This window comes from Antedon bifida, chromosome 7 (assembly GCF_963402885.1).
Source record: "Antedon bifida chromosome 7, ecAntBifi1.1, whole genome shotgun sequence".
In the NCBI taxonomy this organism is placed as follows: Eukaryota; Metazoa; Echinodermata; class Crinoidea; order Comatulida; family Antedonidae; genus Antedon; species Antedon bifida.
The window spans coordinates 2,856,253-2,928,341 of record NC_136232.1 but is presented as its reverse complement, the minus strand read 5'-3'; the positions used below and the strand labels follow the sequence as shown (position 1 = coordinate 2,928,341).

Sequence of the window (72,089 nt, the reverse complement as noted above, 5' to 3'; positions counted from 1 at the left end):
GTATAATCCGACAAAGCTATGGTTCCTTTCCGAAAGGGAAGGAAATTGGTCTCAAATTGTTGTTCCATGCAAACATTTTAAAATGTCATCAAGTGGTGCGATTTATACACAACCTGCTAATACTCTTATCTTAGGGCCCTACTGGTTTTCTTCAATTTACGCATAATTCTAGCAGAATGCAATTTAGAATTTTAAAATTACAAAAATTGAAAAACATTAAATTCAAGTTAAATTTTTAAAACTAAAACTTAAAGTATGAAAAGTATCACTGTTTGAGTAATCAGAGTCTAAGCCACTGCATTTTTTTATGTGCATGGTTTTGTTGCCTTTTTGAAAAAATCATAAAATCATGAATCATTTAAGCCAGGGTCAACCGCTGCTAGTTCACTCATGGTAGTTCACTGAACATAATATAATGTTCAGTCTTACACTTGTTAATTTGGTGAAGGCAATGCGCTATAGGTATATCAAAATAATAACATGGCGAAATGCCAGAATACTGTTTTACAGTCTTCGCTCGAGTCGTTGACCGCGGCACTTCCTATGGAAACACTGTAAAGATTTACCATTCCACAATTGGTTGAACACGTTTTCATCATGCCTAAAAGTAGATATGACGTAATGTATGTTTTCATTGGCTGATTGAACCGTGTGTGCCCGGTACATTTTCTTACTTGTGCTGTGACGTTATTTGCACTTTTTAAACTGAATTAAAATCAATATAGGCTAAGTAACTATAGTCAGCTTCATACTAACATTGAAATTGATTCCTACAATTGATGTTTATTTCGAACGTAAGCAGAGCGCGAAAACTATAAACAAACAGTAATGAATCTTAGCTTGGTAAACTTGTGCAACTGTGTTCCAAATCTAATGAATAATTCATGAATTCAGAAAAACAGTCAGTGACTGTATCTCTCGATTGACGTCACATTGCGAGATCGAATTGAAATGAAGAAGGCGGGTCAATGACGTCAGCTAGCTGTAAGTCATAAAGTAGAAGCATGTTTTAATTACACCATTCACAACCAAAACTCGTATCGGGTTAACAACAGACTAGGACTTACTGAACTTAACATTTATTTTATATTTACTAGGCTTCTTTACGCCAACGCTGGAATCTCAACAACAATCACAAAGTAAGCTATTTTGAAACTGATGTTTAGTATTCACTGACGACGTACCAGGGAAATATAACCCATCGAGGGTCATCAACGAAACCCACGTTGTGGGTCCTGGAGAATCAGATCAATTATTTTTATAATCTTATAAAAGTAATTGACTACTTATTTTATTTAATGAAATATTCATTTTAACTTTACTTTATTTCATTACTTTTATTTACGTATTGTTTAACTTAATTGTTTGGTGCTGTACAAACAATATGTATTATTTTAACAATTGTTGCTTTTTTTTTTCAGTTTTCAGCAAATCAAACCAAGAAAAGATGGGAGAAGTTTGCCTATTAAACCCAATTTCAAGCTTTCAACAAGAACAGGTAAGACTCTTAACAATTACTTTTATTATTATAGTTCAAACATCTAAAACACTCATGTTTACAAAATTAATTTGATAATTTACATTGAGTTTTGTCCAACTCACTCAGACTACATATCATCTTAATTAAAAGTACAGAGTGTAAACACTTGAACATAAATATGGTATTCGTTGATGGTACTTATCGTTGAGAATAACAACACGGCATGTATTCGAGTAGCTCAGGGAGAAACCGGGACTTCCCCTTTCTGTCAATACCTGAACACATCCGACCAATCACAGGCACGACTGATGACTCACTGCTTATATGTGAGGTCACGATATATTATTAATTTTCAACATACGATTAAAGACTATTACTTAACTTTCTCGTTAAATCTATCATTATAAACGAAAATATTTAGCGTGATAATGATAATGCTGGATTATGGTGATTATTAACTTTACAGTTAGCGCGATTTTCGCGCAATAATTTGTAGTTCGGTTGTTTATAAATGCAATTTCAAATATGTTTTAGTTTATATTTTGATGACGAGTGGTACTCTTGTGTTGATTTTCCATAAATCTTCGCATTGAAAACATGGTTAGTGAGCTGTATCCATTAGTCGTATGAGGAAGTGCATAAGAACAGTAACCTTGTACACGTATAGCTTACTTCCTGTATACAGCGTTTCCTCTCTTGTAGCTTCCATTTTTAAGCAGCGATTACAGAACAAAGAACGTACTTACATTTATTCACAAAAAATCTCGGTGTTTTCACGATTGAAATCTTTTTTTCTACACAGGATAAGTCGTTTTTAGACATCAGTAACAACTACAACCGTAGCCAAGGATTCGTGGACTCGCCGCATATGTTTGCTCAGAATCCGTTTGCTTATGGTACTCCACAACAGCAAGAATTAGATAGATCGTCAGACTCACCAGTTAGTGTTGAACAGTCGATGTTTGATAGCCCAAACTCGTACGAAAACGAAAGTATGGATCAAGTACAGCAACTTATTGTGAAAGAAGTTATGAAAGATATCACAGTCGCCTGTCAGTATCTTAATATTCCACAAGGTAAGTTTTGATTTTTAATTCTCCAAATTTCATTTACTGGACTATTAAAAAATGTCATCTTATAGTATTTCACGATTAAAAACAGTTTTTTTTAATGGGAATATATAAAACTAAATATATAATTCACTACAGAATACAAAAAAATAATTAAATATTCATAAAATTGTTTTTTCTTATATAGATCCACAGTTCTGGACACATGAACAAGTAGAGAAGTGGATCCTATGGACATTCCATCATTATGGTATGCAGCCAACGAGCATGGAGTGCTTTGCAATGAATGGGTTCCAACTCTGTATGTTAACAGACTTAAACTTCCGACAAATTGACCCAAGATGTGGTGACATTCTGTATGCTCATCTTGACATTTGGAAAACAGGTAAATATCTCCTCTTAAGATTTCTAGATGCCAGAACAATAGAGATAAATTTTATGAATTTAAAATCACGACGAATTTGAAATTCTATTATGAACTTGCATATTTCAATAACACTGTACATTATTCCATTTCTAGCTGCCAAAATGTATCCAAGTCCACAAATGCAACAAATGCAATTTATTCAGCCAGAGATCAAACAAGAAGATACATATATGGACCATATGTTTCCACACCCAAGTGACAACACAAGTATCGGATCAAACAGTGATGGTAAGTTTCATTTTTCTAAAACTGAAGTTTCCAAGTTTCGGTACCATGTATTTACTGGTCATTAGTAAATTTGAACTTCTTCAATAAATATATTAGTTTATATCTCTAAAAAAAAATGGAACCGGCAGTATCTCTTAGAAAAACAAATCCGATCAGTTTTATGATTTAGAAAGATCATTCAGATTAGATTTTGGAATCATAATTCATCGTTGCTTAATATATTTTGTTACTTCTTACAGATGAAATATCTCTTCCATCACCAACTGCTTCTGGTCCAAACACTTCCATGACTCCAAACCACAAAGGAGGAATTCACCTATGGCAGTTTCTCAAGGAACTCTTGCTTCAACCAGATTCGTACAGTTATTGCATCAGATGGCTAAACAGAGCTGAAGGTAATTTGATTTTGATATACCATTTTTTAAATTCATATACAATACATTCCTAATAGAACTTAGATCTCCTTTAATGATAACATTATAAGTATCTCAGATACTTCTCCTATTCTCCGAATTTCAAATTTACCTTGAGACCAAATCCATTCATGTCTACAGAAATACCTATCACAAACAACTTTTACTGAAAACTTATATATACTAAATGCTTGCTTTTCTTATATTTTATTCAGGAATTTTCAAAATTGAAGATTCAGTTGAGGTCGCTCGTCTCTGGGGAATGCGTAAAAACAGACCAGCAATGAACTACGACAAACTTAGCCGATCAATTCGACAATACTACAAGAAATCAATCATGAAAAAAACTGAAGTATCGCAACGACTTGTCTACCAATTTGTTCAGCCATGCTAAAAAAATACAAAATTGATTATGGACTTGTAATATAAGACTCGCAGATTATATTTTTCACAAGATCAAATTTTGATCTCTCGATGATTTATGTAAATTTTTGATATCAATAATCAAATTATATTTGTATATACTTGTAAATTACTTTGAAACAATCTCACACAGTATGTGTTGAGATTAATAATGTAAATAAGAAATTAAAGTTATATATTTTATGTTCAATATTTTTTTTTTGGTTATAAATTCATATATATGTATTCAAATTGTGGACATGGTTGTAGCAGATTATGGCCTATTAACGCTTAGGAACACATTTGTTATTAGTATGATACGTTGCTTTGCTATATTTATGCTTTGTTAAAAATGCTAAATCTTACAAGTTATGTAAGATTATTAAGAGTACAGCCAGAGGGCTGATTTGTTACGTGTTTAAGGATATAAAAAGCAACTTTAAACCGTATTTAATAACATGAATTTGTTATATTGTTTACTGATAAATTACAGTAATTACTATTTATAAACTTTTTTAAAGAATTTTAAGAAAAATGCACAAAAAGACTTTTTAGGATTCTTTATGCAAGTAAAATTCTCAGATATTTTAAGTAAGTTTAAGAGAATTAAGTACTTTAAGGTATTGAAAAAAATGAAACATGTGTTTCGCAGATTTACAACTAAGTTGTAATGTGTATGTTCAATGAACATTTTATTGCTAATATAAAGGGTAGGCTTAAAGTTCCGTTTCATGCAAATGTAGAAATATATAGCAGAATAGTGCCAAAGAAGAAGAAGACAATAAATATACAGAAACTTATTTTTTGCTTGTGATTTTTGTGATTTTTAATATGAAGTGAAAATGTGTGACATGATTGTGTGACTGCTTACATCCAATGGGCTCAGAAGAGACTTCACACAATATAAGATTGATGGAGAGACCTACATTCAGCAGTGGAATGAAACAGGCCAAAAACTATCCAGTAAAATCAATATACAACAATCACACCTGCAACATAATATTGACGAAAAAAACAGTGGTTTTCCATTAAAAAAAATAGATTTTATTGCTAGTTTGATTCCTTTGTAGCCCCAATGAAACTACTGTATGTATTGGAATTGACACGCATATCAAGCGTCATATATCCAAAATGTGCAACAACAAAAGGTGAAACATAGAATGCACTAAAAACACAAATACGCCCTGGTTACAATTATAATAATAAAACAGATTATATGTTTTGTTTAATGCGATTACCATAAAATCTTTTGAACAATTTTTTCTATTCTATAATGCGGTTATACAAACAGACACAAACAGTATTTTCTATCAATTCTTAAAACCTCACAAAAAAGCTTTTTTTTTATTTGTTCATTATGTCTAACCATAATATACCAATTGTAAATCTGGTATGAAACTTTGGTACGATACTAGGAAATACAAAATACTATGATAATATATAATTATTTCTTTTGAACACACTGTACTTAAGAAAATGAAACCATAACTTAGACAGGGGTATCACACGATAAGAATCCTGTCTGGGTACTGTACACTGTTTCATTTTCAAAATAAAAAGCAACATGATCATTACTGGGTACACATGATTCAAACTATCCAAAAAACTATTGGATACATGTGATTTTAAGTTCAATAAAAACAGAAATTATATTTTCCCAAGAATTTTGTATCCTTTAAACGTTGTTATATTTATTCCTTAGTAGTACAGTTAATAATACAACAATAACTATTTTAATACTTTCTAAAATAAAGAAAATGCATTTTTCCCAAGAATTTTGTTTTCTTTAAAATGTTTTTATATTTATTTTTTAGAATTAGGCCTACAGTTCATAATATAACGATAACTATTTTAATACCTTTTTTTTTCTCTATCTGTTGTTATAAAATCTTAGTCATTCCATTTTGTGAACCAAATGCTCGGATGATTCAATAGTCTAATAAATGTTAGCATGAGTCTAAACTAAGCTGTTAAGTGACTTTAACAGTTCTATACAATAGGTCAAATAGAAACACAAGCCTTGGTATACAACAGTTTTACAAAATAGTTTTAATGGTCAGATTTAAAGCCAAACATTTACAAAACAACCATCACCAAAATCTAGTAGTACCTGAAGAGGGGCTAATATGCTGCTAAACACTATTTGTTATTGTACATGGATTAGTGCACACCTGAGAAAAAAGAAAAGTGACTTTGCAAGTTTTTTATTGCTTGTGTATTCTATCTGAGGTGTGGATGAAGGTCATACATAAATCCACATAACCTTGTTTCCTAGATCTTTTACTAGAAAAGAAACAATTCAAAAGTGTGTTGCAAGGCAAAAAATTATGTCAAGACCACTACTAATTGGAACATATGTCAATCAAAATTAATCCATAAATTCATTCCATTTCAGAATGTTATGATTTTAGCTTTAAAAATCTAGATAAAGCTGAATAAAATGAATCTGGAGAAAATCTGTGGAAAGAATATTACAAAGCCAAATACGGAGGTTTAAGGTTTTAAATTGGAACAGCTAATGTGAATTTTTAAAACAATAGACAAAAACATACATTGTACAATTTCATTTAAACTTTTTTACTGTATTTTAACATTGGATAACAAAACAATTTGTTGGGGGTTTATTTTCAAAATGAATTGGATTGCAGATGTTATTGTTTACAATTTATTTATTTAATTTTTTTTTTATTTAAAATTAATTAGCAAATTTAAATAGAAAAATCAATCCGGACACATAAAAAATTGTGGTAAAAATTGGTAAGCAAACTCCTAATTTATTCACCTTTTATTTTCATGACGCACCACAAAGCTGTCAAGTCGAAAAGTCATTCTGTGCATGCTCATATGTTTCTGACCATTCAAAGAATGACTGTTAGACTCAATAGCAATAGTCGCTTGGTATAACATCAATATGAAAGAATAACAGAAACTGTTGGTACGGTTGTAATTTCAAATGAATAATAATTAGGGTAGTCACAACAATGTTTCTGTCTGCAAATAACTAATTACTATAAAATCATTCCTAAATTCACTCTTGATTTTCATCCAAGTTATTACATATTATTTCAGAAAGAAACATATTGCTCAATGTTATATTAGTATAATTTGAGTATTCAGTTCCATTATACCATACACAAGTACTGTATACATATTATTGTAATTGAGTAGTATACACAATTTACACTAAACAACGGCTTTGTTAAATGTATAGTACTAAAGCAGCATAAGCCTAGTATTTCCATTATGCATTGTTAATTCAGAAAACCTTGGGCGGTAGATCACGTAAAATATATAGGTTCGGTTCATATTTAAATTTTACCTACGAAGAAAAAAAAACAAAATATTTCTCAACTGCAAAAAATAAGTTTAACATTTCAACAAATAAAATTATTAATGATCTTATAGATTATATGGCAGTAACTTAAACTTAAATTAACTTGTCTATGGTTGATGGGCCTACCCTTGCTATATAAGCCTGTTGTTGCTATGGGTGTATCCTCACTAAGTTAGGTTACTGTACCAAAATAATAATAATAGTAATAGTCTAAAAAAAAGTAAATGCAACAACCATAATCTATAGGAGATAGCTATGGAAGGCACAAATAAGTGTAGAATTAGTGTCGAAGCCAAACAAATCAGACAAATTAAAAAGTTGAATTATTTACTATTAACTGCTGTCTGGAAGTACCCGACATCAGTAAACAATTTTTCAAATCACTTGGAAAGTAATCAATGCTAGTGTACTTTATATAATTGATTTTCATGCAAATATACCTTTCATTGGAGTAATTGGACTATTGCGTTGCAAGTATTAAGAAACTTAAGAAATATACTCGGTCAAAGAACTTGCAACAGGTCGACAAATAAAATCAAAACATACGTGATGTGAGAAGATGAATTTCCTACTGTTTTGAAATTAAAATTAATTGTGTATTGTTATTTAGTACAAAATTTACATTAAATAAATTAAAACCATATAATATGATACAATTTTATGAAGTTATAAGAGGATAACAATGTGTTAATATGACAAACTAAATGGTGTAATGTGATTTAGCACAAAATTTACATAAATATTAAAAATATCATTAAAAAAAATAAGCAATATATTATCATGAATACTTATTTATTATTTATCATGACCTAGGCCTAGATATTACCAATGTGCTTGATTAACTAGTCCACAACTTGCGAGTTCAAATGACAATTTGTAATCAGGGATGCAGAGTAACAAAAGGCATCTTGCCGCAATGATCTATGATTTTTATTGATAATTTAAGAGGATTTACTGTATAATTGTTTAATCTTACTGAGTGGTAAAGAGTTGATTTTTTAAGTATCAAATACAGGCATTTTAACCCTAAAATTATAAAGTGGGAGGGCGTTTAATTAAGAAATACTGTAGTGGGTAAACTTATATCACACAACATAATGTGAAATTAGACACTGGTAGTGTAAAGTAGGATAAAGGATAGGTGAGACTTTTCTTAGGCCAACCTCGGAAAATAGCAGAGACCAACGCCAAATAGCCATGTAAAAGTCCCTGTTGTCTCTGCGCTCTGAAAAACTGGATACCAATCAAGGAGTGGCTCCATGGAGGAGGAACTATAGAAGATGGCAGCCTATCACACTAGAAAGTACGAAGAATCAGTATATAGATTAGCAACTTGAGTTATATACAATACACATTTGCAGTATGGTAAATGGTTTAAAATGTGTATAGCACAAAATAGTCTCTATGCTCTGTTTAACACAAGTGTAAAAAGAAAGAAAATGTTATTGTTAAATAAACCAGGAAAAAGCCTAATAAACCAAACAAATTGACCAAGACAACACAAAAAAAGTCTGAAAATGTATGTACAGTAGTATCAGAAAGGAATAATAACAGTTGGTAATGAGGTAACAAAGTGAAAACATCACAATAATATGTTTTAATTGTTAAAGCATTTGACCAACTGCTAATGGTAGAAAAAAATGACTCCCACATATGATTATCAAACCATCTGTTACAATCTGATTTTTGGTTGTGTGATTCTCAATTAATAAAGAAAAATATTATATACCTTAGAGAAATTAATGCATATAATGTATTAGAAACATATGCAAAATTCTTATGAGAAATGTTAAAATATAACACGGTTTCCACATTGTCGAACTTCAACAGAATCTAAGCTCAATGTGGCTACATTGGCCAATCATAACATTACAGATATACAGGCATCACTTCTCTGTCACATTCAACATCTAGTTCTGAAGCTCTGTCCACACTATCATACTAGTTTGAAAACACAAAGTGTGACATGCTCATATATCGTAGTGATGTACCCAAATATGGTAGGTTGACATATGGCATATGGTCACATCACATTTTTTTTGTCACATGAAGTTTGATAGTGTAGACAGACCTCAATAGACCAATGGGTTCACTAAGTTTGATAATTATAATAACATTTTAAAAAAGTGATAAAATATGATTAATATATTTCAAACTTTATAAATATGATGAATAAATAAAAGTTTGACAAATAGAATCAGAACCCAACTATTTTTGGAGTTATTTCCCACTAAACGCTGTTGGGCATGGATTACAATCCCCTATTCGCTATCTTCAAGTATGCTGGATCCGTTGCTTAAAATACTTGTTTGAGGACATTTGTATGTCCACAGTAGGCCCACAGTAGCCCTAGTCATAGTCATAGTTCTTACAGTATGTCTAGATTTCTCCACCAACATACTCACCATTAATAATAATTATAATCTAAGATTCAACCAAAGAAAGTACTGTTTATGACCCGGTAAAATGATCACGGAAAAGGAAACAATAGAAGAACTGGTTAATAAACACTTGCGGCTATTATACATTGGTGTGGCAAGAAGCCAACCAAACGTAAGGTTCAAAAGTATAAAGTCTTTTTTGTTATTAATTTAATGATTTTTTTTAAAAAAACCTGTGAGGATGTATTTGTTGAATTATGGTATTGTCATTAAATGTTGAATGTTGTGGAAAACAAACATATGCACAATTTCAAATATTTAAAATAACAATAATAGTTAAATGTAAATTGAGTAACACTTAAAAATATACAGTAATATAATCATTTGGTGACCACCACTACAAAGGGGAGTGGCTACAATTAATTGTTTAAATTATTAATTATCTAAAATAGGATATGAAATTTCAACAAAATAATTTTGTTTAAAACATGAAAGGAAATGGTGTAATAGAAAGGTGCTATATTAGAACAATTGGTGGAATAATGTTTGTTTTACAATGTAAAATGTAAAAATATTGCATAATACTTTCTTACACGGTCGATTAAAGAAGTTAGTAAGTGCATGGTCATAGCATGTGGTCAACCAATGTGACCAGGGAGTATTATCTGCCTACATTGTTTTAAATGGGCAATGTACTTTCACTTACTTATTCATTGAAACAATATACCACATTGACAAAATATATATTGCGGTTATTATTGTATATTTACTTATTTAAATCTATAATCATGGTTTCAAATAAAACGCGACTCACTATGGATTCGGCTGAATACTCGTCCATCTGCATACCCAATCCCCAGTATCAGTTCTGTAAAGTTTCTCTTCAATTGATCACATGGTTTTAATGCCATTGATTATAGTTATACGAGAAATTTCTAATAAATGATCTTTGGAAACATGAATTTATTTATATAACTATTTATATATCAATGTTTAGGGGCTGACCTTGATTATTAGTTTTAAATATTGTTTAGCCATTCCCTTGATATATTATGTTGTTTATTTTTTTGTTATTTATTTATGTTACAATGTTTATACTTTATATTTGTGGGTAAATAAAAGAAAGAAAGAGTTTAGTAGGACAGGTAGTGTGTGGTGAAACAGTAATAGCTGTCTTACTGCTTATATTATTTTAATGAATAGGGCAATGTACTTTTTAATATTACACATGATGAAACAATATTATACTACTTACAAAACAACAAGTTAATATTACTGTGCATTGCATGTATATTTGAACAGTCTGCAGTCACAGTTGGAAATAATACTATCGCTATACTAGTCATAGTTTGTACAGGGCATCCTACTTTTTGGAGCAGTGTGAGACTACTAATTTAAACCCAATCATGACATCTTAGCAGTTGGAAGTTTGTTGGAAAAAATGATATTTTCAGAAGTACAGATAATTATGATTCACCTTATATGTAATTGAATAAATGAATACATATACGGTTTATTTATATTGACTAATAATGATATCATAATAAATAAAAGTGGCACTGCAGTGTTACTGGTTAACATGTTTGCTTGGTGACCCCAAGTTCATGAGTTCAAATCCTTGCCTAATCACAATATATTTAATATTTCTCATGGCTAAAAACTACTGAGAAAACCCCCCAAAACAGTAGTGTTTGAAGGTACCTATATAAGTTACATTACTCTATTAATGCAAGACATTTTTTCTCTCGGCATACGAAGCTCAAGCTTCCCCGACGGGCCCTGGTATCCAACTGGTGCCACCCTGTCTTATCCAGTAATTGGAATTGAACGCTGTTGAGTTATGAATACAAAAAAATAAAACATTTAAAAAAAACTTTTGTACATCATTATTATTATTAGTATTTTAGTTATTGTTTTTTTTTTTTATTTAAGGTGTGGAACTTACTGTACTAACCTCTATTTTAATCCATGCAAATAAATGGTTTTATCTCCTAATTTCTAGGACAAGAATTCTAATCTTTATTGGAATATGAAAATGCAAAATTGAGATTAACCTTGTCAATATAGATCAATTGAATTGTTAATCACCAGATAAAATTTAATGAACTGCACTCATCAACTAATCTTATTCTCTGAATAAGCTTTTTAGTAGCAATAAATTAGCTTTACCATAAAACACAGAAACATACTATAACCTAAGGGATACTATATTATTAATTATTCTATTTCGTAGGTTTAATATTATTCCATGACCGCATTTTCAGGACTCGTTTGTACACTCAGAAAACAGAAATTCATACGGAACATTCTTAAGCATCAGAAACGAGGCACACCATAACATGGTGTGAAATATGAGTACATTACGAATTTAAGGTCCGCAATAATTAAATCGTTGCACGTCAGTGGCACGATTTTAAAAGCCATGACCACTTCCAAGGGGACACCTCTATTACTGTAAGTAGATACAGTACTTTTGTGTAAAACGAAAAAGGAGAAATACAGTATTATATACACCACACCAAACTGCTATACAGGGGACACCCCTATTGAGGTGTCACTTTTTGGGGGTTCCAAAGTGTCTCCTTACTGCATATCTATAAACCTAAAGAAATCAACCTAAAAATACTTTAAATAATCTTTTTGAATCAAACAAAAATTGTGCAGCATATTTTTTTGCTGGCCATTAACAATGAATACTCAGTTACTGCAATTAATTAATTCAGAATAAGTAGGTATCAAAATAGTTATTTACCAATATTAAAATAAGTTTAATTATTTAAGTGTTGTTTAATTTCAATCAATCATTTAATGCAAAAATAACCATCATTGTAATTGAATTAAAGACTTCATTGGAAAATTAAAATACGACTAAAAAATAATTTAGACCTATAACACCAAAAAGAAAACAGATGGGAATTTTCTAATAAAAAAGATATAATTGAAAAGAAAGATTAACTTAGGCCTTGTAGTGACCAGTAATAGACAATTTATCTATTATTACAGATTTCTACTAGACGTCCACACCCTCTTGACATAAACCACTCCAACATCTGAATTGGAAAGACCTTAAAAGAAGTGTTGATAGCCTGTCTTGTTGAAACCACTCCTTTCATTTTCTTGTATGTTGATTTGTAATCATTACATTGTATATCTTTTGATGAGGCCTTGTATGAAATATGTTACTCTGGTGCAGTATGTCTTTTTAAGCAAAGGATGTCAGTAGTACATCATGTATTTGAGTCCAAAAACAAGTTAATTACAACAAACTTTGGCACTATACAACTTTAAATTGGATTGTTGGTAAACTATAGGCAAATTCAGGGGAAGCAAAATACAATACAACATTTGGTTAAGTTCAGCACTTTTTAGGCTGAAAGGGCGTGTGGCGCAGTGTGTTGGACGTTGGACTACCGATCGTCAGACCTAGGTTCGAATCCAACTCCCGCCGCATTGCTTGTATCCGTAGGCAAGATACTTTACTTACGTTGCCTCTCTCCACCCAGGTGTATAAATGGGTACCCAGTTAGATCTACACACAACTTTGCGCTGGTTACCGGCTGCATTATGGGAGTATGTTTCCATACGTGTTTGATCCCAAAAAAAATACTGGGGTAATAATGCTTGTAAAGCGCCTTTGAGCATGATTACTCATGAAAAGGGCGCTATATAAATGTGGTATTATTATTATTAGGCTCTGGGACCCACAATTTCAAAATAATGGATCCTCCACTGTACATACACTTCCCAGATGGATTCCCAATTTGCATTATGATTATGTAACATATCTCGTAATATAAAATTAGAAACAGGACCAATATTCGTGGGGTCGATCGAAAATGAGTGTTCTCAATCTAAGTTGGCAGCCGAAGTTGAAATGAGTTGCATTACAAAGTTTAAAAATTACATAATAAGAAAAATATTGAAAAGATGACAATTGCTAAAATCTGATATAAAAAATAAAGGAATTAATGAGTTAAATGATTAAAATTTTGTTAATTTACTTTTAAAAGCTATTATATATAATATATAAAGTACAAAATTATGTTAGAGAGGGCAAGCATGTGACCAGGACCAATAGTATTAATAAACAATACAAATGCCATAACTTTATTATACACTTTTTAGTTAGTTGATCACAATTTTCCAATACAGTAACACCACTACACCACTATTCCATTGTTCATATGTAAATTAGCAGTGAGACTAAGTGTATCATAAATTAGAATCAAAGAGAAATGTTTTAATTATGTTTTCAATAATAACTACAAACAACTGTGTACGTGGTACAAAACAACCTTGATTAAATCCTACAAACACATTATCATCATTCAAACACATGTTAAACAAATAATGTTAATTCATATAGGCCTAATGTTTATTTTGTTATTATTATATATTTAGCTTTCAAGTTAGACTTGCTGGCAGGCAATTGTGATAAACAGTTTCTAATTTTAGACGTAATACATATTTTCAATATATAGGTTAAGATTTTGTCAATCAATGATACAGTATATGTAGTAAAGGTTTTGTGTACATATTATTTACCTCCGTCAAATATGTAGTCGATCGCTTGTGTCTGTTTGTTAGCAGGTTTACTCAAAAAGTTACTGCAAGATCTTTCTTTGAAAATACAGATAGATATGTGGTAAAGGACAACTCCATTAAATTTTAGAGGCAATACAGACCAGTTCTGGACCACTTTTTAGTATTTTAGTAACCAGCTAGACAATTTTTAAAATACATTTTTTTTAGGTGGTAGGCGGAGGTATGCACTCTGAGAGTGCTGTTCTAGTTATAGTCATCTTTAAACCATTATATCTTGGGAATAATAGTGGTCTTTAATTGGGGCATTTTGTCAATGTAAATCAACATCATCTTCTTACTTTATCAATGATATGTAGTGAAGGTTGTGTGTACATTGGCGTGTTATTAGAGTCTTCTATCTATAAAACATTACATCTTTGGTATAATATAGTGGTCTCTAATTGGAGGATATGGTCAATGTAAATCAATATCATCTTCTTACTTTATCAATGATATGTAGTGAAGGTTGTGTGTATGTTATTAGTCATCTATAAACCATACATCTTGGGTATATGATAGTGGTCTTTAATTGGAAGATTTTGCTTCAGCTCATTATTATCCTCTTCCCATTTATCAATGGTTGTAGATAAATTGTGAGTACCGAAAATGTGACAAGAGTAAGGCAACCTGACGACACAAACAGGTCTCAAACTCGTGCCTTCACAAGTTTGACACCCTCATTGTACTGTCTCGTCTGTCGGCATTTTGTGCAGTATTGTGATTTCATTGCATAGGTGAAAAACTGTCAACAAACTTCAGTTCAACACAAATACATTTTAAAAAGTTAATGTATTGTTTCTTCAGCACCATTAAAAAAAATACTGAAAATACAACCCAATAAATATTATGATTGGGTATGACAATGTCATGTCAGTTGTAATAGGATTTAGATGTATAGGTACGAATTACAATGTATACAAAAATCAAATTACTGAATTCATTCAAAATCATAACACTGACCTTGTATGGCTTGTTGACAACTAAGCGCAAGTATTGTACCATTACAATTGCCATTCCTAAAGAAATCAAAACAACTTTAATTTAATTGTAAAAAAAGATTTATTTTATTGTATAGTAAGTTTTGTTTGTTGTGTAGGAATTTATTCCTCTTCACAACTCTGTTTTGTTGAGATAGAATTTTGTTTTTGTTTACTGATTTCATTTTGTTCCATAGAATCAAAACAAACACAATTGTCTGAATATAGTATTATAAAGTGACTAAAAAGTTCAAAAGTTTTCATGTCGTCTAATTCACTGAAAAAAACAACAAGGAAAGTAGGTTGAAGGGAAGGGAATGGGTTTTAATAATATTTATTCAACATGTTATTAAGCACAATCTGCCAGGAGCAAGCAATAGGCATATGCCTGAACAGAATTAACTTCTCTTGTGGTTGAATTAGTCAACTGTTTATAGCATATACTAAATTTTAAAAAATAAAAAATAAAAGTGTGTAGCATGGTATAAACATAGATCTCAAGTACACCAGTAGTGAAGTCAACTGATTTTAAGTATTCGTCAATGACGGCCATGTGTCTTCAGAAGACGGCTAAAAGAACAGTAACAGTAATTAACAATATAAATTTGAAACATGGATATACTGTTTACAACTGTTGAGTTCTCAGTAATGAAAGTAATATTAATAAATTCTGATAATGATTCATGATATGATATTTATCATGCAATCCTAATAAATGCTCGATGAGTTGTCACATGATAAATCTTGGCCTATAATCAAAGCATTTTTCGCAAATAACGAGAACCAATCGTTCTAAAAGTTATTCGGTTTAATCCATCGCCTTCTGTAATGAGCGTGCATAAATACATAAAATAAACCATTGTGTTTATGCCAACAATTTGGCAAGAGTCTGTAAAATACACGAACAAGCAGATCTTTATAAATGATCTGTAATGCAAACTACTTTAATTGACCCAGATAAATAATGACAAATCACTGTAACTGGCAAGCTAGGATTGGGATATTACAATTCCAATATATTTTTTCCACGAACAACAATCAAAACATTTCTCGCTTAATCTCACTGGATTGATACTTTAAATGTGTTTTATGTAGTTTAAATTATATTATATTTTTTATGAATTAAATTAATGGCTTTGATCATTATTTTGATGGATTTAGTTTATGTTTTTACATATTTTACCTATTAAATCTCAGTGAAATATGTAAAATATTGATGAGAACACAGCGGATTATTTATCTCAACAACTCTAATAGCCATTAGTACAATTAACGGGTAAAACTAGACATCTTTATGTATGATAATAAAACCATTGAATAACTTTACTTTTTATAAATTACTACTTGGCTTCTTTCTAAAGATGGCATGTTTGTTTTCCAAGTGTTGAATTGCGAAGATGAAGAATACTGTCTCCTATATAATACCTTCACTTTAAGATTTGTTGTAATTACATAAATTATGTATAAAGTTGCGTTACGAATATCAACTTTACCTCTACTTTGAGTTCAAATAATATTTTAGTTGAACTATTTTATAAATTATTTTTATCTTTTAACGATTCAATTTTATTTCTAGTTAATTTAAATTAGTTGTTTTTTTAATTAATAACAAAAATGTATACAATAAAAACACATTTTATTATATATAATATATAAAACCTGGTAAAGCCTCTATTCCCCTTGTTTGTATGATGGGAAAGTGTCCCCTTAATAGCGGTGTCCCCTTAATAGCAGTGTCCCCTTAATATCGGTGTCCCCTTAAGTGGTGTCCTCTTAATAGCGGTGTCCCCTTAATAGCGGTGTCCCCTTAAGTGGTGTCCCCTTAATATCGGTGTCCCCTTAATAGCGGTGTCCCCTTAATAGCGGTGTCCTCCTGAAGGTGTCAAAAGGAACGGTTGACTGTATTCTTATTATTCCAAATTTGGGAAAGACAGAAACAAAAATCATGTATCAGGACTTATTGACATCCAATCGTCGTAAATAAAAGTGTTTATATCATAATAAAAGAGTTAATACAACAAAACAGAAAAATGCAAGTGTTATTGTGATACCCAGATTATAATATAATATTATTGTGCTATTTTCAAATTCTTTTATGGTTAACTGAATAACTGTGGTAACCAGGAACATTTGTTTGTTTTAAAGAGTGCCACCAACGTGTTGACGTCACTGCCAAGCGTTGGATTTATAAAGCATTCTTGCGTGTGGAGAGAAATGAAAAACAGTGTTCAAAATTAAATGTTAAATTAAAATATGTATTATTATTATTATTAATATAGTAAATATTATGAGATACTAATGTTGGATATATATATTAGCAATAAAAATTGTAATATATTTATGTTAATATTTTAATATACAAGATAAATATATTAAATATGTTGGAAAAGAAAGATGCATAGTTTGGAGTTCCAATCCTGTAATTGGCCAGTAAACTACTTGTCGGATGTGAAACATAAAAAGTTCTAGACCTTAATATAAAAGTGTTGGCCTTAGACATGATGTTTGAATACTTGCCCATTCAATTAAAGCTCATTAACTGCTAATCATAACAAGTAGGATAAAATTATAACAATCTCAGAGATCTTCTATTTAATAATTCACGGTCAATTTGTGGTGTTGTCTGTTGAAGGCAAAATCACACCAGTTAGTCTCTTGAATTAAGTAGCATAAAAAATGTAGAAGTTTCCATAGATGGACGTACTAAATGCCACAGACAAAAGAGTACTTAAGCTTTCAAGTGCAACTTCAGCATGTAAATTCAATGCTTATAGAAGTGTTAATCATGCAATCTACAACCAGAAAACACCATGATCAAACACCTTTTCTCAATGATTTTTTTTTCCCATTGATAAATCACTTTAACTTCTTTTTGATAAAATTTACTATACTAACAGGTCTATTTTAAAAGAATAGGATGAAAAGTGGAGGGGAGATAGAGGAGGAACGAAAGAGGAGGGTGAAGAGGATGTCGCAAAATGTGAGGGGGAATTCCATATGAGGGGGAAAATATAGAGTATAAAGAGTGGTAAAAAGTGAAGGGGAAAAAGAGGAGAAGAGGAGTGAACAAGTGGGGGATGACAAAGGAGGGCAGAAAAGGAGTAAAGAAGAAGAGGTGAAAGAGGAAGGAGGAAAATGGTAGGAAAAAGATAAGGGGTGAAAGGAAAGATAATGGGTGAAAGAGGAAAGGGGTGAAGGAGGACAACAACAATTCAATTTTATTTTTACACATTTTTGTACTTACTTGAGGACAATTTTAGGAAACAAGGAAAATTGTTTGTAGTGGAACTGTAGTTTGGCAGTCAAAATGTTTGCTTACCAATCCTTGAGTCTTGGTTCAAATCATGATATAGTACCAAGATTTTCTCTTTTTCTTCATCACTTAAATCAGACCTATTTTTTCCATTCTGTGTATTGGCTAGTCATGTATCCTATAATCACTACCGGTACCAGCAATACATTAAATTACTGTTACAGTAACCTAATTAATTTTACAAGCAAATAACATAAGAGGTATTAAGAAATAATCAGTACCCGTAACATTGTTAATCACTTTAAACTACTTTACCATTCAAATTATTTCAAAGAATTCATGTATATTCTAGCAATTTAAATATCAAAAAAATCAACACATTTTGTAATTGTCTGCTTATAACAATTCCAGTTAAAACAAATGGACATACATTTTCATTCTTACCTAGCACTATTAGACTACACAACAATGAGTTTCAAATATAGGTCATTAGGTCTGTTGTATTTTATATTGCTTGATCAGTTGTTGTTGTAGTTAGTTCCATGTTGATCACAAATGTAAATATTATGTGTGTATTGTTTTGCTTGTGATTATCATTGTACTATGTATGAAAGCCTTAATAAACCGAATCTGAATCGATTGTTAAAATTGACTAACTACTTTATAGATTTTTAATATGTCAAATTGACGAATTATAGATACAGTAGGTGATCTTCGTTTGTCAAATTAATTTTTCTGACAATTATTAAATATGCATCAACCATCATCTTCTCTGCTCCTAAAGTTACTCACTTAATCTGATCTACTTAAAGTTTCCAAGTATTATCATACAAAATTTAACAAACAATTAATAAGAAATATATTCTATTTTAGGTTCCCTTAAGCACTCAATTTAAAACTACCTGCAAAATCAAAGAAACGACTGGTTAGTGATACTCTAATAAATAGGTTAAAACAATAAGTTTATTGTGGTATTATTATTTAGAGTTTAAATAGTAATACAGTAGAACCTCTATTAAGAGGACACCTTCGGGACCAAAACAATTGTCTCATTAATAGGGGTGTCCCTTATATTCATTCACTGTGTGTTAATAACAATTTAAATGAATATGATGTACACACAAATATTGTTTGTTAATAGGGGTTTGAATAAACCATTTAATATTTAGTTTAGAAAAGTCAATGCTTCGGGTGTGGTTATTAGAATGTTATATACATATGGAACAATATCCATGTGAGTGGGAAGCCTAATTATTTTGACAAAAAATAATTAAAAACAGGCTTTAAAAATATCAGTATTGCTTTCCTTTTTACTGGTTACATCTTTAAGACCAGTTATTATATTGTTTGTTAATAGGGGTTGAATCAACCATTTAATTTTAGTTTAGAAAAGTCAACGCTTCGGGTGTGGTTATTAGAATGTTATATACATATGCAACAATATCCATAAGTGGGAAGCCTAATTATTTTGAAAAAATAATTAAAAACAGGCTTTTAAAGTATCAATATTGCATTCCTTTTTACTGGTTACATCTTTAAGATCAGTTATTCCTTATGGGGCATTTGTCAATATGCCAATGTCCTCCTTACAATTACTGTCGATTCCATTAAAAGATAGCGAATGCAATGAAATTGTGATTGATCCAAAGTAATCTGTACACTAATAAATCACTGTAACATCACAACAAATCTGTATTTATCCAGGTTTAATAATACTGTATTTCATTATATTTACAAATAATTCTTCAGTGAAACAACGTAATACTTTACTAAAACCAGGTGTTCAGATTTTTCTACCATGGGTCATATTTTAATTTACTTTACCCATTGGAGGGCTCATTAAGAGTGCTAAACCAGGGGCCTTTTCCATTCCAACATGTTACACCACTATGGGTGTAACATGTTACGGGGACCATGGGGCGAATCCCTGAAATCTCATAGGCTTTCAGGATTTTAACCCCTTTTTAAAATCACTTTTTGACTTTGTGTTGCTGTTCATGGGTCATATGAAATGCACCCAACAGCTGCGAGAGCCACCTGTTGAGAACCTCTGAATTAAACTTACAGATGCATCACTTTAAAGATAACATCAACTGATGTATGTCAACAATCAATCAATTCTAATTTTGGTAACAAAATCAATTTTTCTGCTGGAAATTGTCAATCTGATTAATTTTTCCCAACAATTCTTTGAATTGGAATAAAAAAAATCTATGCCTATAATCACGATATCTTTCATTCAATTTTTATTTAGTGTAGTATTAAAGTAGTTAATTAGTAGTTTAAATTTCCGCCCAAAGTGAAAGCGCACTATTCAAATCTGAAAAAAGTTTTAATCAAACTTCCTGTCAAAATGTTATGCAAAATTATTCCACTTGTGGTATGCAACATTAAACAAACTGAATTCATAAACTATTTTTTAATATTGTCAATCATGACATTACTTAATTACTTTATTCAAAAACATTAATGGGATATGAATCACGCAAAACTGATAAAAAGTACAACTAATTACGTATTCTAGGAAATTTGGGACAAATTTAAATAATGATTGAAGTATAAACACTGAATTTTCAAATTTTTGACATTTCAGTAAACTATTACTAAATTGAACGATGTTTAAAAACAACTACCCATCAAAATTGAGTAAACATTAAATTGAAAGAAGTTAAGTGGAAAAATAATCACATGATCTTTACTACTTCAATTTGAAACTAACAGCAATAAATACATTTCCGTGTTTGGCAATGTTTTCTTTAAATAAAACAAGTAGTTTGATGTTTTTGTCAACAAATGAAACCCCAAGAAAGAAAAAAAACTATTTCTGTATCTATGTTTAGCAATATGTTTGCTTAAATTAAAAAAATACTAAAATAATGACATTCTTCTTGTAATAATGTGTGTAATGTGAATATTGACACAAAAAAAAACATTTTTAGGCAAGAGGTGATTTATTTTAAAATTTATTTAACTATACCGTATATTAGTTCAACATATAAATCCTTCATAACAAATGTACTAACACAACTAGGATTAAAGAATGAACAAGTGCAAATGTGAAAACACGATAATGACTGATGACCAGATGAATGAAAGATGATGGCTGATGACCAGATGAATGAAAGATGATGGCTGATGACCAGATGAATGAAAGATGATGACTGATGACCAGATGAATGAAAGATGATGATGACTGATGACCAGATGAATGAAAGATGATGACTGATGACCAGATGAATGAAAGAGGATGGCTGATGACCAGATGAATGAAAAATGGCTGATGACCACATGAATGAAAAATGGCTGATGACCACATGAATGAAAGAGGATGGCTGGTGACCAGATGAATGAATGATGGCTGATGACCAGATGAATGAATGAGGATGGCTGATGACTTGATGAATGAACGAGGATGGCTGATGACCAGATGAAGGAAAGAGGATGGCTGATGACCAGCTGAATGAAAGATGGCTGATGACCAGATGAATGAAAGATGGCTAATGACCAGATGAATGAAAGAGGATGACTGATGACCGGATGGCTGATGACCAGATGAATGAACGAGGATGGCTGATGACCAGATGAATGAACGAGGATGGCTGATGACTTGATGAATGAACGAAGATGGCTGATGGCTGATGACCAGATGAAGGAAAGAGGATGACTGATGACCAGATGAATGAAAGAGGATGACTGATGACCAGATGAATGAAAGAGGATGACTGATGATCAGATGAATGAAAAATGGCTGATGACCAGATGAATGAAAGATGATGACTGATGTCTAGATGAATGAAAGAGGATGACTGATGACAAGATGAATGAAAGAGGATGGCTGATGACCAGATGAATGAAAGATGGCTGATTACAAGATGAATGAAAGAGGATGGCTGATGACCAGATGAATTAAAGATGGCTGATTACAAGATGAATGAAAGAGGATGACTGATGACCAGATGAATGAAAGAGGATGGCTGATGTCCAGATGAAAAAAAGAGGATGACTGGTCTACTTACAATCTTTCCTTTCTTTTTTTGGAGTAATCCTCTCAGAAAAGCATTGTTTGTAAGGATTTTCTCATGTTGGCCATTTCTTGGTGTTGCTAAAATTAAACAAATATATAAATTAGTTTTTAAAATTTGAAATTATGATTGTATATTAAGATAGTAAAAAGGTTTGCAATCAAATGCCGTCCCTGTTATTCCCAAAACATTGGTGGTAATCTGTAAGTTAACTTTCATATAATTTTAAATGTCAAACTGTAAAAAAAATTTGGGTAACAACAAAAAACAATTTTAGAACTATAATTTGTTTGATTGAATATGAGAATGTTCATATTGACCTTAGAAAACAAATTATGCATTGTAAGGCATGTATTAACTTGGTTAAAAATGTTATATCCATCAAATAATAAAGTTCACTAGCATGGTAAAGTCATTATAAAAGCAAACGGAAATAAAGTACAAGATGGTATGTAAAAAGAACTGCATATGCCACTTTGGCAAGATTTATTCATGTTACATCAGCCTTTTGAAAGGATGTAAAGCTGTTGGTTCTGTGAAATTGATATGATAAAAAATGCAGTAAGAATAATAGAACGTCTCTCAGATCTTGTGTGCTGCTGGGTTGTAGAGGGGGTAATCCTAATTTCCGTTTATACTGTATCATATTACCCAACTCAAGATAACATCTAAATTTCTTACAGTATCCATTAATATTTTCTTCTGAAGTAGACTCATCTCTTTCTTCAATTCTCCTTGAACCATACTCTGGTGTTCCTCGTGATTGTTTTCAAGATCACCCATAGTCTACAATAAATATAATAATGATATTCATAACATAATTCAAGATGCAGAAGTTTTAATTTTGTTTAAATGATAAATAAATAATTGAAAGCATGGTTATTATATTGAAATCAATCATCTTTTTATGTAAATATGCCTACTTTTTAACTACTTTTTAACTTGTAACAATCTTAGTAATATACAATAGAAAGAGAAATATTCATACAAATAATTAATTGTTACAATGTACCTTTATTTTATATATAATATATATACATATAAATCTGAGAATTATAATAAAAGTGGGAAGACCCCACACAAGACAAAAAAAAAAATAAATGATAAATAAATCTTAATACTACTATAAATAATATAATTTAAGAACGAAGATGTAAGATGATTTGTTGTGATTATCAATATCACTAAAAAAAGAAAATAGTGAAAACTCACAAGGTCAATTGGGAAGACATGGAACATTTTTGTCAATGAAAATTAAGGGAAAACCCATTTCAACAACGTGATCTTTGTTATTTAACAGATTATTAAAACTGGTTTCTAAAAAAAACATTCTTTCGAGATTTTTTTCAAGCAGGAAAAGGTTCTAGTGTATCAATAGCAGATAGGGAAGCAAATTTCAGTAAGCTGTTGCATTTTGAAGCCAGGGTACCTAACTAAAATATTTCTATCCTAAGGAGGATATTTTCTGTTTAAAACATTGAAAGAAGCTGAACATAGTAACATGATAATAAAAGCTATGCTTTAATCTTAGATTCTGTGTTCCTGGTTGATTGTGAAATGTTTGTAATAGCAAAACTCTACAGGAAATACATACAGTACATACAAGTTAGTACACACTAACAAAACAAACTATTACAAAGCATCAGAATACAATAAGGTTACAATTGCAGTGACAAAATAGCAAAAAGGGACTTTTAGAAAGTTACATTGCAATACAATGAAATAAAAGATTGCTGTTAGGATGGGGAGTGGGGTTTTAACAGGCAGGAAAACACTACATAAAGTATTAAAATAACTCAGTACTGCTTTCAGAAAATGACACTAAGGATGTAGTTTATAAAGCAATGTAAACAGTACATATTTCAACCGTTCCGGCAATATAGATAATAAATATGACTACAGTAATTAAATATAAAGAGAAACTCTTTAAGATACTCAATTATGCAAAAAAACAGTCAGGATCTTTACTGTTTATACTAATAAATAAAACAAATATATTAACTGATACTTAAAAGTTTAATATACAAAATATTCCAATAATAATCCCTAAGGCATCTAAAAATATGCTTTTTTATTGCAAATTAACCAATAACCAGAACACAGCCCATACTTTTGTTTTTTACAGTACGTGGAAATACACAGGATTTTACTATTATGTTACAACTACCCACCGGAACAAGACAAAACGTATGTTTTATGGATTAAATAATTTCAGTTGGAAAACAATACATAAATAACAAATAATAGTAAAATAAAACAATTAATTTCTATAGATACCAACCACAGAAGAAAGAACATAAATGATCCAGTTTGAGATGTGTATAGAGTTATATATTAGCATAGCCATAATGTGTTAAAACTTATATTTTAATTCATTCATTTCACATGTCCCCTAAACAGGGTGGGGGGAGGGGGTGAATTATAGGGGTGTCTCAAAGGAGGGATTCTAATGTATTACTAAAATTAAGAATTTAAATGGTAACACTTTATTTGAATGAATAATAAGCATGAGATTAATTTAGGCATATGACTAGCAAGCTGCAAGTCCATTCCATGTGATAAAAGCAAGATATAATCCATGTGGAAGTCATAGTAGTATGAAGGGAAACAGGATGTGTATGAAATACCAAAGATGGTATAAGAAATTAACAGGTAGTGCTGACATCACAGACACAGGAAGATATTAAAATAACGTATTGCAACCTCCGGTGTATTATAAACTATATAAATATAGAATGCAACTTATACAGTACTGTACACATTAAAAGTTATTTTAGATCAAATGTTTGCAATATGCTGCAATTGAAATGCAATGGAAAATATTCAAACATTCAAAATAATATAGAAATAAAAAATCAATTCTCACAATACTGGACTCTCCAGAAACTCTCCCAAAACCAGATTTTGCTCGAGGTCCAACATTTTTTACCATTAAAAACACATTCCGATTACCATATTTTCCTGAAAACCAGACAAATTAGGCAAGCCCAAAGGTGTCCGGTATTGGAAGAGTTGGCAATGACAAATGTGAGAAAATTACTCAGATGGTATGTTATGCCACAACCACACAATGATCTACAACAACATTTCTGAATCGTTTGTTTTTGTAGAATACACATTTACTAGTATAATGATGAATGAGTGTCTATATTAATTATGAAGTTTTGGATTTCTAGGTTGGTTTTCATTTTTATGCTCTGTATTATGTTTATTATGTTTATTTATTATTTATTTAATGAAATAAATGTTTGTTGAATTGAAAAAAAACGGTGAAATAAATGTTGAATTGGGTTTACAGTATAATTGACAATACAGTAAATTTTATTTGCCTACAATCGTGACACATGCAAAATGGTAGAGGGCGCCAATTATACATGAAAAGGTAGTGTAATCAGTGTTTAACATACTGTACATGACGTATTTACCTAACCAATCTACACAAATGCAAAATGACAGAGGGCGCTATTCATGGAAAGAAAGAAATTATTGTTTAATCACATAGTGTACAAATGTATAAATTGGCAAACATTGAAAAAACAGGGAAGAGTAAAATTATAGTAATCTTTCATGGAAAAGCTGATAACCAGAATCATAATTGTTTAAATCTATTAAAATCAATAATTCTCTAGATATTACATTTTAAAACACTATTGTTTTTAGTACACAAAACATAGAGATTTAATTTTCTGAGAAAAATAATCTGATAATATATAAATCTGGTAAGCATTTTGACCCAATTATACCTGAATATAAGGTAAATCAAAACTGAATTAGATCAGATATTATTGTAATTAACTAGTATTACTTTCTGGATGTTCTCGAGGACTATAGGAAACCACTTAAAAGCAATTTAATCTGGATAAAATAAATACAATTCATAGAAATGATAATGCTGAATTATTTCATTACTATAGTGTTAAGTTCCTTTTTGTTTTAATGTCTGTACAAAAACAATGGTAATTTTTTTTAAAATTCATTTTGACACTGTAAGTAAGTGAAAAGCCTGATGCAACGATTATTATTGAAGACGTATGATGTGAGTGTGAGCATCATGTTTGTAGTCAGGAAGTTACAATAGAAATAAGGACATTTTTTAAGCTCTGTCTACACTATTAAACTAGTTTGACAAAAAAGTGAAATGTGTCCAAATATGGTAGTGATATGCTCAAATATGGTAGTGATGACATCATCATGTCCATATGGGCACATCACATTTTGTTGTCAAACTAGTTTGATAGTGTAGACAGCTTAAAAAAAGTTCCTTATTTCTATTTTATCACATAAAGTTTATAGTGTAGACAGAGCTTAATACAAACCTTTGAGTACTGTTCAAATAGTTGCCTTAAAGTTTTAAGTCGTTGACTCATGACCACTCTTGACTGTTGGAACAACTTCTGATGTTGTTTGAATAGACTCTATGGAAGAAATAATAATAATTGCAACTATTATTTACAGACCTTGTGCATTGCATACCTCTTTAATCTAGTTATTAAGCACAAAAGTAATTTTGATCTTTAGTTGTCTCATATAAAAATGAACATAAAAACAATTTCCTCAAGAGAAAATTAAATAGTATAAAAAACAACATCTAAATTACATCCATACATTTGATAAATTTTAAATTTATAAAAATAAGATCCATTTAGTATTAGTTCTGTTGCACACAGTAAAACATTCTATCTAAAGATGTATTGTCCCCCAAAAACATGAAAAATGAAGATTAATTAAATCAGACTTTGAATAGGTTATTTTATAGTTTTAATAAATTATTCAGTTAATCCCTTCCATAGATTATAAAATTATAAAATGACAAAATATATTAATAAATTCATCCAAAAACCATTGGCTGGCAGCCAAATTGATTACTTTTTGCTTTAAATTACTGTTTCATTAAAATTGCATATTCAACAACAAATTTGTTAAGAATAATTTGTTTCGGGTACAATACATATTTAATGGTTCTATTAATTTTTAAAATGTTTGCAAATTGAGGCTGGTGACAGTTCTTCCTTCAAATAACCAATCTGAAACATTAGCCCTATTTTTGTTTTCTAAAACCTATTTAACTTGACTCCGCCTTGTTAGAACACTCAATCTTTCAAAATATTCACCCCATTCATCTCAAAAGCATTCATTATAACTGAGCTCTTTATATTTTAATGTTTAATTGCCTTAAATACAATGTCTGGTTCTTGGAGTTTCCAACAGTACAATATGTTGAATTTGATATTAAGCTGTCTACATTATCACACTAATTTGACAAAAAAAAATGTGATGTGCCCAACTATGGTAGTGATATGATGTCATCATGTCCATATATGGGCACATCGCATACAGTTTGATAGTGTAGACAGAGCTTTAGGATTTACTTGTCAATACCTGGAGTTTTTCCTCTTGTTCCTTTACTCTTGTCACATCTGCATCCCATTGGTCAAGGACTGTATTCACTTGTTTTCCATATTCATCATTCAGTTTTTGCCTAATATGAAATGCACATCAATAAATGGACAAATATTTTGGGTTCTGAACAAAAAACAGAAAATTATTATCATGTTGCCAAAGTCTGACCAACACAAAATGTGATCAAATATAGGGTCCAAAAAGAAAATTAGAAATTATGCATAAGTGAAATTGAGTGCCCTTCTATTTTTTGTTTCACTTTAATTTTAGTTTGTTAGTAAGACTTCATAATTATATATGTCATTAACACACAATTCCACATTTTTACTACATACAGCCAAAAATGTATACCTTTGTGTCTGCTGGGTTTTCCACATTTTTTCTACTTTGCCATTGGCCGCTTTCATTGACTGTTGAGTGAATGTTTCCAATCGTTTTCTCTTCCCAGAAATTGACTTGCGTAGATCAGCTACAAAACATAAAGAGCAAATGATGCAGTGTAGAAGATATAAGCGGAGGTCCAAGTGACAAAAAGAGGCTTTGTTATAAAAGCTATTAGTAAAAATTATTTCACAAAATTATATTCGATTGGAAAGATAAGCTTAATAGCTATTCATCAATATAATTTTTAATAAAATACATATAGGTTTTATTGAGTTATGAACCCTAATAGGCTTGTAATCAGAGTTGGCAGCCACTTTGGACGCCATCTTGGATTTGAGGATGACTGCAGTCAATTTGCAATGGTACACCTCTGAATTATTTTTCCTAAAGGTGTAGGCTAACAAAAAAACTTGGTGTACTAAGTTTGTAGAGAGGTGGCAATGGGCGGTCTCTAGACAAGCTCATGGACCTCCGCTTTAATATATCATTTCCAATATGATAGAAAGAATAATTTGTTCCTGACAGGACAATGTAATAATACCCTTGCAAATCATGAACTGCAACAGACATGTTGTCATGAATAGGCGAATGGTATCTTGTTGGTAAGTTGTACCTTTACAGAAATTCAAATCAATTTCAAATTGATTGTTTGTTCGATTCTTTTATTGAATTTTTCTTTTGATTTATGCATTAAATGTCAACAAAAAACTTTTTAGGTTAATATATTCTTAAATCTTAAAAACTCACCTCCAAAATTCTGAATCATGTTTTGAACTTCATTACTTAAATAAAAAAAGGAATATTTGATAAGATAAGATGAGTTTTCTAGATGTAAAGCTCTGTCTACACTATCAAACTAGTTTGACAAAGTCTGAAGTGCCCAAATATGGTAGTGATATGCCCAAATATTGATATAGTGACATTATAGTGATATTATTTCATCATGCCCATATAAGGGCACATCACATTTTTTGTCACATAAAGTTTGTTAGTGTAGACAGAGCTTCAGACAATTAAAATCAAGGTAAATGTGTAAACATATTAGTGCATTTAAACAAACATTGGAATAATATTTTTTGTGACAAACTTTCAACACAAAAGTAATTATATCTGCAAATAGTCGTGCAATTTTAGATGGATCCACTAGGAAGCTATGCAAATGTCCACAAATCGACTTTGTGACGCAAACAATTCAATTAGCTAAGCAGTATGTGTGATAGCGATATAATGTTAGTTTAACAAATATTTAAATATTCCTTAAAAAAGTGAAACTTACCCAAATCAATTATAACATAAAAATGCCATCATTGAAAATCTGTTAATAAAGTTAGTCTGAACTCAATTAAATAACAGCTGTGAATATAAAACAAAACGAAAAACAAGGAGATTAAATACATCAAAATTTTAACTTTCACTACAACTTCTTTTCCTAAGATTAAAAAAATGTTAAATATATTCTATCATTAGTGTGAAGACTTATCTGTGTTGATGTTTATCAAATAAATATTTAAACTTTTGATCACAAAACAATAACCAAAACGGACAATTCCGATGTTAATCAGAGAAAAATCCACAAAAAAAATAAGGTTTGTAGGGTCTAGAAATAAAATATAGGCTGTGTATTTATGATAAAAGCTTACAGCTCCTGGAACATACTGCAGGCACAAGAACATCTAAAAATCCTTGAATCTAGTCAAGCACTCACAAAAACTGAACACCACCAGGTACTGTTTTTAATTTGTACACATGGCAGGGAATAATTTCGCCAGTGTAGCATAGCAAAAAGCAAAAAGCTATACACAACAACCTTTTTGCTACACATGTGTAGCAAAAAATACAATATAACTATGTTTCTCGACTCAAAAATCAGTTTGATTAGCAAAATTGCTAAACAAAATATAAAAATGAAATTTTCCCCTGCATGATTTGCATAAAATTCTTATAAAATCTACTAGTGTTGAAGAACTGGTGCGTACCAATGGCCAAGTTACCCGGAAACTTTCCCAAAGTTTAATCATAAATGTAAATAAAAATAAATGATTGATTGGAAACTTTGATAACATAGAATTTGTAGATAACTAAAACTTGTTTTTAAAAATTTAATAATACTTACTCATATGGGGGGTCAGCTGTACCCTCCTCAGCATCATCAGCATACTGTCTTTTCATTCCTGTTCTGCTAACAATGGGGTCTTCAAATTCTGTAATGATAAAAATGTTTATGGTAAAGAGGATATTCAATAGTGTATTATATTATACTGTTCTAGTTTGTCTATTGAGTTTCTAAAGGTCTGTCTACACTATCAAACTTTATGCGACAAAAAAATATCATATCCCTACCATATTTGGGCACATCACACTTTTTGTCAAACTAGTTTGACAGAGCTTAATGCAATTGTATGACCCACTATACGACCCCCGGGAGAGGTGTGTCATGGGTGCGTCATTTACAAATAATTACTGACACAGGGGTGCGTCAAAAAACCTAGATGGTACGTCACATCAATGAACAATGGTGGGTCAATGTCCGTCACTTTACCACCCACCATATCATAAACACCATGGTCACAGTGCGTCAAAATTGGTGTGTCATGGTCACCTAAAGGTAAGTCACATTTTTGACGCACAGGTGCGTCATGGTATTCATAAGGTATGACGCACATCGGACAATTGGTGCACTTCTCCTGGGGGTCGTATAGTGGGTCATACAATTGACAAGTGCATAAGAATATCATTGGTTTCTAATTGATTTTGAACAATTCATAATAGTTAGACATTTGCATAAAACTTAAATTCAGTCAGAAAATAGCGTTTTTATTATTACATTACACTTGTTCATTAACTTAGGATTATTAGATTATAGTATGTTGTAAAATGCATTGTCAGTGAATGCGTTGGTGAAACTTGTTACTGGGTTCATCATTTAGAAAATGAAAATAACATATTCATTTGAGTATATGAAGTGATTACCATTACTATCATGTTGATGGAGTAGGCCAACCATCAGAGGTCTATCAGGTATAACATCTGGCTATTTATCTTCAATTTAAGGGTTCATGTTTACATCGGAAACAATTACAGTATTATATTTTTTTATTATTATTTTTAAGTAAAGTGATGTAAATACAGCAGAAAAAAGTAATAACCAGAATGTCCTTGTTGGTTGTTTTGTTCTTGATCATCAAAGTCAAAGTTGTCTTCAGGTACAACTTGTTTCTGTAGCTTCTTTCTTCCAGCTGTAGCTCTTGGCATGATGGTGAACCTTAAAAAAATGATTTACAAAATTTTGATATTGCATTGCCTATTTTAAAATTGGTAGTAGGCTACCTAGCTAGGACTGTTCCATTTAAAGTTCCAGGGCATGAAAAATTACACACGAGGGACACGTCTGGGATTGAAATAGGCTCCTACTATAGTGTAGCAACATTCCAGAATATTCCATTTTCAAACCAATGAAAAAATATAGGGTTTATGAGGGGTGTTAAGATGTTTGGTTGATAATTAATGATATGTGCCAGACTTCGGCACCTAACGGAAATAACTAATTAAATTAAATTATTTGCAATGTTGTTTATTAAATTTTATTCAAAATATAATTGTTGGTAAAATAAATTTAATATTGCTGTTTTTTGACTCATTTATTTCACATCTGGCCTAGCTAGGCCTGCTATTTCATCGACGATCGATTGCGCAATCGCTCGCGCGTAATTCCAGGGCTTGTTTGGGCAGCGTATGCCGAGGATTGGCACACACATGCCGAGGTTTGGTACATAAATAAAAAACACATTTTTTATTATTGTTTGTTAATTTATATAAATATTTATTTGATAATTCACACTGTATTTACTATACTTATATAAATACTAAAACTCTACCAACAAATATTTTGTGATGCTTTTAAAAAATACACGTAAATAACGAATTTCCCTGTAACCTGCCGAGGTCTGGTACATCTACCCTAGGCCTACTACTACTAGGCCTAGGCCTAGCCTATCCTAGCCTATAGGGCCTCTATCTATTATTATCTATTATTAGGCTAGCCTAGACCTACTAGCCTAGGCCTAGCCTAGAGAGAGGGCTATGCCTAGGCCCATGAAGTAACTCCGTGCTAGGCCTAGGCCTAGGCTAGGTAGACTAGACATAGGCGGGGGCCTAGGCTAGTAGGCTGGGAGCCTAGCTAGGCTAGCCTATAGGCTAGCCGTCCTTTTTAGTTTTAGCTTTTATTACCTTGTTTCTTGTATTTATGAGTTTCAGTTTCTAATAACAGAATAATGGCCCTATAGACCTAGAATAGAAGATAGGTAGATAGTAAGAAAGACCTGTTGTAAAAATCTTCAAGTGGTCAGGCTAAGCCTAGGGTAGATAAACAGTGAATTGAAGTGAAGTCGTCGCGTCGGCACGGTGTTACAATGGTGGAGGTCCCGCGTGTCGACCGTCTCTCTCTACCGTTTTTTGTCGTCTGCTTCAAGGGCATGCGCACACCACCACCAAACAAAGACCCACGTCACACAGTATTTAATTTGCTCTTCTCTTCTTCTTGTTGGTGATTGGATAATAGTTTGCGCGCTCGAAATGTTATAGATCACAGAAACATGCAACAGTATGACATCTTTTTAATTTGACTATAGTATAGTATAGTATAGTATAGTATACAAATAATGAATGTTTATGAGTGTAATGGTACAAATAATGGCATGAGGTGAATGATGAAATGTATACCATTACACGAATATGAAAGATTCATTATTTGTTTTATATAACATCTAAATAGATTCCTATCATTTGAATCAAATAAAAGGTAGGCCTAGCCAAGGGAAATGATTCACATTGATTAAAACAGTAAATTTGGTTTTTAATAATTATATTAAATATTATTATTTATATGGATTTTATAAATGCACCTACTGTTAGTATTAATTATGTCAACAAACGACCAAACAATTCTAAGCCTAGGCCTAGCAAGGCTAAAATGCCTAGGCATAGCCTAATACTAACATGCCTAGGCCTACTACTAGGCCTAGCTAGGTCTAGGATGAAAGACAGCAATACGAAAATTCGACCGGCAACTGAAACTCATCTATAGGCTAATTATGTTTTTCCAACGATTCCACGTCTTGTAGAAATGTTTCCATTAATTAATCAAAATCCTAAGAACGATCTAAAGTTAATTTAAATGCCTTTTTTATCTAAATTAGTACATATATATCTGTCCAAAAATGTACTAATCGCTAATTTCAAAAGCAATAGAATAAAAAAAAATATTTTCCAAACGCGAACAGATATTTTTTCGTACACGAAAAAAAGTACTATTAAACGATCGTTTAATAGTGCGTACTATTGCACGCCATGTGACACAATCGTCCAATCAAATGACAGGAATTTATTTAGGTGTTATATAATATAGTATAGTAGTTTTTTTTCTTACATGGCATAGCATTTGTATTAATAACATGTTCGTACTGAATTCATGGATATGATGTCTTCGTATCCATTATGAGCACATCACATCTTTTTGTCGTATAAAGTTTGATAATAGGGAGGTTTCGCAACCTTACGAATACGATAACGAAAACGGATACGTCACACATTTGTGAAACTTTTGAGCTGATCCCCATTTCGTATTGACGAATATCACCAGTCATATTCGTAACTACAAAACGAGTATAGATTTTGATCTATTTTGCACATTTTGCATTTGAATCAGGAATGATTCATGATTATAATATAATTATAGATTTATTGAAAGTAATTTATTAAAGTAATTTACTAAAATGCCAAGTCAATTTTGATAAATAGCAGTTTTTAAAGTCCTCACTCGCTTTGATGTTACGCTAGGCCTAGGCAGCCAAGCACCAAGCAATAATAACACGTACCTGCGCTTCGCTCAAATTTACCGCAGTCATATTTTGAACGGCGCCCTCAATAATGTTGGTACTGAATTAAAAGTCCCTCTTCGGCGAATAAGTAACCAGACCAATCGAACAACGTTCAAATTATTTTGGTTCTACATTTTTATTCGACTAACATTCCAGAACCATTATAATAATTTTGCTAAGTATAGTACTTTCTTTGTTTGTTCGTTTGTTAATCGCGATAGCGCCTACAGTTATCAAGTTATCATTCTGAATATTTCGGTGTAATAATAGTAATAATAGGTATATACTTACAGAACATGACTATTGAAATTCAAGATAATCGGTTCATTGATTGATGACTTCACAAATAAAAAAAAAAAGAAAATCTGTAAATATCAACAAGCGCCCTCTCTCGCATGTACATCGCATGTACATCGCCTCCAACGAATTATTTCCTTGTACGTTTTTCTGTTTCATTCTCCACACATAATGGAGGTATGGGCGCAACCGTTTCTAGCTCGAAGAATTACTTGGTTTATTTTTGGAGCAATTGCTGTAATAACTATAGAAAATATAACAACGGAGAATCCAATGAATCTGTAAGTTAGTTTTTAAGTTGTATCCTGTAAGTTTTTATATCCATTAAACTCAGCAAACAATGCGAATATATTGTTAGAACGTTTGCATGGCGAAAACAATATGTTGATATAAAATATGCAATACACCACGTAGCCTACTGCATATAGTTCTGAAAAGAGATTGCTGTGATGCGAATAAAATAAGGCATATGCGAATATTCCTTGTGTGTATACTGTATATACATCATTTGCGAGGTACTCTTACTGTGTTCTTCTCCATAACAAAAATAAATATAATAAATTCACACTGTTAACATTTCGGTACAAATCAACATTTAACTTATAAAAATTTGTGTAAATATAGTACAAATGTAATCGTTTCTTGGGTCTACAAAACAAATTATCTTGCCACACCCATAATTATGTGAAGTCTGTTTTGGTTGCAGGCATTCGACATTCTGCTATCTTAATTAAGTATATAGGCCTATATTATCCAAAATGATGTTTTATATTTGCTACAGAACACTTTTGTTGGTTTTTTGTTTTAATTTACTCAGACGAACGGTAAGTGGAAAAGTGCGTGCTTGTCCTACGTAAAATAATTTTTTATCTTGAGTGGGTTTCTGCTCAAAACCGTCCGTCCGCTCCGCGTTCTGTGAAATTGTAATAGAAATATTAAATATAGATTTTTTCCCGCTTACCGTTTACACGGAAAAAAATAAAATTACTTTACTGTGATATATTTTTGATTCACGAATGAGAAGAATGACTTTGTTCATTTTTGGAGCAATTACGGTATTAACTATACGTAAAAATAAACTTACAATTCAATCGTAAATCATTGATGTTTCATTAATTAATGATGTCACATCCGACAATGAATTCTTCAACTATAAAATGCCGATTGGCTGACTACATTGACGATAAAGCTGTGTTTGATATGAGGTAATGTACTTTTGAATGTTATTGTTAACCTTTTACTTATATATGTTAATATAATTAACATCCACTTAAAGCCAATTTACACAGACGAGCGGTTTGTTCCTTGTACGTGTTACACAAACTTATTTGATTTGTTAAGATACCAATGGAGATATGGACACAGATTCATTGCATTCTTCTTTGAAGAATCCAATGAATCTGTAAGTTTGTTTTTACGTTGTATCCTGTAAGTTTGAATATCCATAAATCAAACCAACAAAGCGAATATGCCTTGCATTTTTACTGTATAGGCCTACATTATTTGCAGGGTTTTACATAACAAAACTAAATATAATTCACACTGTTAACTTCAAGATTTTAAACTTATAAAGATTTAGGTAAATATAGTACACAATTTAAGCGTTTTCTTAAGTCTACAAAATAAAATATCTAATTGTTACACCCTAAAATGTTTTAATAAAAATAAGTTGTTACCGTACTAAACATTATTCATTCATGCAAGCACCTTTCCACACTTTATTCATAATAAACTCTAATACAGTTGTTCAGTAGAACCTGCACGGTCAGATCATGGATTAAGGAATAGATCTATTCCTTAATCCATGGTCAGATCATCCAGTATAATTGGGTTTATTTTTACGTCAAGTAAAGGCCAACTCAGACAGCGTCGTACGACGAGGCCCGACGAAACGTCTTGCTGTCTGAGTTGAATCCAGACGAGACGAGACGAGTCGTCTTGAGATAGCGTCGGGCGTAGTTTTAGGCCGTCTCGAGAACTTTAAACATGTTTAATTTTCTCGCGACGAGAAGACTCGTTGTACGAATGCTGTCTGAGTTAGATAATATAAGATAATAGTGTTTACCGACCAACCAACCGACCGAGCTGTTGTGGCTGTAGAGTCGCGTTTCACTTTGTAATATCTGTTTATATTAGTTTAGTTTTTTTTACGCAAATGGTTACGGAATAAAACTTCTGTTTATGATTTATTTTCTTTTAATTCACGAATGATGGCATGCGTAAGAAAATGATAATTAAATGAGCAATCTTAAATTATTAATTTTTCTTGAGAACATATGAATTATTCAACTATAAGTATAAATCGATTGGCTGACTACATTAACGAGCCAAAGCCAATTTACACAGACGATCGGTATTTGATTTGTTAACATAATGGGGATATGGGCACAACCGTTACTAACTCGAAGAATTACTTTGTTCATTTTTGGAGCAATTACGGTGGTATTAACTATTATTGAGGGCCCCTTGATTGTCAGCTTATGCTGTTTAGGGTCACCCTCACTAAATAAAGTTTAATAAATAAATAGAAAATCTCACAACGGATAATCTGTAAGTTTGTTTTTACGTTGTATCCTGTATATTTGAATATCCATAATTCAAACCAACAAAGCGAATATGCCTTGCATTTATATACTGTATTAGGCCATGCATCTTCTACATAACAAAACTAAATATAATTCACACTGTTAACTTCAAGATTTTAAACTTATAAAGATTTAGGTAAATATAGTACAAAATGTAAGCGTATTCTTAAGTCTACAAAATAAATTATCTAATTGTTACACCCATAATACTTTAAAATGAGAATAAGTTGTTACCGTACTAAACATTATTCATTCATGCAAGCGCATTTTCTAACTAACTGTATTAATAAACTATAAACGTTTACAACTTGTACAGTAGAACCTGTACGGTCAGATCAACCAGGCTAATTTTTCCGCCATGTTGTAAATGAAAAATAATTAATTAATTCATTCTTATATTAAGGATAATGAAATATGGTTACATTTAATTGTTATCCTGAAAGTGAAAGTTTTTCATCAGATCTACATTAATAAACCGTTGCTAAATGCTTGCTATTGGTTCTGAATCGCATATTTTTCAGTTTTATGTATTATATTACAAAACAAAGGAAATATAATAATCTTTTAAATGAAATAATTTATTCTAGTAACTTTCATTTTTCAGAAGACTTCTTGAAAATTTCAAAGCGCCGTCACCTAAGATAAGATACGGGTATGGAACTCACGCATATTAATAACAATTATCAAAGAACAACATCAAGTCTGTTTTGGTTGATTTGCAGGCATTCGGACATTCTGCTATCTCAATTAGTATAAGCCTATATTATCCAAAATGATATTTGTTAAGCCTTGTCTACACTATCAAACTTTATGTGACAAAAAAATGTGACATGCCCATATATGGACATGATGATGTCATATCACTACCATATTTAAGCATATCACTACTATATTTGGGCACATCACACTTCTTTTGTAAAACTAGTTTGATAGTGTGGACAGAGCATTACAACTACAGTAGAACCTCTAATTTGGAATACATATTCATGGGACACCACTAAAATAAACGAAAGGCAATGTTTAAACACTACTAGACCAACACCATATCAAAGGTGACACTATGTTGAGTTCCAAAGGTTTCCACTTAGAGGTAGCGGTTTTACTGAAATTCATCTTGTGAGAACAGTGACCATTTTCAAAATAATGGTTTACCCGCCTAATAAATAAATTATACATTATGATGATGATAAAGGTAGCAGCAAAATAATGGTTTACCCGCCTAATAAATAAATTATACATTATGATGATGATAAAGGTAGCAGCAAAATAATGATTCCAGTAAGGCCATTCCGTTTCCATTTAATGCCATCTTGAATATGTATTGTCCCCCAAAAACATGAAAAATGAAGATTAATCAAATCAGACTTTGAATAGGTTATTTTGTAGTTTTAATGAAGTTAATCACTTTCGTAGAAAAAAACGAAAACAAATAATATTTTCAAACAAATGGTTAAATTCAACCAAAAACTACTTTATTGCTTTAAATTACAATTTTTCAGGTAAATAATGGGGGTTTTTTTCAATCCAATTTTTTGGTCAAAGTGAATAACTATTATGCGACATTAAAATGGCATATTAAAAAAAATTATAGGAATTATTTTTTCAGGGGGGGGGGGGCAATATTTCAAGTACAAATTCTTCCATGAATTCAAAATTCCACAGAAAAGTCAATTCTCGACAGATTTTTTAAAATTATTTTATTTTCATATTAATTTCATGATAAAAACCTAATCTTTGTAGCATACTGTATACCTATTTATATTAGTTTAGTTTTGTTACGCAAATGGTTATGGAATAAACTTACTGTTTGTAATTTATTTTCTATTGATTCACGAATGATTGCATGCGTAAGAAATGATAAAAATAAACTATCGTAAATCATTAAAGTTTCTTTAGAAACAAGACACATCCGACAAAGAATTCTTCAACTATAAAATGTCGATTGGTTGAATACATTGACGATAAAGCTGTGTCTGATATGAGGTAATGTCATTGTTAACCTTCTACTATTTTAAAATTATAATTGATATAGCCTACCATTACAGCCAATTGATCTTTGCAACATGAATCGATTAAAAAATGATGCTATTCTCTTTAATGTTTGTAGTTTTTTCTTTATGTAGATTTTAGTCATGTTTTTTATTTTCAATACATGCATTTTTATTCGTTTTTATGAATTTTAACTTTTTGTACTTTATTATAGGCCTGACTTCTGGCTTACGCATGCGCACTATAAAAGCCTCAGACGTTTATTGTCAAACAATGAAATTAAATACTTTAAGGCCAATTTACACAGACGAGCGGTAGATGTAAGCTGAAAACAAAAATATAGAATATATTATGTTATTTTTTTATGTACACAAATGCGGAGCGGAATGGTGGTTACAGATACCATGGAAGAAATATCTGTATTATTTCCTCCATGCAGATGTTCATTTTTATATTGTTATTATTATTGAATTACAGAAAAAGGCTTATCAAAGCTGGATTTAATCCGTCGATATTAACCCTGATTTACAAGGATGGTTTCAAACAGAATAAACGAATGACAAAATTACCAAATAATATCGACAGTATTCCTCTGCAAGAATCCTGTGCAGTTGTAGGCAGTGCTGGTATTCTACTAAACAGCAGTTGTGGACGTGAAATAGATGAACATGACTTTGTTTTTAGAGGAAATCTTGCACAAACTATTGGTTTTGAACAAGACGTTGGTAATAAAATAGACATGATGGTGCTCAACGATGCTTCTACTGCGAGAAGCGGTATATGTCTCACAAACTTTTCAAATGCATGTCATAATAACTATTACGAGACATTTAACCAGCTTAATTATGCATATGTATGGATTTCCAAATTCGATGCTACCAGAAATGCAACGTTTGCACATAAGCTTGCTATTGGCATCAAGCAGAATAAATTGAGAGTTAAAATTGTATACCCTTACCGAGGGATACTTGGACTAGTACAACGGTAAGTTTTCTTATATTGGTTCTAGGCCTACTGATTATACCTCATTGACACATAATATAAAGGCCAACATAGGCCCATATTTTTATTGCAATACACTGTTCACAAACATGTTATCTAAAAGTGTTTCAACCGCGGCCTGGAATTTTTTCTTTCTATAATATATGAAGCAAATATCTCCTGAATAAACGTTAGTTACCTCAAGACAAGTTTGTAGACATTTATACATGATCATATGTACTTTTTAATTTATGTACTGTATCTGATAGTGCTAACACATATTGTTATTATTTAAACATACCTAATTCAATTATTAACCATGTTATTTTGTTTGTTCATAGATTCTGGAAAAATGATAATCCTTCGCTAGGGCTAATCATGTACACTGCAGCGGCTACAATGTGCAGGCGTGTTTCCTTATATGGTTTTTATCCATTTTATGAACTACCGAATGGTCAACCGTTGAAACATCATTACTATGACAACCGAAAACTGAATTATACCACTACCCACCACATGCCAGCTGAATACAAACTGTTAAAATCATTAAATAGAAGTCGAGCACTCCGTCTAGTTTCAGATAAGTGTAACGTATAAGGTCTCGATAGTTATTATACAATATGACATTCTATGTAAAACGAGTTTTGAAAAGAGTTCTAGTCATGCTTCGACGCTCATAGAATATTTTATCTTTACTGTTTATTAAGTAATTATTATTATTAATTATTACTATTAATAACTATTGAGTTTTTTTCTCCTTTGGCTTTATTATAAAGTACGGTATTACATAACAAGGCCAACAGCCATAAGTCGCGTGCTCTCAGAAAAAAATGAACTTTCAAAAAGTAATGTACTTTAAAACTTTTCTGTACATCAAAACAGTTCAAAAAGTACAGAAAAGCGATAAAACGCATAGTGATACCGGACCGACAGACAGACCGACATTGCATTGTTAATGCACGCCTAAACCAGATAATCAAATAATGATATAGTTGAAGATTCCCATAGTATTATTATTATTATTGTTAGGAGCCTAATTATTACAAGCTTTTTATCTATTTTTTTATGAAGTGAAATAAAGTTAAATGTTTATGGATATTGATGTTTGAATGTACTACAAGGAATTCAATGAATTAAGAATTGGCAGGAAATGTAGGCTATAGGACTACCAACTATTGATGTAAAGCTATATGATATAATAATATATGAAGATGCGTTACACTGAATAATATTTTAATTCATCATCATAAATTCATTATAGATTCAATATTGACAAGGAATAATTTGAGAGGCAAGGTTATTAAATTTCAATAAAATATCGATTCGGCTCTTTTTAAAATTCGATTTTGGCTCGGAATTGTGTAGGCAGTAGGCCTATATTAAGAAAAATTGTAAAAATAATGATGAACAGTACTGGTTCAAAATTTCTAAAATCTAAGGTATAGGCTGTTACATCACTTCCATAAAAATGTAACCTTTCCATCAATGATTATTTTTGCAATATAGAATCCACTCTCTTTGCCTCCGGGTGCTATATATAATTAGATATACTCCATGGTTAAAATTTAACAAACTTGTAACTGTAAAAATGTTAAATCTTAATTAAATTATTTATAAAAGCGTTATGGCTAAATTATTATTTGTTCTCTTGTCGGACCCGTAAAGACATTATAATTTAACTGTAGGCCTATACTAATCACCTTTCTACTTATTGATAACTGTCTAACATTGAAAGTTACTGTAAACAAAGTTGACAATTGAATGCACCTTTGTGAAAAGAGACACGAAAAGAAGGATTCCATGGAATTTTTCACGATCCACTTTGACCCCACAACATCGCTTAATAAAAACCCTGGAGTTCTTTACAGACAACCTTTCAATTGACGTGAAAGGAATGTTAGGGGATGGTTATGTGTGTATTATTAGGCTTTATAGTATCGACTGAAAACATTAGTTCGTCATTAATTTCAGTATAATAACAGTAATAGGTCTATGAACGAATAAACAGCTGGTACGGAAAACGTGAACCAGTATACGAACCTAAAGAGAAATAAAGACATGAGAATTTTGTAAGGCATGACTCTTTCTACAGCGAACGGCTTGTCGATGTGTTCCATGCTATATTGGAATACACCTGCCAACCAAGTAGTATGAAATATGTGTTAAAATAATATTAAAGAGATACAAAAACAGAATATTACGAAGAAAAAAAGATAGAAGGTGTATAAAAAATTTAATTGAAAAAACTGAATGAATAAAGGTGGTGGTTAACCACGAAAGATAAAAAAAGTACACCCGCCAATCATCCTTTTCATGGCGACATTATAGGCTCCGTTATGTTAGTGGTAGGATGAGGACGGCGAACGCGCTGACGGAACGTTACAAGTACTCGTTCTACCCAGCTGGGATACGATTGTTAAGCCAAGATATGAGCACTGTAATTTCCATTATATTGGATAATAAAAAGGAATTTGTATCTGTATATAGCAAAGACAAGTCATCCGTGATCCAAACTTCGTACATAATAACAGTACAGTACAGTATATAACAATATAGGGTAAAAAAACGTCAGGGCCTCCACACATTTATTACCTCCGCCAAGGAGGTTATGTTTTCACCCCTGTATGTTTGTGTGTTTGTGTGTGTGAACAGCCTGGAGGCCACAGTTTTCATTGTTACTGTGATGCTTGTAATCAAACAATTTCAAATCAACGTGTAATGTAATGCGGGGGTGTTATGCTTGGTTCACAAAGGATGTTAACGTAACGTAAGCGTGTTGGACCAATGACAAGCGACAATTCATCGCCTGTGATTGGTAAAACCACTTACGTTGCGTTACGCCCTTGTGTTGCGTCTTTAGTGATAACCAAGCATTATGCTGGGTTACGCCTTGCGTAGCCTACGCCTTTGCGTGTGAACTAGGCAGTGGCGTTATTAACGTAACTCACTACGCAACGTCCTTGGCGTTATTAATCTGAAATAAAAGTAATAATGACTGAAAGCAGAGTGACTTTCGGGAAAGAACTGAACTAAGAAATTGGAAATCAAGCGCTGACTATAATTAAGATGGCCGTATTTCAAGAAATTGTTTTAAAAAACCTCAACAAACACGGCCATCATGAAAGTGTAAAATCGAAACAGAAACCATAGGTAAGTACTTTTAAAACTTAAACGATATTTCACTATATAACGAACGCCGTACGTGCACACCTTGGCATTTTAATCCGTGGATTACCTACACCAGTCTTGCGCTGTTCGTTCACACGCACGGCGAATATAATCTCTGATTTTATAGAACTGAACTTTATACAAAGTTGCGCCAGAAAGAGATTGACCACGTTTTTAAAACCAATTTGTTCCCAAAGCTAAATGGAGAGTTTATCTGACCTTAAAGGCCAGGTGCGGGCAAAAAATTTATATTGATCATACATTCCAATAATTATCGATCTATAGTTTCTCCTATGTTTCATAATTTTTGGGATTTTATTTGTGCTACACAAGCTTGTTGAAAATAAGCACTTTCTTATCAGTAGGGGGATAGTTCAAATTACACAGTAAATCTCTGTAAATTGTACACAAATTTTGTAAATAGAGAGGCATTTTAAAAAGCTATGAAAAATAAACGTTGTGGTAAACAATGTTATCAGATGACTAAATATAGGTTATATAACTTGAATTTTACATTTCTGGTATTTTTATTAAAGTTCAGATTTTTATTTTTATGCTATAGAAAAAATTATCCACCGTATATCCACCATCTTTTTTCACCTTCTAGGGAGTCACCAGACATGTTATTACATTAGGTTAAACTACCTAACTAATGAAAAAAGTGGTTTTTATGGCAGAATTTTGCCAAATTTTGTATTTGACCATATTCAGGGAAATTCATGTTTTTTCGTCTTGATTTCTGTTACAAATATTTGATTTATGTACAATTAACCAGATATTATATTTAAAATCATGCCTGTACCTGAGCTTTAAAGACCTTTCCAATCGTAAAACATTAGAAGAGACAATTTAATAGGCAATAATTATTTGACAACCGTATATCATTTTAGACAACAATTATCGAACCTATGTTATTTCTTATGACAATGTACACAAAACGCGGAGCGGACGGGCGGATAACCCGCTCGGGATAGATACAAATTCTACGTAGGACAAGCACGCAGTTTTTCCGCCTATCGTGTTACCGCTCGTCTGTGTAAATTGGCCTTTATGCGTCAAATGTCCACTACCAGTATGCTACCAGTACGCCGTGTTTTGTCACTCAGCTTCGATGTTTAACTGCAGACCTTGTTATTATGCCGTATCAATGCGCCATGAACGGTATGCTACAGGTGTTCAAAGTAGTTCAATGTTCTACGTTTTCTACGCATTGCAGTGTTTTCAGCTAGCGGCCTCATCCACAATGGATCTAGTATCGCAACCATTACTAAATCTACGAATTACTTGGTTCGTAGTTGGAGCAATTACTATTATAACTATAGAAAATCTATCAATGAATACTACAAACCTGTAAGTTTTTATGTTATTTTTGATACATTTTGTTATGGTTAAATGTTAGTTTTAATCAGCATACACGGATACCTTCTTACGATCCGTCCAACTTAACACGACGCATGAACATACACTTTATATATATATATATATATATATATATATATATATATATAATCCAAAGGCAAATTACTGAAAAAAATGACAATGCTGTGGGTATCAGTGGCTGGATCTCAATGGAGATACAAATAAAAAAAAGCGAAAAGCTAAATCAAAACGATAAAGTAAACAGCCAGAAAAGTTAGCAGAGCTTTCGGGCAACACTAGCCCTTCATCAGTGCAAGTGAGGGAATTTGGATAAAGTCATAGCATATGAGTTGGCAAGTGCTGCCTGGGTGGACAGGAATAAAAGAAATATAACAATAGAAACAGCGTGTTGAATAGTGGGTGGAGACTGAATAAGAGTAGAAAACAAAGAAGGTAGCTTGGTAGAGATATAAACAATTTTGGACTGGAACTAAAAAAAGCTAAAATGGTGGTTAATATTGAAACTTAAATTTTGGTAGTCAATGGAATAATTTTACCGATCTGGGAGTATGTTCCTAATGTTAAGTCCAAAAGGTTTTGTGGTTTTAAGTAGTAATTCCCAGTGGTTTTCTTTGTCTTTGCGAGTTTTGTCGCTCCATTTGACGTCGTGGTCTATTGCAATAACTCTGAAATTTGCAATCGAGTGACCAGCTGAATTAAAATGTTCGGCTACAGGTTGATCAAGCTTTAATGTTTTGATAGCTGATCTGTGTTGTGTCATTCTCATACGGAGAGTGTTTTTTGTTTCTCCGACGTACTGTTTGCCACAAATATTACAGTATATGAGATAAATGACGTTTTTGGTTAGACAATTAATTGATTGTCTTATCCGAAAAATGCGGCCAGTTTGGTTACTCTGAAATTTTTCAGTAGAATCAACCAATGAACAAGTTTTGCAAGATTTGCCGCAAAGGTGACTGCCCAAATTTTGGCTGTCATGAGAGTTAATTTCACTCTTAAATTTGGATCTGACTAATATATCACGAAGGTTGGGAGGTCTACGAAATGCAATAATGGGTGGTTCCGGAAAAACAGTCCTGAGACGTTCTGTGGACTGTAGAATGGGCATATGTTTCTCAATAATAGCCCGTAATGGAGGCAACCTAGGGTGGTAGGTTGTGACCAATGGCACTCTGGTCGATTTTTTTGGCTGACGTGGTTTGTACGTCAGTGTTTGACATCGAGGAATATCTTTTGCTTTCTTTATAGCAGTTTCGATGTATTCCTTCTTGTAATTTCTATTCCGGAGATGTCCGGTTAGTTCTTCGGTACGATTCTGAAAATCTATATATATATATATATATATATATATATACTACGTCATGGCAATAAACAAAATAATAATCGATCAATTTTGGAAACTAAATCAGAACCAAACCCTTATTACAGATAGGCTCACCAAATGCCTATTTCAAATTTAACTCAGCCTAGAACAGTTGAATTACGAGTACGAATTAATTAATTTCGAGGTGCGCAGCGAGACAACCAATTGGATCTACTGGTACTTTTTAACTGTTTATGTTAGCACTACACAGTGCGTTCACACCGCCGTTGTAATTGTCTCTTATTACGTCTTACTTATTAGTATACCTTGGGTTTAGCAGACATTGTTGATAATTAATGTCTTCTGTCTAACATAATTGATTGCCATTTTAATCTTTACGTATAATACGTATAATGAATCGATCAAAACATATTAATACTAATAATAATAATAATGTCTTGTATAATAATGTTTCTAACCGATTTACACAGAGAAAAGTGAAATGAATTATCATATAACATATCATAAAACAACCAAAAGCAAATATGAAGATGTCGCAGAGGTACCATTTTCACCGCTCCGTTCTTCAGCACTCGGGCTTCCAAGGCGGAACAGAACGCTGGAGCTCGAGTGAAAATGACAAAAACAAAAAAAAAACATTTCATAACACACAGATTTATTTATTTATTATTATTACTTGTATAGCGCACATTTATACAACATTTAATTATAATCAGCGGCGCTTCACATCAATTAGTATCGTAACATTGTTTGAAATATAGTGCTTTTAAATGTTTTTTAAACTGATTATAGTCGTCTAAGTGTTTAATGTGACTTGGTAATCTGTTCCAAATTTTGGGTCCTGCTACGGCGAACGAACGAACGGTCAGCAAATGTCTTTCGTTTAGTTCGTGGGATTGTCAGGTTATAATTGCTGGTGCTTGAACGAGTACTGCGAGAAACATTCCGCACAGTAAGAATATCTCTCAGGTAACTTGGAGCGGAACCTTTAAGCGAACGCCATACAAGACACGCTATTTTGAATTGACATCTATGAGACATCGGAAGCCAGTGCAAGGATCGCATGGCGTTAGTTGCACTGTCATACCGACCTTTCCTGACAATTATTTTCGCAGCTTGGTGCAGTAACCTCTTCATTGGAGCAAGGGTATTAGCAGGTAGACCATAATACAATGCATTGGCGTAATCAATATGTGACAGCACGAGCGATTGAACTAGTTGTTGGCAAAGGTCCTTGGGGAGAAATTCATAATAATTCATAATAATAATTCATAATAATTTGTAAACCGATGTTGTTGCTAAGATACTATATTTTCGATATAGTTAAAGATGTATTGTTCCCACGAAACATGAAAAATTAAGATTATTTAAATCAGACTTTGAATATGTTATTTTGTAGTTTTAATAAAGTTAATCACTTCCGTAGAAAAAAAACGAAACAAAATAATGCTTTCCCTTATAAAATGACAAAATAATATGACCAATTTGACTATTTCACTATTTTTTGTTTTAAATTAAAGTTTTTTCAGGTAAATACATTTTGTTTCGATCTAATTTTTGGTCAAAGTGGATAACTATTATATGACATTAAAATGGCATATTCAACAACAAAAATTTAATTAAATAATTATTTGTTCAGGGGGACAATTCATCTTTAATCTTACAAATTATACCGTTTAACCCTTGACTTATGTTTCTTTATTAGTTATATTTATAGTTTAATCGAATATTTTGTTTAACTTACAGGAAATATGGAAGCTTGAATATACCTTTACCGAAGCGTAGAATTAATACGTTTTTAAGATACGGGTATGGTACTTCACATTCATTAATAATGTCATTATCTTTGTCGTAAATATTAATAGGTAGGCCTATACATACGGCTATCTGTTGTATTTATAATGGTATGATTTTATAATCAATGGAAGTGCAGTAACAATATTATTTCTACAATTCTGACAATTGAAATGATTCTTGTATAAATACTTGGTATATGTTGGTATGCATTAAAGATGTATTGTCCACTTAAACAAGTAATTCTTTAAAATAAAATCATTAGTACCCGTCTTCGACGGGTATGAGCTCCGCTGATTAGCAGATTTCAACCACGCCAAGAAAACTTGTCGAACATATTATGCAAGAGTTGCAATTAAAGTATCATTTTCTATGTTCTAAATCCATTGATACACAAAGTATTGAAAGAAAATTTAACATGTTATACGTCTGGTAGGCTAAATGCTTATAAGTATATGCAATGTATGCGGTCAGTAAAATTCATTGTAAAAATGAATACAGAACATTTAACATTTTACACTATATTGTAAATACACTTGCAAGTTTTAGATTCACTGTTATTTACGAATTCGAAAGTATTGCTATAGAACATATTGAAAAGAATTTTGAAATGGTGGTACGTCCGTAGATATGCAAATAATTCAATATTATTATTTAAATTAATGATTACCATATGGTAAAACAAATGTTTCCCTACAATAGTAGCCGTTTATTACTGAAATACAATGCAAATACACAAAACAAATAAGATATAAAATTTGACGCTTTTATCTTTACTGTATTCATGTACATGTAATTAGGAAGCTTATGGAAAAATTATAAATTACTCCATGGGCTTATATACATTAACACTTATTTAACTGTAGGACTTTCAACAAAAGTTCACTTGGATTGGATAGACAAAAATCGAAAACTAAGCTATATGCGGACAAAATCTTAAGGCGTGTAACATTTTATAACAATTGCATTACTATACTGATCAATAAACTGGAAATTAGCAGACTCAGGTGGTCCAACGTTAACACTATCCCGAATACGATGATACAATGGGATTTGTAGGTACATCATCCCTCATGTAAACTGATGTAAGCACTGCAAAGTAAAATTAAAATGCATTAGGCCTATACATACTTTTTGATTACAAATTAGGAAATCCAGAGTAAAAATATTATGATAGGCGCCAAAAGGTAGATGTAATTATAATTACGATCCTGTACTAACGATAAGCTGGTAATTATTCGGCGGATTAGTAGAATAATGAAGAATACTACGTTCAAACATCAGGTATAACATGGAATTGTGTAGGGACGCTCAGGGTTAGAGTATGCCTAGAATAAAACGTAACGTAAACGGTTATAGTCACCTTAAAACGAATAATTCGCATTCCCATTGTTAAAATGCAGTAGCCGATGTAGGATTTTGTACGCGGTAAAAATGAAAAAAAAACAAAAAAAAAACAGGGCCTTATACACGACAAGTTTTAGAAGGATATATAACAATATAGGCCTAGTTATGAAGCTTACATAAATTCAACATTTGATAGCCTTTTGATTCAGAGATAATTTTTTTAAATATTTAATAAGTCATAATTCAGTAAATATTTAGTTTACGAACCTGTTATATATAGCCCTTGACCATCTCCGTTGCATTGCAAGATTGATGTTGAGTGCAAAATTCACACCAATCGGATGTTGTACCGTGGCGTGAATAAAGAACAAACTTTTTGTGTGTTGCTTTTTATGTATATAGATTTATTATATGCTTATTATGCTTGCGTTGTCTATTATAGAAACAATGGAACAAAGATCATTTCGAATAGAAATTCGACGACGATAAGGCACTTTTTGACCGGCTACATTAACGGCACTGCTGTAACTAAAATGAGGTAGGTCCAATTATGAAACACAACATTGAAATCTTACTATTACTATAGGCTACATGTTTTATGATTTAAGGATATATTGAACCTAACCCTAGTTTGTTTAGGAAAATAATTTTTTTTTTATTCAATTTTTGGTCACAGTGAATAAATTATGGGACATTAAAATGACATATTCAACAAAAACATTATTATAATAAGTAAAAACCAATGTTATTATTTGGTGTTCCAAAATTATGTTATTCTATTTAAAAGAAAACGACTTCAGAAAGCCGGAATCAAACCATCTCTATTAACACTAATTTACAAAGATGGCTTCAAGCAAAATGAAAGTATGACCAAATTACCAGATGGCATCGACAGTATTCCTATGCAAGGAACCTGTGCAGTTGTAGGCAGTGCTGGTATTCTACTAAACAGCAATTGTGGACGTGAAATAGATGAACACGACTTTGTTTTTAGAGGAAATCTTGCACAAACTATTGGTTTTGAACAAGACGTTGGTGGTAAAATAGACATGATGGTGCTCAACAATCAAGCCAGTGTTATAAGCGGTGTATGTCTAACAAACACTTCAAATAGTTGCTACAGAACTTCATACGAAACATTTAAAGAGCTACATGATACTTATATATGGATTTCTAAATTGAACGCAGAAAAGAATATAAGCTACGCACATAATCTTGTAGCAGGTATCAAACAGAATAATTTAACAGTTAGAATTGTATATTCGTACCGAAATATACTTCCACTAATTAAAAGGTAAGTGACATGCTTTTTTCGTCTTTATTGATTATGTTGATGTGGTCTTCTTCTGTGTCTGTCGTTCCGATATCATTTTCGTGAGGATATAGCGTTTTTATTCATTCTCTGCTTTGTATGTCATTTCGATCATTTACCCGTTTTCCTTATACTGTAATTGTCTTTTCTGATGCTATACTTTATCTTTCAACCATTGTTTTTTCCGCTCTTTCTGTAAGCCTACACTTTGCTGTTTTGTTATACACATTTCAATTTTCTCATCTCCTGTCTATTTCTTTCTGCAACTTTATTTCTTCTTCACTTCTTCCTTCGATGCATTTCTAAAATATTGGATCCCTTCAATTACTGCAAACTTCTTGTTTAGCTCATTGGTGAATATTGCTCTTTTTGGTTTCCAGCTTTTAAGTATCATATTTTTGCCTATTTGTATTATTCATCAATGTTACCCTTAGTTTCGACTACGACTGCTTTCAACTACATAGTGGTCACTGCATACGTATGCTACTTATTTAATTTCGTTTGTCTACAATTTCCGGTTTACAAGTAGGCCTAGGGCCTACATGAATAATTTGGTTAGTAGTTTTGTGTGAAAAAAGTATGCCACATATCACCATGTTGTTTAAACTATCTATAGAATGGCAGTCTATCTCTCTATTTATTCCTTTCTCTGGCCATGTTTGCTCATTACGTGCTCACTATCTGCACATCCTGCTTCCTACTTTGGAATTCATTATATCTCCTGATTATTATTATTATTAAGGAGCAATGACATACATAATATGTTTTATCTTGTAGATTGTGGAGAAATAATAATCCTTCGCTGGGGCTAATCATGTACACTGCAGCGGCTACAATGTGTAGACGTGTTTCCTTATATGGTTTTTATCCATTTTATGAACTACCGAATGGTCAACCGTTGAAGCATCATTACTATGACAACCGAAAACTGAATTATACCACTACCCACCACATGCCAGCTGAATACAAACTGTTTCAATCATTACATAAAAGTCGAGCACTCCGTCTAGTTTCAGATAAGTGCAGATAGAAGAGTTCATAGATGAAGATATCAATAAAAATATACAAAACCACAATAACATGTGTAAAAATATTGAATTATTATGATGCTCAATTTTGTCGACTGTGTATGTTAGCGCTCCCCTGTTCTTCTTCTTCCAGGCCCGTTTTGGTTCTTCAAAGCCGGATCTTCCCACTATTACTATGCCCAGTGCATACAGGGAGGTGTATACCCTGTGTATCTGTCACTTAATTGAAGGGATCAACCTACCGGATTTACTCAAGTATAAAAAGAGGGTGAATTTTCCATTAATTATAAATGTTTGGGTTTTTTTCTCTATAGCCTTATCGCAGATAACCTGAATGGATAGATAGATGCACCTATTACCTTCTTAGCAATTTTTTATTATTTTCTGTAATTTATTTAAATTGTTTTTAGATAAGCTATTCAACCACACAATACAGCAAAAAGTTAATATGGACTGTGTCATTGCATGGTGAAAAAGAGACATCTTTACCAATCTTAAAGTTTCTTAATTTTCTCAAAAAGTACAATCTTTGGGTTACTTTCGCATACACTTTGGCGGTGTTCCATGTATTGGATGACAATTTTTCATCTACCAATACTTCTAAGTATTTAAATTCGTTAGTGGTACTGACATCACTATCTTTGATACTTAAAGGTAACAGTTGCATATTAGATTTCCAGAAGTCAAAGACAATTTCCTTTGATACAAAGACGAATTCACACCAATTAACTAAATTTTAAACTTCAGTCCTCATCATTGTTTTACATGTATCATCAGCAAATTTAACTATTTTCTAAGAAGTATATGTTTACAAAACAACAATGATGAGGTAACACGCATCCAGTGTAAATTGGTGTCCATAATAAAATCAAACTTTGAATGGCTAATTTTAAACAAAATATTGAATATTGGAAAAAAAACCAAAATAACTGTTAAATTTAACCAGAATCTCTTCTTCAGATAACGGACTTTATTTTTTTAAACCAAAAAATTAATAAAATACAGAATTATTTGACAATAAAATGGCCTAACCTATTCAGCCATTCAGGGGCCATTATATGTTTAAAGATCTGCCAAATTAATATAGGCCTAAATAAATATATAACGCGTTGAGCTACAGTAATGTTATAAATCAAAAGGCAGAGTACTCAACAAATGACAATGCTGTGGGGTAGATCTCTCAATAGAGAATTATTATTCAGTTAAGCACAGGGCTAAACTGGAAAGGCTACCCTCTTTAAAGATGGTTGAAATAAAAATACAATAACAATGAATACACCATGTTCAAAGGCGCTTCACATAATAAGTGGAATATAAAACATTCACTGAAATGAATTCGTTCATAAACAATGGATATTGTATTGACATGCCAGCGCGGGCATCTGCGTTGAATCACGACCAGTATTTCTTTGTAAACCATTCTTTTTAAATTCAAATTATCAAATTACAAAACACCTTTATCGGGCAGGAACAACCCGGCACTATCACATGCTTTTCAATCCTTTTTATAGATGATTTTTGTCATTAAAGATATTTTTTTTTTGTATGGCAGTTCATGAACAATGTGCTTGTTTATCTGTATACAATTATTCTTTACGTTAAGCCAGTAATAAATACGTACGTTCGAAGAATGTGCTATTTTCAGCAGGTTACCAAAACAAGGTTTGGGTACTGTTCGAATAGCAGTATAGCTATTAACCATAATCAAATTATAGCTTTTAACTGTAAATGGGTTATATATATATAGCTAATTGGCTGTCAAATATCAGAAGTTTTCTAAAGAAAGAAATAGCATAAACTATGCAGTAACTACCCAGTTCTAGCGGTCAAATAGGAGAAACTAGCTCTTAACTGTCAAGTGGTATTGTAAACCTTCAGTAACTATAGGCATGCTAACTAGCGGTCAAATAGCAGACATTTTCTAAAGAAAAAATAGCAGGAACTATGAAGCAAACTTATAACCAATTATAATAGCTACCGGTCAAATAGCAGATATTAAAACTATCCAATGATTCAGAAACTATATTATAGCGCTTATAAACAGATTCTATGCAACCAATAGAAAGCAGAATATGGTGTAGGCCTTATTTATAGCAAGCAGGAAAAAACAAAAAAAGCTCATAGTAACCAGAAACAACAAGGAAACCCGGAACGGCTCCTAATTAATAAGCTAATAACAAAGTGCAAAAACTAGAGTAGTTTACTGCTAGAGTAGTAAACTGCTTGTTACAACCGGTAATGTAGAAAACGCCAGCTAATGTCGAAACAACCGTTAATGTAGAACAATCCACCGCTAATGTAGTAAAATTAGCTGGAGGTTTTACTACATTAGCGGTGGATTGTTCTACATTAACGGTTGTTTCGACATTAGCTGGCGTTTTCTACATTAGCGGTTGTAACACTGCTCCTAATATAGCAGAAACTACTTATCGCTTATCATGAAAGCAAGAATAATCTGAAAATCCTATTGTTAGTGGTTGTGTTTTTAGTCGCGTGCAACGGCACACTATAGCACAATTTAGGGAACGTAGTAAGGACAAGTCGATCTAAGTTTACGGTTTAATGGCCTTAGCATGTATTTATTTTAATAATTGAGCAATTTGTTTTGGATTTAAATGTGCTAAGATTGACTGAATTGTGTCATTTATTTGTCACTTTATTATGCTTACTGAGGTTAAAATTATGAACATTGTATTGGTTATAAATTGAAATTGAGTATAATAATTTCTACAACGTTGCTGATTCTGAAGAAGTATAATTATTTCAAAGTTCACAACGACGTAGGTGAGTTGACCAATCACAACAGTTTGGATGGTCCATCACGTCGTGATTGGCCAAATGTCTTGTGGAGCGGTTGCGTCATTGCGTTTCGTCGGCGAACCAAGCTTAAGTAAATGATTCGACCAATCACAAGCGATGGATCATTCTAACTGTTGCTTGTCATTGGTCAATTAGCTTGCATTTCAACTACGCCGTCCTAGTGGGAACCAATTTTTGCTCTCCAAACGTATTGTTTTGAACATTAGCACGGTATTTTGTCTCTCTGTATGTTCATATTATTCTATGTTGTTTCCTGTTACTAACTGTATTCTACTATGTTGTTTGAACAAATAAAATGTTATCATCTACATGGGCATACATAACATACAGTATGCGGTACAATTGCTCCATAATGCAATTGGTAATGTAGTTTCTGACTGAAAGGCTTTTTCACGGTTTAGTGCACACAGTAGACTGTCGCAGTTTGGTGGTCTATACACATTGGATTTATTTCCTCCGCGATTTCGCTTACTTGTGCACTGCCGTAAATTATTATTATAAAATAGTTTACTAAAACTGATTGTCATCACTTTTACTTCGCTATCACTTTGTTTTCAATGGCAAATACACAGTCAAGAAGATTTACTTGGTTTGTACTGGGAGCGATTACCGTCCAGATTTTTCAAATCACAGTAAAGTATCAAACACTCATTTCAAGTGACAACAGTCCGTAAGTTGTTCATACATTTATTATGTTGAAATTGATTGGTGATTCAATATTTGCTTTTACTATAATACTAATAATAATCATCATTATCTTGATCTTATTAACAATATCATGATTTCTTTTTAAAAAAAGACAAAATAAACCATCAAATTAAAAAAAAATATCCATTGTCTGACCGACATTTTGACTGTTTTCTTTGAATTTCAGTTTTTCCAATTGAATTTAATTGATTATTTAATTGATTGAAAAATAAAAAAAAAACTAATTTTGAATACGATATCATTTTTGTATTTCAAACTTTTAGGAAACAACATGGCACCTTCAGGGGCTTGTTAAACACCAGCGTGAATCTGGAAATACCAACATCAAGGTAGTACAGTATATTGTATAATGTATAAACTGTAGTTATAATAACTAGATGGTACGCTTCGCTCGCGTACCATCTAGGTCGTGCCCACAGATGGTTCTCGAATAGTAATTTCAGCGTAAATTTTTTTTTTTAAATGTACGTACTGCAGGACTATAATAGTTATTGTCGTTTATGATTTATGTAGTCAACTAAAATTAGCACCCTGGGAATTACTTCCGAAAGAGAAACTGAGAAACAAAATGAGTCCAAATTTTTTGTTTGGACTCATTTAAACAAACCCAATTTGTGTTGTGTGTGTAACATTAGGATGGGATGGGGAAGAGGATATGGGTACAAAAAAGAACAATCTTTAAATATATTCTTTATCTACTAGTAACAAAATATGTTTTTCATGTTTTATAGGCCTATACATAATATACCACTTGATACAGTAACACATTTGCGATGTAATACTTTGTTAAACTGTCACTGTCATAGTCGATTGAAATAGCATAGTACATGGAACGATACACCACTACAACGTTTATATTTTTCGTAATTATTAATTAATACAAACGTTGAGAAGCAACTGTCAATAAAGTTTATTTGTATATTGTGCGTTTATATATATAACAGTAGGGCCTACTCACACTCACAGTAATACGTTTATTTTACATGTGTTTATATAAAGGTAAAGGTATTTATATTTGTCCTCAAGCTTAACTGGAAACTGAGGAAATTCGGATTAGGCCCTCCACGGACCCACGGCAGCCAGCAGTGCAGCGCCTACCAGATCAGCACACCGGGAGACGATCCCCTACTCTTTTCGAATAGTGTACCAAGTTCTTTAACGTGCACTGTTAAGTACACGGGACCAACGGCTTTACATCCCATCCGAAGGATGAGGCAATGAGAGTAAAGCATCTTGCCTAAGGATGCAATTAGTATGGTACAGATAACCTCGAACCCATGCCTATTACATGCTAGTCCGATATTACCATTACACCATCACTCTCCAGTATATACAGCACCCGCCGCGATTTCTAGACGGTCTCCCATCCAGAACGCAACCGGGCCCAACGTTGCTTAACTTGGGTGTTTCAACGCAGTATGGCCGTATAAAACGCAGTATGGCCGTATAAAACGCAGTATGGCTATATCTAACAGTACCCACACTCACAGTAAATTCAAATGGCGACCCAAAATGGTTAATACGTATTTACAGTAATAGTATTGTTCTAGAAGTAACGCACGATTTACCGAATTTTGCCCTTACGTAAATTTATATATAGATAACAATAAGTTAACTTTATATTTAGGATATGAGCGACCATTGTATAATGTAAACTGTAGTTATAATAATAACAATAAGGTACGTTTATATCGAACAAAGCAACCTCTAAATGCATTGTACAGTAAAACAGGAAATGTCAAAATTATATAGATAATACAAATAATAATTTTGTTTACGATAATACTATTTTTTTATTTTAAACTTTTAGGAAACAAAATGGCACCTTCAGGGGCTTGTTAAACACCAGCGCAAATCTGGAAATACCAACATCAAGGTAGTATATTGTATAATGTAGTTATAATCTATTAGGCCTATATAAATTTATAATAACAATAAGGTACGTTTATGAGCGACCATATTATATTGTATAATGTAAACTGTACTTCTTATAATAAAAATAAGGAACGTTTATATGAGCGACCAAAGCAACCTCTAAATGCGTTGTACAATAATATACAAATAATTAATTATTTGTTTTATATAACATCTAAATATATTCCTTTCAATTCAATTAAATTGATTGAATCACAATAAAAGATAGGCCTACAATTGATTCACATTGAACTTTTGTAACATAATTTACATTGCAAAACAATTATATATGTTTTTATAATATATTAAATGTTATATTTATTTGGATTATATAATCACACCTACACTGTAGTGTTAATTATGTCAACGAACTCCCAAGCAATCCTAAGCCTAGGCCGCGGCCACTTACGGGAGGTATCAAATGCACTAATTAGATAGGAAGAACAAACGGGTTGTTGAAAGTGCGGCCGTTAAGGAAGGTGGCTGCTTACGGGAGGTGGCCGCTCACGGAGGTTCAAATGTATTCGTAAATTTTTGTTTCGTCCGCGAAATCATTTTTTTTTTTCTTAAAAAGTACTATTGAACGACCGTTCAATAGTGAGTACTATTGCACGCCATGTGACCCACAATCGTCCAATCAAACATGTATTTAGGTGTTATTATAACAGAAAGAGAGGAGAGAGATTATTATTATTATTTTTGGAAACAGAACAAATGGCATAACTATATGTATAGTATTCATTATAATTTTATCCTATGATTTTGTTTGTAGTAAAGTATTGACTAATCACACTAAAGAAAGGAAAGCATTATATATGAGGTAAGTCTTTGCATTCGTTTTTACTGGATACGGTAATCATTTCACTGTATGGCTTATAGGTATTTCCATTTTTCATACCCACCTTACCCCGCTTATATTGCAGCCTTCTTTCGATAATTCAATGTCTGCCATCACAAATTATGTATGATAGCAAGTGCCAAACATAAGTTGTATACTATAATACAATGATCGTGGTGTTATTTTTACAAGATACAGATTCATTGACAAATTTATTTGAATAATAATGACACAAACAAATTAATATCATTGACCCAGAGAGATTATTATTACTCTTGGAAACAGAACAAAAAGGCATAACTATGTATAGATGTAAAATGTAGTTATAATAATAACAACAATAAGGTACGTTTATATGAGCGACCAACGTAACCTCTAAATTCGTTGTACAATAAAACATGAAATAGCAAAATTGTATAGATACCGTAAATGAAGACAATTCAATTCAAATAATCTTTATTGCAATCTAAGTAAACAGATATTGAATTTTACATGGTATAAAATGAACAAAAAGAACAGACAAGTATAAAATTGTATGACAAGGATACATAACATCTAAATACATATGGGAAAAAAGCAATAAAAATCTAAACCTTAAAAGTAGAAAGGGAACTGGTACAAATTTAAGAAAGAATTCAAATAAATGGGTTGAGTTAAAATGATAGTTAAATAAAAATCGGTAATTCTAGTATCAAAAATATTTGTATATTTGCAAATAGGCCTAGTTTAGATTTAATTTATTTACAGCAATTTACACAATTGGGAGACAAATAAGGAATTTCAAGTTAAATACAGAATAAAAATATAAAATTGTAAAAACGATAAAAAATGTGCTAGTAGTTATTAAAAATTAATGCTAACTGATTTACAAGAGGGGGTACAACTGTATCTATTCATAACCATTTATATGGATTCACCATTTGTGGAAGACACCATTATTGATAATACATTTTTGACCTCGCTAATCTTATTTTTTGGAGAGTGAACTGTTTTTTTATTTCTTAAATTATAGGGGTGGTCAGGGGTTTAATCGGTGCTCACTATTCTGTATCTTTTCAAAGTATTTCTTACATAGATTAATTAATCTCTGCTCAAGTGGGATTAAACCCTGAGATCAAAGCAGTGCCATATGGTACGTCCGGGATAATACACCAAACTGCTCGTTTTTGTATACTTTCTAAATTGTTTTGTTGTTCAAGAGTTAGTACGGTAAACAACAATTGGCACGCATATTCCATAACAGACCGAATAATAGAGCAGTAGAAATGACACAAAGCACTTTCATCAAGTCCACAACGAAGAAGAAACGTCTACAATTACATTACATCAGAATGCTGTATGCCGTATGAAGGATATCAGTTTAAAACGCTTTCCACTTCATCAGATTGTAAAAACTCCGACGCGAGGCCAAGCTATCCTGGATCTAATTTATACCTGAATGGGTGCATTTTTATGATATCCCAATTGCAGAACCTGCGCCTGGCCTCTTGGATCATTATGTAGTCTTATGTAGACCAAAATCAGTATCGAAAATTAAGCCCCCATCATCCACATTTATCAATAAAAGAAAAGAGCACCTGCCGGATAAAAATTAATTGGTAGGGAGCTGCCAAAACTCTCCGATCATGTTATGTTATGCATTATTTCTTATCAAAAGGAGTATTTTGTTTAGGCCTACGTTTATTCTTTATAATTTTATCACATTATTTTGTTTGTAGTAAAGTATTGACTAATCACACTAAAGAAAGGAAAGCATTAGATATGAGGTAAGTTTTTGCTTTCGTTTTTACTGTATACGGTAATCATTTCACTGTTCATAATAATAATGGAATTATACCTTCCTACCTATCCTATTAAATAGAACTTGTATGTATGACTATATAGATATTTCCATTTTTCATACCCACCCACAACAATAAGGTACGTTTCTAAATCTCTAAATTCGTTGTAGGCCGACAGTAAAACAGGAAATGGCAAAGATATGCCTATATATACCGTAAATGAAGACACTTCAGAAGTCTTCAGTGAAGTTTTTAAAAGAGTTCATAATAGCAACTGTCGGATGAAAATTAATTGGTAGGGAGCTGCCAAAACGAAAACTCTCCGATCATGTTATGTTAGCTATTAATTTTTATCAAAAGAGAATTTTGTTTACGTTTATTCATTATAATTTATCATATGATATTCTTTTTTTTAGTAAAGTATTGAATAATCACATTAAAGAAAGGAAAGCATTGCGTATGAGGTAAGTTTTTGCTTTCGTTTTTACTGGATACGGTAATCATTTCACTGTTCACACATAGTAGCATTATATAGGTATTTCCATTTTTCATACCCACCTTACCCCGCTTATATTACAGCCTCCTTTCGATAATCCAATGTCTGCCATCACCAATTATGTATGCTGGTCTGCTTAGATAAGTGCCAAGCATAACTTTACTTTTTCATTGTAAGCAGATAGACTTCTACATCAATTAAAATCAGATTTGGTGACGAACATTTGTTGTATATAATGCAAACTGTTGTATTTCTATTGTTGTACTTCTATTAAAGAAAACGGCTTCAGAAGGCTGGATTCAAACCATCTCTATTAACACTAATTTACAAAGATGGCTTCAACCAAAATGAAAGTATGACCAAATTACCAGATGGCATCGACAGTATTCCTATGCAAGGAACCTGTGCAGTTGTAGGCAGTGCTGGTATTCTACTAAACAGCAGTTGTGGACGTGAAATAGATGCACACGACTTTGTTTTTAGAGGAAATCTTGCACAAACTATTGGTTTTGAACAAGACGTTGGTAGTAAAATAGATATGATGGTGCTCAATGGGGTCGCCAGTATCAAAAGCGGTTTATGTCTAACAAACACTTCAAATAGTTGCTACAGAACTTCATACGAAACGTTTAAAGAGCTACATGATACATATATATATGGATTTCTAAATTGAACACCGCCACGAATATAAGCTACGCACATAATCTTGTAGAAGGTATCAAACAGAATAATTTAACAGTTAGAATCGTATATTCGTACCGAGGTATGCTGCCACTAGTTAAAAGGTAAGTGACATGCTTTTTCTTCTTTATTGCTTTTCTATTTCTGTCGTTTCGTATCATCTTCGTGAGGATATAGCGTTCTTGTCCATTACATCTACTTTGTATGTCATTACATGGATTAAAGAATAGAAGGATATGCATCGACGTGAGATCAAGGGTTCCTTGACTCTCGCCGACAGACCGCGGACCGCCCACAATGTTATCAGTTTAATTAACCGCATGGTAACAACGAAACGGTCGCGTGCCTAATATATTGTTTACTGCACATGTGCAACGACATTTAACCTTGTTGGCTACGCTTCTTTCGCGCGTTCTTTGGTGGCATGATGTTTTAGCGCTAGCAACAACGGCGACGAACAATTTATACGACGACGAATTTAGTTATAACCTTTCTGATGAGGAATTGTAAATGCTATAATTATAATTAGTATAGGTTTCTGCCGCGATTGATCTACGCTAATGTTTTTATGACATTAAAGTAGCATTTTATGACCTGTAGTAGCCCTACATCTGAGACAATAACTATTTGTTGTCTCAGCCTAGCCCTACATGTAAAATTACAAAATCAGCAAGGATACTAGGCCTAGGCCTTTTCTTCTAGGCTTACTATAGTAAACCATATGATTTGCCGACATTGATACTGCCTAGGTAGGCCTAGGCTAATCTTAAGTGTAGTAGATACAACGTGTAATCATGATCTATATACTCACCGTTGTCTTACTTCTTGTGTGAATAATAATAGGTACTTTGTTTGTTCGTGATTAAGTTTGCCCTGCGTGTACTTTTCAAAACGACCGCTAGGTAACGAATCGCAACTATACATAGCCAGCCAATCCCGGATCAGGGATCGCTGTTTTCATTCAATTAGACCCGGTGATTGGATGTGATGTGGATGACATAACCACTAGCCAATCACCAGGCACTACAATTTAAATATAATCACATCGATAATTAAGGAGATTTATGAAGAAACCACTGCTTAGCCATATATTAAAAACACGATTGTTGTATGGGTGAACACCGGCCACGCTAACAACATACATGGTCAAATGCATAATTTAATATTCTATAGATTAACGCAATTTTTAATGACAGAAGATGGCAGGCAAATAATGATAATTCAAATATAAAAATTGCATATTTTATTAATATTACCAACTACTTAAAATTACCAGTCGTAAGAAAGTGAACTTTTCGTAGTCCGATTGTGATGAAACTAAAACAGAATTATTCAGCAATATATTTTTGTTGTCAATTAATCATCGACGCAGACATGTCAATAGAACATTCAGACTGCGCATACGATTTCTACATGGTTACGTTTTGGTCTCAAAAAATGTAACAGTTGATTCGCAGCGTTTTACAGAGGGCCGCGGTTAGAGACACGGAGTTCAATGAGCATGTTTGTTTGATTGGCAGCAGTGCTTTAGTATAGGCAAGCGCGTTGTAAAATCGTTTGATGTCACCGTCGATGCATATCCTTCTATTCTTTAATCCATGGTCATTATTACCCGTTTTCCTTAATCGTATTTTCTGATGCTATACTTTATTACTTAAACTTATAAATCCAAGACTGATATTTTAACCATTGAATGTGTCCGCTCTTTCTGTACACTCATTTTTTGCTGTTTTGTTATACACATTTTCTCATTTCTTGTCTATTTCTTTCTGCAACTTTATTTCTTCTTCATTTCTTCCTTCGATGCATTTCTAAAATATTGGATCCTTTTAATTACTTCTTGTTTAGCTCATTGGTGAATATTGCTCTGATTGGTTTCCAGCTTTTAAGTATTGTATTTTGGCTATTTGTATTCAACTTTTACTGTAGTTCGCAACAAGATAGTGGTCACTGCCTACGTATGTTCCTCTTTATTTAATTTCGTTGGTCGGTCGGTAAGTGTAGTAGGGGTTTTGTGTGAAAAAAGTGTGCTACATATCACCATTTTGTTTAAACTATCTATAGAATGTTATAGATTTCTCCATTTATTCCTTTATCCTGGCCATGTTTGCTCATTATGTGCTCACTATCTGCACGTCCTGCTTCCTACTTTTAAATTCATATTATATTTGATATAAAACAAATAATAATGAATTTTTTATATTCGTGTAATGGTACAGATAATGGCATTTGGTGAATGATGAAAGGTTATATATCAACTCGACTTCGCCTCGTTGAAATATAACCTTTCATCATTCACCTCATGCCATTATTTGTACCATTACACTCATAAACATTCATTATTTGTATAATATCTCCTGATTATTATTAAGGAGCGCTGACACACATAATATGTTTTTTCTTGTAGATCATGGAAAATTAATAACCCTTCGCTGGGGCTAATCATGTACACTGCAGCGGCTACAATGTGCAGGCGTGTTTCCTTATATGGTTTTTACCCATTTTATGAACTACCGAATGGTCAACCGTTGAAACATCATTACTATGACAACCGAACACTGAATTATACCACTAAACACCACATGCCAGCTGAATACAAACTGTTTAAATCATTAAATAAAAGTCGAGCAATCCGTCTAGTTTCAGATAAGTGCAGATTGAAGAGTTCATAGATGAAGATATCAAGAAATGTACAAAACGTCAATAACCCGAAAAGACATAAAATAACGCGGGCACGATTTTTGTACACATGTACCCGATTTTCAGTGCTGTTGTATCTCCACACACTATCTATTTCCGATGTATCATAGGAATATTTGGTAATTCCATTTATATCACATGTGGTGTCTGTATCATATAAGGTTAGGTTAAGGGTTAAGTTACTACTATTATTATTTTTGTATGTAAAACAATTTTGAAATTTGTTAGTATAATATATATATACTGTAGGCCCTACAGTATAACTTTTATTTAATACAATCAACAAGAAATATTTCTTACAAAAAACGCCGCTCGACTTTTTGACATTTTTGTTCTTTCTTCAGATATAATGATTTATTATTTTTGTTTAACAATCAGTAGTAAACATTTTGTGTAAATATAGTCTGGCCTTCTGTACAGAACAAAAGTATAATCATAAACTAAACTACAGTATACAGTACATGTACATATTCCAGGGTAGGAGCATTAACTCCTAATGACCCGGCCCACACACATACTATACTAGTATATAGGCCTACTACCTAGCTAGGGATAACGATGCAACATTAGAAGTTAATAGCATACATTGCCTGTTAATATTTTGTATCAATATTAAAATAAAGAAAGAATTATGAAAATTTGACTTTTCGAAATATAGGGTCCAAAACATCGCCGACAATAATCGTTTTTAGCCACGAACGAAGTAAATAAATTGCGCCCTCAGTAGGCAATTGTATGAACTTTAAACATTACGGTTTTTAGTAATATATTTTGTATATCAACATTGTAAAATTCAATCAAATATGATATTACATGTTTATTAAAACCTCATTCAAAGAATTTCAATATATTATTTTCCCGACGTGCGTTGGACATGCCACCAGGACGCACAACAGGACATGCATGCAGCAGTCTAGTCTGGGCTCCAGACGGAGTTTTGTAAAAATATAAATATTTTTGCACATATGGCGTTTCATACGTGTATTACTTGAGTTTGGATACTCCGTCTGGGGAAACACGCATAAGTCACGTGGTTTGACACCAAGAATTCTTGGTGCATAAATTATCCAGTTGACTAGTTTCAGCCGCATGCCATTGGCTACTCACTCGTACGTTGTTTTAATATTCATATTTCAGAATTTCAAAGACTCGACATCTAAGACGATGCGCATGCGCTATGTTACGTTTAGACAATGTGTACTTGAGTACATTGATGAAAGTTTTTAAAGGCTAGAAATGATTTTATATGCCTAGTAAGTAGTAAACATTTGATGAGATTTTTCCCAAGAACATGAAAACTCGTCTTGATATGATAGGCTAGCTTCTCCGCCAAATCGAGGGCGCTATGTAAATGAAGACGTACAGTTACTGAGCTCCGTCAAAGCTAAATCTTATCGAACTCCCAAAAGTAAGTTAAAGGATGAAATAAACTGAACGTAAGTTTTAAACAGCTTCTACAATCAAATAAAAGTAAAATAAGAAGTCGATTGTAAAAAATGAGTGCTACTAGAGCGAAATCTAAACAAATATCTGAAATTACTGAGGCAACGCCTATGCCACGTCAGCTTAAAGTTCCCGCGACTACCGACTTGAGGACTGACACGTCATCTTCTGAAATTAAGGCCCTGCGAAAAGATCTAAAAGAAATGTTTGTTGATATTAATAAAAGAATCGAAGATGGAATATCGTCGATCAAATCCAATCAACAAGTACTAATAGAAAGAATAACAAAAGTGGAAGAAACACAACGTATTATGGACCAGTCATTGGAATATTACACAACATCCACTACGGAAACTCAAGCGAGTGTAAGTAGATTAAATACACGTATTGACAACATAGAAACAGAACTGAAGGAGAAAAATAAGCAAATTAGCAACCTAGAAGGGGATATTCATAGAATGGAAAGATATTCAAGAGGATTTAATTTACGATTTGGAGGAATAAATGAAGAAGAGAACGAAAATACACTAGATAAACTAAATACACTTATAAGCGATAAACTACACTTGAAGGATATTAACATTGAAAACGCCCATAGAACCGGTAAACAGACCAGAGGAGACCAAAAACCTAGGCAAATAATTGCTAAATTTATCTATAGGCCAGAACGAAACGAGGTTCTTAAGAAGGTGAAGTCACTGAAAAATAAAGATTTTTATGCCATGGAGGACCTTACAGCAGCAGATGCCAAGAAGAAACGTGAGTACCGAGACATAATGTTGAAAGCATACAATGAAGGAAGACATCCTGTATTTAGAAATGGATCATTATATATAGATGGGAGGCTATACCGTGAACCTACAAAGTGACCAGACCAAACTCTGTTAGTAAGAAACACACTTATTTAACATGAGATGGTATTTATGTAATTTGGACAAAATACTATCCATGTCATGTTATTATACACAGCCCCACATTGCTGTGAACTGTCACATACAGTGCATTCATATAAGTTGGGGTTGTTTATAAAATTGTATATAAATTTGTATTACTACATTCATTAATAAGGGGTCACGGTAAAATAAAATACTTTATGACGGGTAGCTAATGTACAGATATAGCAAATAAGGTTATATTTATTATCAAATATTTCTTTTGTCATTAGGCCCTATAATTAACTGATATTTATTTATATTAACGAAATCATATGTTTTCAATTCTAAATATTGATAATTTTAATTATGAAGACGAAAATACAACCGCATTTAACTATAAGGAAAACTATTACTTTAGTATTGATACATTTAAATCCACGTTCAGTCAAACGTCAACTAATAGTTTTTCTATGTTTGCATTAAATTGTAGAAGTATTGTTAACAAATTTGAAGAATTTAAAAATTATGTATCCTCTCTCGATTTTGAATTTAATGTAATAGGACTTACTGAAACTTGGCTTTCAAGCAAACATCACCTTGGTTTATATACACTTCCAAACTATACACCTATCTTTAAAAACAGAGAAACCCAGACAGGGGGATGTGTAGCATTGTACATACACTCAAATATATCATATCAAATAAGAAATGACTTGTCTGCTATGATAAACGAGGGAGAGTGCATTATAATTGAATTAAAAAATATTGATAAATCAATTATAAGTGGAATAATCTACAGGCCCCCTAAAGCCCATATTCCAACATTTAATAATCAACTTATTGAATTAATGCACATGATAAACAATGAAAATAAAAAGGCATACCTAATGGGTGACTTTAACCTAGATCTACAAAAATATAACTGTGACAATAATGTTCAAACTCACGTAGACAACATGCTAACAGAATCTTTCATTCCACTAGTCAATAAACCCACTCGAATCACAAAAGATACCGCAACAGTAATTGACAATATTTATACAAATTATCAGGAATTCCAAAATATTAACACAGGGATATTAGTTAACGACATATCTGACCACTTTGCAGTTTTCTGCATGGATGATTCAGAAAATTATTCATTACCACGATCAGAAAAATTTATAATAAAAAGAAGCTATACTGATCAACAAAAACGGCAATTTAGACTTGAATTACAGGGCTATGATTGGCAATATGTAACTAGCATTGAAAATGCGAATGAATCATATAAACGTTTCTCAGATTCTTTAAAAACAATGATAGATAAGCATTTCCCACTAAAAAGAGTTAGGTTAAAAGTAGATACAATTAAATCACCGTGGATAACATATGGAATTCAAAAATCTCTTTGTACCAAAAATAAATTATACATCAAATATAAACAGAAACCAACAGATATAAATAAATCTAAATATAAGAAATATAAAAATAAGTTAACATCAATAATAAGAGAAAGAAAAACTACTTATTACAAAAATGAATTTGAAAAGCACAAGAGTAATATAAAGAAAACATGGGGTGTCATAAACTCATTATTAGGTAGGAAGAAACATCAAGACATGCCTCAAAAAATGAAAATCAACTCCTATCAACTTAATGACCCAACATCCATAGCCAATGCGTTTAACACATACTTTATAAATATAGGTGACCAAATGACAGGTGATGATAACCGTAATAGTAACACCGAATATAAAATACAACATGACATTTTGAATTCAATGTTTTTTAGAGCTGTATCTGAGTCCGATATCATTAATGCGATTAATGCGATCCGATGACTTAAATGTAAATAAGTCAAGTGGTTGTGATGACATTGGTACCATTTATATAAAAAATAACTCAGATATACTGGCTAAACCGTTATCTCATATAATCAATGTATCCCTTCAATCGGGTGTATTTCCTTGTCAACTAAAAATTGCTAAAACAATTCCTGTGTATAAAAAAGGAGCAAGGGAGAACATAGAAAATTATAGACCGATATCGATATTACCATGTATATCTAAGGTATTTGAAAGGGTCGTATATGACCAAACAATCGCTTTTTTGTGTAAATATGATATGTTACATGAATCTCAATATGGATTCAGGGCAGGTCATTCAACTAACCACGCCCTCCTACAAGTCCTTGATAAAATAACGACAGCCGTTGACAACAAGCAATTTATGATTGGCGTATTTTTGGATTTATCCAAGGCGTTCGATTCGATAGATCATGAATTATTGCTCACAAAATTGCCCCATTATGGAATAAGAGGCGTGGTTCTTGATTGGTACCGAAGCTACCTTAGAGAAAGACAACAATTCGTACAAATTGGGAAGTGTCAGTCTGTAACCAAAATAATAAAACAAGGCGTTCCACAAGGGTCAATTCTTGGACCCCTGCTGTTTTTGATTTTCATAAATGACATGTTTTCTGTAAGTAATGTCGTTGATTTAATAATGTTTGCAGATGATACGAATATGTTTTTACAACACAATGATGTCGTCACTGCCTTTACAATAATGACAAATGAACTAAATAAAATTGAGAAATGGTGTAAAACTAATAGATTAAATATTAATACAACCAAAACTACGTATATGTTATTTAGTGGAAAGAATACCAACATTGACACATCCCAATTTGTACTTTCAATAAATAGAGTTTCAATAGATAGAGTACCATATACTAAATTTCTCGGTGTCATCATTGATGAGAAACTGAACTTTAGACACCATACAAATGCAGTTTCTTGTAAAGCATCCTCAATAATTGGTGCCATGTGTCATATAAAACATTTAGTATCTACTGAAGTATTACTTACCATATACAAGACACTTATATTACCAGTGTTGACATATGGTATTATTGTATGGGGTGCGGGAAACAAAGACAATTTGGATCGCCTCCTTTTGCTTCAGAAAAGAGCTCTTAGGATTATTTGTAAGGTAGACTTTCATCATCCTTCTTCTCAGCTCTTTGTGAAAACGGGCACAATTAATATATTTGATTTGTATAAAAACAGTGTTTTAAATTTTATGTTTAAATACCAAAAAGGACAACTTCCAAAATGTTTTAATTCTTTATTCAGTTTATTTGATAATTATCATGCATATAACACTCGAAATAAAGACAATTATTGTATAAAATTAAAATCAACTAATATGGGTCAGCAAAGTATAGCATATAGAGGACCTAAGCTATGGAATCAACTTATAAGAAATATAAGAGAGAGTGAAAATATATCAATATTTAAAAAACTATTACTAAATAAATGCATTAATAGTTATAAAGAAACAATATATCTTTGCGAAAACAACATTTGTAAAATATGTCTAACTTTAACTTAATTAATTACATTTTCGTATATATTCTGAGACTGTGATGTATATATATATATATATTATATTATAGTACGTTGTATTTTCCTTCATTTATTTACTACATGAAAACATTTTTGTAATATATTTGTAAATTTATATTTTAAGTTAGGGTGCCACAGATTAAAAGCTTTGCTTTCTTGTGGTTATCCTGTTTTTCACACTTTATTGTACTTAATTTTTTATTTATATTTTTATGAATGTTGTGTGAAAAATAAAAGAATCAATCAATCAATCAATCAATCAATCAAATCAAACATTGAATGGATCATTTATTTAATTCCCACCCAGACCCTGTCCTGTTCTGTGTGGTGGTGTAGCCCTGTTGTGTGCCCGTCGGTGGTGGTATGTACCTTATTGGCGTTTTATTTGGCAGGTCATACCATGGATTAAAGAATAGAAGGATATGCATCGACGGTGACATCAAACGATTTTACAACGCGCTTGCCTATACTAAAGCACTGCTGCCAATAAAACAAACACGCTCATTGAACTCCGTGTCTCTAACCGCGGCCCTCTGTAAAACGCTGCGAATCAACTGTTACATTTTTTGAGACCAAAACGTAACCATGTAGAAATCGTATGCGCAGTCTGAATGTTCTATTGACATGTCTGCGTCGATGATTAATTGACAACAAAAATATATTGCTGAACAATTCTGTTTCAGTTTCATCACAATCGGACTACGAAAAGTTCACTTTCTTACGACTGGTAATTTTAAGTAGTTGGTAATAATAATAAAATATGCAATTTTTATATTTGAATTATCATTATTTGCCTGCCATCTTCTGTCATTAAAAATTGCGTTAATCTATAGAATATTAAATTATGCATTTGACCATGTATGTTGTTAACGTGGCCGGTGTTCACACATACAACAATCGTGTTTTTAATATATGGCTAAGCAGTGGTTTCTTCATAAATCTCCTTAATTATCGATGTGATTATATTTAAATTGTAGTGCCTGGTGATTGGCTAGTGGTTATGTCATCCACATCACATCCAATCACCGGGCCTAATTGAATGAAAACAGCGATCCCTGATCCGGGATTGGCTGGCTATGTATAGTTGCGATACGTTACCTAGCGGTCGTTTTGAAAAGTACACGCAGGGCAAACTTAATCACGAACAAACGAAGTACCTATTATTATTCACACAAGAAGTAAGACAACGGTGAGTATATAGATCATGATTACACGTTGTATCTACTACACTTAAGATTAGCAGTATCAATGTCGGCAAATCATATGGTTTACTAGTAAGCCTAGAAGGCCTAGGCCTAGTATTCTTGCTGATTTTGTAATTTTACATGTAGGCTGAGACAACAAATAGTTATTGTCTCAGATGTAGGGCTCCTACAGGTCATAAAATGCTACTTTAATGTCATAAACATTAGCGAAGATCAATCGCGGCAGAAACCTATACTAATTACAATTATAGCATCTACAATTCTAAGCCAATAACAATATAGTATTGTTTTTATCTGGTATATTGATGAAGTAGGCCATTACAATTTGTTTTATGTACCCAAAAATCCGGGCGATTTCCGCTAAACGGCACGAAATCACCGAAAAACAGCTATTTTTTGAAAGTTTTTTCAATGTAACTTTGTTATTAATTGACCGATTTTTATGGCTGTTTCGACATTGTAATGCCTAATTAAGTACCTACAATGTCATGTTTTTTTTAATTTAAAAAAACTTAAAACGTCGTCGGCATTGATTTTTAAAGTTAGACGATTTGAAAATTGCCCTGTGTTAAAGAATAGGCTTGTTTTGCAAATTTGTTGAGATCTTTACAAAAACGTTCATAACGTTTGACCTAGTTATCCAATGATATTGGCTGTTCCACCATGCAAAAGCTAATCAATCAAGCTTTCTAATGACCTAAAGTAAAATTTGATTGGTTCAGATACTTCGTCGGCACAGCCCCTTTTTTGAAGCAGTGTTTTAGTTTGTCAGTGACCGGCTAGTGTTAAAGGATAGGCGAACATTTTCGAAGTCGACAAAGCTTTCCTTAACAGTCAGAACGTAACGTTAAAACTAAAATTACAGTTGCTGAAAAACTACTTATCCAAAACGCTTAATTTTTTCACGAAAGTTAAGAGTTATTATCCCTTATTTGTAATATGTAAATATATTTAAGATTAGGGTACAGGATTTTTTACATAAATAGTTTTAAAACACTTGGTTTATTTGAAAACCACCAGCGTGGTTTTGCCGTATTGGCGGACTCGTCCATTTTACTAATAGGACAAGGATTGTAGCGCATATAAAACGTTGAATTTGACCTATGTGGTTTCCATTTCTGTTTTCTAATGTAAAATTAATATTATATTATTAGTATCTCTATGTAATATATTATATATTCATATTGTACTAGTTAGCATCTACATACTGTTATACTGCACTTTGTTTTGATGATTTTTCAACACAGGGAGTTGGTATACCCTTAGTTCTACTAAAATTATTATTACTTTTATTTGTTTGTGCAATATTTGAAAATTGCTATAAAAATAGAAATAATTTAAATATAATATATTTAACAGATTAAGTGTACGCACTATGCCTATGGACCAGATTACCTATTGGGCGTAGTTCAGTATGACACATCTGATGTTCTATTATTACCTTCTGTATCAGCCTCCGCCCTTTTGGGATTTTTTTCTATACAATACTTATTGTTAATGTACCATAGTTATTTTAAGGGGAATAGTCTCCTAGTAAATAGTTCTTAACACTCTAACATTGTTCTTTTGTACCTATTGTATTGCTTTGTTTTCTTGTATTAAAAACTTGTGTTAACTGTCTGAAAGTTACCTCCTAGCAAAGTGGGACGACCCAACATGGTTCATTAACCACCACTGTATTAGGGAGCAGATTGAGATCAACTGATAAGAACCCAACGCACTAAAATTAAAGGGGGGTTCCGGGTTTAAAATGAATAGTAAAAAATGTAAAATATATTTGTTTGTCTCTTGAACGGTAAA

The 72,089-nt window shown here is 32.1% G+C and overlaps 4 protein-coding genes and 1 pseudogene across 5 annotated transcripts; 4 read left to right on the top strand and 1 right to left on the bottom strand.

Moving 5' to 3' along the window:
• The first annotated feature begins 1,008 nt into the window (after nt 1-1,008).
• Nucleotides 1,009-4,820, top strand: LOC144847722 (SAM pointed domain-containing Ets transcription factor-like). Its single transcript, XM_078704218.1, has 7 exons — nt 1,009-1,139; nt 1,422-1,498; nt 2,283-2,556; nt 2,738-2,935; nt 3,071-3,205; nt 3,445-3,600; nt 3,834-4,820. Exons 2-7 carry the CDS (start codon nt 1,448-1,450, stop codon nt 4,010-4,012), a joined length of 993 nt encoding a protein of 330 aa, XP_078560344.1. The 5' UTR covers nt 1,009-1,139; nt 1,422-1,447; the 3' UTR covers nt 4,013-4,820.
• Nucleotides 4,821-21,496: 16,676 nt separating this feature from the next.
• Nucleotides 21,497-32,812, bottom strand: LOC144848124 (synaptonemal complex protein 3-like). Its single transcript, XM_078704819.1, has 10 exons — nt 32,583-32,812; nt 31,502-31,617; nt 30,469-30,556; nt 29,103-29,137; nt 28,323-28,440; nt 27,951-28,050; nt 26,888-26,986; nt 23,253-23,357; nt 22,552-22,651; nt 21,497-22,147 (listed from the first exon to the last, which is right to left on the bottom strand). Exons 2-9 carry the CDS (start codon nt 31,605-31,607, stop codon nt 22,598-22,600), a joined length of 705 nt encoding a protein of 234 aa, XP_078560945.1. The 5' UTR covers nt 31,608-31,617; nt 32,583-32,812; the 3' UTR covers nt 21,497-22,147; nt 22,552-22,597.
• Nucleotides 32,813-38,988: 6,176 nt separating this feature from the next.
• LOC144848314 (CMP-N-acetylneuraminate-poly-alpha-2,8-sialyltransferase-like) lies at nt 38,989-41,703 on the top strand. The gene is made up of 3 exons (XM_078705029.1): nt 38,989-39,096; nt 39,580-40,086; nt 40,425-41,703. The coding sequence occupies exons 1-3, from the start codon at nt 39,092-39,094 to the stop codon at nt 40,678-40,680; spliced, it is 768 nt and encodes a 255-aa protein (XP_078561155.1). The 5' UTR covers nt 38,989-39,091; the 3' UTR covers nt 40,681-41,703.
• A 2,592-nt stretch (nt 41,704-44,295) lies between these two features.
• LOC144848140 (CMP-N-acetylneuraminate-poly-alpha-2,8-sialyltransferase-like) lies at nt 44,296-51,484 on the top strand. Its single transcript, XM_078704835.1, has 5 exons — nt 44,296-44,601; nt 47,702-47,764; nt 49,539-49,634; nt 49,884-50,390; nt 51,186-51,484. Exons 1-5 carry the CDS (start codon nt 44,363-44,365, stop codon nt 51,436-51,438), a joined length of 1,158 nt encoding a protein of 385 aa, XP_078560961.1. The 5' UTR covers nt 44,296-44,362; the 3' UTR covers nt 51,439-51,484.
• Nucleotides 51,485-56,780: 5,296 nt separating this feature from the next.
• Nucleotides 56,781-64,275, top strand: LOC144848144 (alpha-2,8-sialyltransferase 8B-like; annotated as a pseudogene). Its single transcript, XR_013613827.1, has 5 exons — nt 56,781-56,840; nt 57,651-57,698; nt 59,435-59,482; nt 60,270-60,778; nt 63,082-64,275. The product of XR_013613827.1 is annotated as an alpha-2,8-sialyltransferase 8B-like (transcript).
• Nucleotides 64,276-72,089: the final 7,814 nt, after the last annotated feature.

Excerpts from the sequence above, each read along its gene's own strand:
- LOC144847722 (XM_078704218.1), top strand. The coding sequence starts at position 1,448 with ATGGGAGAAGTTTGCCTATTAAACCCAATTTCAAGCTTTCAACAAGAA. Across the intron at positions 1,499-2,282 it reads CAAGCTTTCAACAAGAACAG|GATAAGTCGTTTTTAGACAT; the intron begins GTAAGACTCTTA and ends TTTTCTACACAG. Across the intron at positions 2,557-2,737 it reads GTATCTTAATATTCCACAAG|ATCCACAGTTCTGGACACAT; the intron begins GTAAGTTTTGAT and ends TTTCTTATATAG.
- LOC144848124 (XM_078704819.1), bottom strand. The coding sequence starts at position 31,607 with ATGCCAAGAGCTACAGCTGGAAGAAAGAAGCTACAGAAACAAGTTGTA. Across the intron at positions 29,138-30,468 it reads ACAGCTGACCCCCCATATGA|TAATGAAGTTCAAAACATGA; the intron begins GTAAGTATTATT and ends TTTTTATTTAAG. Across the intron at positions 28,441-29,102 it reads CATGATTCAGAATTTTGGAG|CTGATCTACGCAAGTCAATT; the intron begins GTGAGTTTTTAA and ends TATGTTTTGTAG.
- LOC144848314 (XM_078705029.1), top strand. Across the intron at positions 40,087-40,424 it reads ATACTTGGACTAGTACAACG|ATTCTGGAAAAATGATAATC; the intron begins GTAAGTTTTCTT and ends GTTTGTTCATAG.
- LOC144848140 (XM_078704835.1), top strand. The coding sequence starts at position 44,363 with ATGTTTAACTGCAGACCTTGTTATTATGCCGTATCAATGCGCCATGAA. Across the intron at positions 47,765-49,538 it reads AATACGTTTTTAAGATACGG|AAACAATGGAACAAAGATCA; the intron begins GTATGGTACTTC and ends TGTCTATTATAG. Across the intron at positions 49,635-49,883 it reads ACTGCTGTAACTAAAATGAG|AAAACGACTTCAGAAAGCCG; the intron begins GTAGGTCCAATT and ends TCTATTTAAAAG.